This window comes from Hyperolius riggenbachi, chromosome 1 (assembly GCF_040937935.1).
Source record: "Hyperolius riggenbachi isolate aHypRig1 chromosome 1, aHypRig1.pri, whole genome shotgun sequence".
Taxonomy (NCBI): domain Eukaryota; kingdom Metazoa; phylum Chordata; class Amphibia; order Anura; family Hyperoliidae; genus Hyperolius; species Hyperolius riggenbachi.
In genome coordinates, this window is record NC_090646.1 from 102703401 (window position 1) to 102775489 (window position 72089).

At 44.6% G+C, this 72089-nt stretch overlaps 1 protein-coding gene across 1 annotated transcript; it reads left to right on the top strand.

The window, feature by feature from the left end:
• Positions 1 to 3693: 3693 nt before the first annotated feature.
• On the top strand, positions 3694 to 53299 carry QDPR (quinoid dihydropteridine reductase). Its single transcript, XM_068267659.1, has 7 exons — positions 3694 to 3896; positions 4564 to 4656; positions 8022 to 8118; positions 11287 to 11427; positions 29887 to 29995; positions 36524 to 36607; positions 53050 to 53299. The coding sequence occupies exons 1-7, from the start codon at positions 3801 to 3803 to the stop codon at positions 53153 to 53155; spliced, it is 726 nt and encodes a 241-aa protein (XP_068123760.1). The 5' UTR covers positions 3694 to 3800; the 3' UTR covers positions 53156 to 53299.
• The last annotated feature ends 18790 nt before the right edge of the window (positions 53300 to 72089 follow it).

A 72089-nucleotide genomic window follows, 5' to 3' on the forward strand; every position in this document is an offset into this window, starting at 1 on the left:
CCTCAGTGAATGTGTGCATTAAAACTGAATGCAGTTCTGTCTGTTTTACTGTAAACTGGCACTTCTCACATAGCAGCATGTATGTCCATCATACAGAGGACAGGATCATCATCAGATGTGCAGGGATTACAGGAACTCTGGAATTTAGACATCCAGAGCAGGGAGCTGCGCTGTAGACCAGAAGAGATGATTTACTTTGACATATGACCTCTTCTCTCTCCAAGTCCTGCCGCCCTTCTTATCTTATCTGATATTATCACCCTAGGCCATGGCCTTTGTGGCCTTTACAGAAAGCCGGCCCTGAATGCATCTGCCTGGGCCACAGCTGGACTATCGGAGAGGACACTACACTGTCCATTCCCACTGGCTGCAAGTGGGAACCAAGCCTTATGCCAGGAATACACGGTACGTTTGTACCGCTCGATTATGCCACCGGATCGATTCCCGCTCATCCCTGCAGGCGATTCTCTTATCTTCTGCTCGTTTTCCTTATCTTTTTCATTTGTCCCGCTCATGGTATCGAGCGCGGAATCGATCCGGCGGGTGATCGGACATGTAGGAAATTATCAATCGAGCCATCTAATGGCTCGATTGAGCGGTACAAACCTACCGTGTATTCCCAGCAATAGTCAGCCTGAAACACTCCCCCACATGGTCACATGGGCATGCACAATGCAGAGCTATTACTGTGTCACCTATTACCATGCCTTTCTGCTGACTGACAGCCTTTCTGTTTTGTTTGTAGCCATTTCATTTTGTAGCTGAGCACTACTTATTAGTTTCGGAACATAAACTGGGCACTACAGACAAGCACCAGTGGCCCAATTACATACCTAATACTAATTAGCAGCATATCATTTTCTGTGGTGGTGGTCACCTATTTCAGAGCCGGCCATTTTTCACTCTATGGGCTTGATTCACTAAGGCAAATACCATGCTTTATCCGATATAACACGCCTTATCAGAGATAACGTGCGTTATCAAAGTTAACACGCCTTATCAGAGTAGCATAACGAGTGCTAAAAACTTATGCATGCTAATTGGCAATGATGAGAGCTCCACTCGCCTGCACTGAGTCCCTGCGGGTTTGTATGCTACTCTGATAAGGCGTGTTAACTTTGATAAGGTGTGTTAACTTGGATAAGGCATGCCATTTGCCTTTGTGAATCAAGCCCTATCTGTGGCGATGCTCTGCCTGTGAGGTGTTGGGCGAGTTCTCTTATCAAATTCTGAATAAAACACAAACTTTCATTTTTAAAATCATGCTATGTTTTCCTGTTATTATCTTTTTTTACTGATAAATACATTTAGTTATACAGATTTGTACATCAAAAGTAACGCTTTGTACCCACTATAGATTTTCATGGCTTGAGGCTAGGTTCACAGTGGGACGTTGCGTGGTGTTCCTGTTTTAACAGGAACGCAATTGAACAAAAAACGTTGTACCACATGTTACAGCCGCATTACGTCGCATATGGTGAGGTTCAGTGAAGCATACAAGCAATGAAAAGTATGCTTCCCTGTACCTTTAATGTGTGCGTTTAGCAGTAACTCACTGCAGCAGTGCTTAACCATAACACAACACCGCAACGCTATTGTCACGCTGTGAACGTCGTATGGACTTATCATTGCAGTGCGTAGTTCCACATTGCAATGCCTCCCTAAAATTGCTCCGTTATGTCCCATTGTGAACGTCACCTGAATAAATGAATCATCTATGGTCATTTTAAGTATAAACCTAGCTTAGCATCCCCCTTCCATGTCAGAAGTCTTACCTTTAGGGTAGGAACACACTAGGCAGAATCACATATGTGTTTTCCATAGCTCATAGTGGAAACCGCCTATGCCATTCTGTCTAGTGTGTTCCTACCCTCAGAGATGGCCTTTCCCACCATAGAAGCGACCAGGCTGCTCAGCAGAAGGTGATTATGGCTGTATACAAATTGTTCCTATAACATCACCTGAAATGATCGGGAACAATTACTTTGAACAAGTTATTATAAGAACTATAATCACATGTTCAAAATGATGGTTCCTGATGATTTTAGGCGATATTTTAAAAACAATTTTTTACAATTTTTATACAGGGATGATCCGCTACCGTTAGATGTAAAGAATGTCAACTAAAGAGGAAGTCAGTCAGAGCGAACTAATTCTAACGCCTGGAATACACATCCAATTTTAATTGGCCAATTTTACCAGTATTAGAGCTTACTGCACGATCTGTTCATAGTACAGTAGAATCACCTTATAGTAAACGCTGATATAGTAGACCTCTGGATACAGTAAACTCAGTGCCCAGGTCCCGAACATGCTCCTGCATAAAAATACAATGTATGACGAGTCCTGATATAGTAAACTTCTAATATTGTAAACTACTTGGTCAGGTCCCTTGGATTCTACTATAAAGGAATTCTACGGTATTCACAATCTGTTGGCCCTTATATTACATGGAGGTGGTAAAATTGGTCAGTGATTGGCCAATTAAAATTGAATGTATGTATGCACCTTTAGGAATGGATTACACTTGTGTCTACAGGAGCTGCAGATGATTCCTTGCAAGCATTTGCCGCACGATATGTGTTTCAACACAGGCGTTTTTTTGTGTGAATCCTGATAAGGAATCGCATGTGTTGTGTGGAAAAGTGGTGTAGGTTGTATCTTTTTTTTAAACGCTATACAGAATCGCAGATTGCTCCTGAAAACATGATGCAATGATATTCCTATGGGGCTAGCACGTTGTTTGAGTTGTGGTTTGATGGGCTGAGATCTATCAGGATACATTGGCAGCGTATTTACAGTGGCAGTAATGGACACTTTCAATGGTATTGTATGCATCATTACATATCGCATATCTACGGTATCCATTAACTGCTTCCTTTAGATTCGATCTTTCAACACGATTTGATCAAAACTAATTGGAAGGTAATAATCGATTGTTTCCATTAATGAAACAATTTAAGAAGGTTTTACATTCCGAGACGATCATAAAATCCAACTTTCGGATTGCTTGTATTTCCAATCAACCTAAGAATCGTTTCACATCAATTTGCACCATACACGGTGCAAAATTCTATGCAATTCGTTCATAAAAATTGCATCTAAAGCTCAAATCTGAAGGAAAAATTGTACCATTAATGGGCACCTACGTGCCATACGACTTTTCTGCATCGTTAAATTGCAATCTTATTGTTGCAATTGCTACCCCTCCAATGCAGAGACAGCTGTGAGCTGTGCTTTCTTGTAAAGCTGGTGTAACTGCACAGTGCTATTTTGGATGGCCACAGTGCACTACACAGCAGATAATATGTTAATTGAAATTTGTATGAAAATGCTGCTTCTCTACAGACAAAACAGCTGTTCATGGAAATTAACATTTAGTTGTTTAGAGACAGCCTAATGAATAAGCACATTGACAGATACAGCACTGCTCTGCCTCCTCCCTGTGTTGTAAAATTCAATAAACATTGAAACACAATCACTTCCCAAAGCACGACATGACATGCCTGCTCGTCTCCCAGCCCAGCACGCTCAATGCACTCACTGCACAGTACGTCACATGGGCACTTTGCAAGGTTCGCAGGGAACAAGCAGGGGCCCAATGGCAGCACGTAACGTCACTCTGATGCAGGGGAGGCTGGTCTGGAGGGGGTTGTTATAGCACAGGCGGTGACGTCAGGAGGAGGAGGGGTCGAGTCTTGTGTTCTTCTTACATGACAGTTCTCAGCCAGAGTTGCTGAGTCTGAGCAGCGAGTGCTGATCAGAGACTGAGCACTTTGACCTATACTACACTGTGCAGAATGGCTGCTGTCACTGAGGCTCACAGAGTGCTGGTCTATGGAGGGAGAGGAGCCCTGGGGTCCAAGTGTGTGGAGTACTTCAAATCCAAAAACTGGGTAACTATTAACTCAACTTAGGATTGGATGAGACTCCAGTCAAACTAGAGCTATAATGAGAAAAGACTGACTCCAGTTGCAGCATAGCTGCATATGCGAGCTTAAAGGGTATGAAATATGGAGGCTGCCATCTTTATGTCCTTTAAACAAAAATTTTTAATTTTCTGGCTTTTGGGTAAATCCTTTTTAGCTTGCTGGAAAATCTTGCACTTGAAGCAAGCATGCAGCCAGCAGAATCACAGTGGAGTCCTTACACCTTATCATCAGATATGCAATAAGCATTTAGAATAGAGCGTCACTAATAGAGGTGTGATGTAACCTTTGATTTGTCAATTTCAGCCCCTCTTGATCCAGAATTAGCAGGGACTGAAACCTCTATTTTCATGTAAGTAATCAGATTCAGAAGGGGAGTGACAGTTTGCTGACTATCAAGGTACTCAGTCATGACCCTTTTAAATTACCCTGGTCCAAAGGGGTTCTAGTTCAATTCCTGCTAATTCTAGTTCTTGTGGAGTAAAACAATTGCCTATACTTAAATGTTATTCTCCCTGTGTGGTCACCATCAGACCCTTTCATGTTCCTCCTTGAAATGTAATTCAGTTGCATGAAAAATGTATTATCCTTTCAATAAACTCATATCAGTCTAATTTTTGTTTTCATTTCTCAGTGGGTGGCATCAATAGATGTGACAGAAAACGCAGCTGCCAATGCTAACGTGGTGGTGAAATTGTCAGATTCGTTCACAGAGCAATCTGAGGAGGTGAGTCATTGGTTTTCTGTGTATTAGAACCTGTGCAGTTTCTGCCCATTTAGCCACTGGACCTCACTCAAGCACCTGTTGTAATGTGAATGTCTGTTTATCTTGCGAGGAAATGCTAAATAGCATGAGGGCTTTTTTTACACTACACTCGATTTTGCAACATTTTCAAATCTCATGCAAAATGCGAGGACACCAGCGAAATAATGAAAATCGCAGGTATACTTATACACCGGTGCGAACCAATAGCGATCTGATTGCTAAAGTCCTGCATGCTGCAATTTTTTCCCCCTGCATTTCTCCTTGCATTCTTAGCATCTAGTAAACATTGTAAATAATTTTCATAAGGACCTGTACACACTGCTGAGTTTTTAGAATCACAAGGTCTTTTGAAAAATCATGAAAGTCGTGATGACCTATACACACTGGTGCAATGTGTTTTTAGAAAAATGCAATCGCTGTGACTGCTGCATTTTTTAAACGATACGCTTGAAAAAAAATGCATGAAAACCGCAATGCATGCAATTTTTTTCCATTGTGTTTTTTTTAGGTAAACAATCAGGAAACCAGGAAAAGATAGCCTCAGCAAAATCGCAAGCGCATCGCAATTGATGAAAATCGCAAGTAGAAATTTGATTAAAAACGCAATTGCACTGCGTTTGCAATTTTCAGTGTGTACAGGCCCTAACAGTCACTAAGAATTTGCGTTGCGATTGCGTTTTGCAATTTGAGATATAAAACAGCTTATTCTGGTGCTATTGATTTAGTTTATTAGACGCTTATTGCTCACTCAGGGCAGTGATTTACTGTAACCTGTAACTACTGATATGAAATCCATATTTAACTGGTTCATCTGCAGTAGAATGAAATCTCAACAGTTGCTGTGTGTGTTCCACATCATGATTGCTCTTTGAACTGCTATTTTCAGTAAGCCAGTGTCTGCCACACACACTGCCAGAAGCACTGTTTCTACTTATTACAGTTGATTAGTGTCATGTAAGACTATTGCAGTTGTTCTGTCCCATATAATATTTATAGACTTTGTGCCATAGCTTTTAGCATGAGACGTTCATGCCAGGTTGGACAGCATCAGTGCTGTGGCTCTGCAGCATTAGTGTCCTGGTCAGGTGTTTTTTGTTTTTTTTTTTTCTTTAGGGCCTCACAGGAGGCAAAATTCACCTGGGGTGAGATGAAACTTTACTTGGGGTTAACCACATTCAATAGGCTGATGATTAATAATTATCAGACCATATCGGTCAATAAGTTTCCAGGTCTGATTACCAATCTACTCATGCAAAGTTCCGGGTTTGCCCAGGGCAATTAAAGTGGGATTAAACTCTGACATAATATTCAATAAAAATGTGTTTTCCCACTTTTTATTACTAATACAGTTATATTTGCTTTTGTGCAAGTATTATCATCCGTTCACAAATTACAAGTTCCCAAAGTGCAGTTTATCTGCTCTGAAAGCTGCCATTGTAATTGATTGCATAGCTGCTGTATTTATATATATTATAATGTATCTACTGAGAAGTTGTCTGCTGTGCACTCTTTCCTGGCAGTGATTCAGTTGAAAAACAAGCAGAATGTTTACAAATAGCGCAAGATATGGAAACATAATCAAGATAATGTAATCGCTTCCTCAACTTTGATTCAGATTTAATGCTAGGTACACACGATGCAATGTCTGATTATTTCTGATCTGATTTCCAACCAGTTTTTTGAACGATTTTTCAGAATTGAATGGAAAATCGATTGAAAAATCGATCGAAGATCAAATAGGACATATAAATAATTGATCAGACAGTAAATCTGCCCCTTGTTTGTTTAGCATTGTCCTATTGACCTGTACTCCATTTTCACTGCAATAACTTACATACCACACTACATGGCATTAGTGATCTGTAGGTTTTCCATTAATGTCATTATCAATTTCGCTCTGCCTGTTCAGTAAGCCTGCACCTATTCAGTAGGAGACCTTAGGCAAGTCTCCCTAACACTGCTACTGCCTATAGAGCGCGTCCTAGTGGCTGCAGCTCTGGCGCTTTGAGTCCGCCAGGAGAAAAGCGCGATATACATGTTATTTGTCTTGTCTTCTCTTGTAGCCAACCAATTCCTTTATTTATGGACAGTAATGAATTATACTGGCCTTGGGGTTAGTTAGGTGCAGCTCAGGCACTGATTATGTGGGAAAAGCCCCAGAACCTGCATAGCTTAGATATTTCAATATTTAAATGCATGACTTGGCAACATTTTTCCCTTTGTCTCCTACAGACACCTTACATAGGCTCCATTAGTCCTGTCTATAATCTAGAACTGATGACAGCTGATTACAGGCCTCCATTTTTTTTTTTTTATTTTTTTTTTTTTTATCATCTCATCATTTACCTCCCTCATCCCTTAATTCTCATACATATGCTCAATGATGTGGACTGAGTGTTAGGGTAACATTTTGGGGAACGAGTGCTGAACAGATATTCTGTGCAGCTATAGCATTGCTCAGTGGAGAAAAGTAATGATTGGCAACACATGAACGAGTTGCTGTCCTCATGAGGTTCAGCACACTTGTCTGTGCAGAAAACCATGAGGTTTTGTGTTTTAATAAATATTTACATTTAGCAAAATGCATGTGATATTCACGTGTGTTTTTTTAATTTCCCATCGGATAGCATTTTAACAAGTGAAAAAGATTATCAGATACTCAACCCCCCCCCACACACACACACACTCCAACGCATGTGATTCATGAATAAATTTCCCATCGGAGAGCATTTTATGCAAATTTATGTGATCTGCATACAGTATGCGGGAAGAGGAAATGCGCTGTACGGTTTGAAAATGCACATAAAATTTCACTGGGAATCTTACACCCATGTGATTTCTGTGCGGCCCATAGACTTGCATTATGTGTGATATATATATATATATATATATATATATATATATATATATATATATATATATATATATATATATATATATATATATATATATATATATATATATATATATATATATATATATATATATATATATATATATATATATATTTTTTTTTTTTCCCCCTTGCATTTGCTACTATGTATAAAACGCATGGTACTTTTATATAAAACTGTATGCAATTCAGCTAAGGGCCGCTTCACATGGGCATTCGGGTATGTTGTGTTTAGCTGATGCTAAACGCTTCTCTGTAAATGAACAAAGAAGCGTTTGGCATCCGTTCCCATCATTTGGTAAGCATGTTGCATGCTGACCCCCGCAGGGAACAAGGAAGCACCGCGCTTAGCCGATCCTGGATGCCCTAAAACAGGTTCTTGTCATTTGACATTAACTACTACTTGAGATGTCATTCCATTTTCACACATCAGGTGACGTCGGCAGTGGACCAGCTTCTGGGTGGAGAGAAGGTGGATGCCATCCTGTGTGTAGCTGGAGGCTGGGCTGGTGGCTCTGCTAAAGCCAAATGTAAGTTCATATCCTTCCTATTAGGGTAAATTTTACATTTGTAAGACCTTTTTATTTATTTTTGCAAAAATAAACTGCTGCACCAGTTCATAGATCCCCGGGGACCTACAACTGCCTTTCTCTCATTCAGTCTGAATTACTCCCCATTTATTCACATAAGCATACATCTGTCTGCTGAAGACATGTTTCCGGGGCCGGGCCGAGGCAGAGGCGAGAGAGGCTTCAGCCTCTGGGCGCAGTGTAGGAGGGGGGCACACAACTCTCTCCGCTATCATTCTCCTATTGTGTATGAAGCAGAAACAAGAAAAATGGATACAGTCATTGCAAGTCAGATGACTAGAGATTAAGGTGTTGGGGGCCCTGAGGCGCCTCTTAGTCTAATAGTATTCAGTGTGTGACGGCTGGGGTGGGAGGGATGGAGGGTCGCACTTTGGTGTCACAGCCTTGGGTGCTGGAGGACCTTGTCCTGGCTCTGCATGTTTCCATGCTTTCAGCCAGGTGTGACTGGGGCTGTTTTTGGCAGGACCAAAGGCGAACAGGCAAGCTGCGTGGTGCTGAGGATCTATGGATTGTTGCAACAGGTTTTTTTTTTGGTTTGTTTTTTTGCAGAAACTGCAACTTTTTGTGTTTCTGTGCCCCTTCCCCACGCTGCTCAGCATTAGGAAAAAAAAAATCCCCAATGACCTCCATTGCAGAGATGACCTAACACAAGTGCCAAAATAAAGGGCTGAGATGACCCATATCGCTGTGTAATTTTGGTGCCTCCTGTTTCAGCGATACTTTGGTATGGTCTGGTACATTGTGGTGTAGCAATAGGGCATGCAGATGGTGAATGTGCCAAGGCTTCTGAATCTAAGTGGCCAACCAGAGACCCTCCCTCAAACATTGTATCAGCCCGTTATTGGTACTATGCTGGTAATGATCACCTCTACATGTGCTTTGAATAGTAGTAACCATTAATGAACTGTTCCCCTCCCCTTCTATTGTTGCATACACACACCTAATTTTGATTGCCCAATTTGACCACCTTCTTGTAACATGAGGGCCAACAGCTTCTGAATACCACAAGCACATTGTGTAGGTAAGCTTTCACACTACTTGAAATCGGTAAAATAGGCCAATCATTGGTCAATCAAAATTGGAGGTGGTTACACACACCTTAAAATTCTGCAAACTGAACAAATCCAATATATCTTACTTCTAATGCTGGGTACACACGATGCGTTTTTTCGGTCGATTTTCCGTCCAATCTATTTCCAATTTGATTTTCCGATCAATATTTGATTCTGTTATCTTTTCATATCTATTTCCATTCTCTTCTATGAGAAATCCTTCAGGAAAAACGATCGTACATGTCGGAAATTATCTATCGAACCATCGATCTAATACAAAATTGTATGGTGTGAACCTAGCATAAAACCCGGTACACACTTTCAATTATGAATGACCATTCACTGACCATTTTTACCACCTCCTTGTAGTATGAGGGTTTATCTACACAATCGGCTCATAGTAATCAATATTTGCTGACCTCGTACTAAATGAAGGTGGTAAATTTGGTCAGTGATTGGCCAATCATAATTGAAAGTGTGTGCCAGGCTTTAAGCCCAGATCCTGGTGCACACGTGTGTATGAGCCTTAACATGCCCCTGGCCTGCTATTGATAAGTACTCTGTAGTTCTGTTCCAGTTATAGCATACTGTACTTCAGATGCTCCTATAGAACGTCTATGAAGTATGTACTTTGTCACTCTGAGTGGTGAAGCCCTCTTTACATATGGATGCAGTGGAAATACAACTTCATAGTGAGTCAGCCGTTTTGCCATCTGTGTGTGTGTGTGTCTGGCAGCAATCAACCGTAATAATTCTGATTTACTCCATATGCAAACTGCTCAAGTTGCTTTTAATTCCTTGTTTTACGTTCCAAAGTTTCCAAAAACGCTCATTTGTTTTGTCATTTTACTGTAAAACGAAACCATATTTAATTTTCATGGTACAGACACAAGACTATACAAACATAAACAGGTTTATTTTGTTAAGCAACAGATAATGCGTTCAGTGCAGTGATTTAAAGCTAACCTGTAGTGAAAAAAAAAAAAAAAAATCTAACCAGTGGTAAGCCTCTGGATGGTCCAGAGGATTCCCTGATCCTCTTCAACCAGAACTATTACTGCCCTTTTTTGACGGTTGCATAGCTGTTGGTGGTTGCGCGCCGCTCCTGTTTGAGTGTAGAAACGCACCCATACTGCACCTAGGCAAGTGCAGTAGAGCAAAGCTGCTTGTGCTTGGAGGAAAAAAGCTGTGCTCGAGTGGCCTTGTTCTGCTGGACATGCGAGGACTGTACTTGAGCATGCGCAGTATGACCTCTCTTTTTTACACAGAGGTAAGTATTTTTTACTCTTTGTTTTTTTACAAATGAGTTCAAGTGTATATACGTACGCACGCACGCGCACACACACACACACGCGTTATGCTCAATATTTTTTTTCACAAGCTTTTAGACCCTAAAAACAAGAAATAAAAAACATACCACAGAGAGGTCTGCAGCAACAGTGATTCCAGGTGATTATTCCTGCTGAGCACTGGAGCTTCCACATCCCCTTGGCCCTTGCTATCATAAGGCTGCAGAGAGGGCACACTGAGGTCACAGGGGGGCAGACATGTGCAACACCCCCAACATATATAGTTATTAGTTCAACCTCTGCTGGACCTTATTGTTATTTTGGAATGACTAGAGGGTGATTTACTGCACTTACTTACTGCCATTTTTGGTTGTGCAGATACCCTCTACTTGTTTCTCTACTGTGTTGTAATCCTGTTTGTTTCTCACTCTGATGTATGGCCGCTATATATAAAAACTGTGACAATGTAAAATAAAGAATATTTAAAATAAAGAGGCTCAATGTGACAGGTGAAACTGCGGCCAAGTGCGCAACCAATCGGCTCGGGACGATGGGAAACTGGTGGCGTAAATTCTATGCCATCATTTTCCATACATGGTCCTGAGCCAGGAGAAACCAGAACACAATCGAGTGACCGTTCCTCAAACACTACTGATGCAATATAAATACAACCATCTTTTGGCATAGATCTGCATTTTTCATTGTCTCTAATTTATTTCTGTATTTTTTGCTTTCTTTTATTTTACATCTGCATTCTTGATCTGTAGCATTCTATAAGAACTGTGACCTTATGTGGAAACAGAGTATTTGGACTTCAACCATTTCAAGTCATCTTGCCACAAAGCACTTGAAGGAAGGAGGACTTCTCACACTCTCCGGCGCAAATGCCGGGCTATCCGCAACACCAGGTATGGATGCATGCTTGTTCTACGTCAGTGGCTCATAAAGCAGAGCATTGGCACAATAACCAGGGAAGCAGAATTGTTAAAGGGAACCTAAACTGAGAGGGATCTGGATGTTTCCTTTTAAACAATACCAGTTGCCTGGCAGTCCGGCTGATCTCTTTAGCAGTAGAGGCTGAATCGCGGGCCTGAAACAAGCATGCAGCTAATCCAGTCTGACTTCAGTCAGAGCACCTGATCTGCATGCTTGTTCAGGGGCTGTGACTGAAAGTATTAAAGACACAGAATCAGCAGGAGAGTCAGGCAACTGGTATTGTTTTAAAAGGAAAAATCCAAATCCTTCTCAGTTTAGGTTCCCTTTAAAGCTTCACCATAGACAAGTGTTGTTGTTTTTTTTTATGAACAAAAAATCAATTAGTGTTGCGCCAACACCACTAAGCTGCTAGTTTGTCAAGGGATCCCTAATTCCTTTATAGTATTGTCCAATTGAATAAGTAAATGACAAACTGCGCTGAGAAAATTGGCTTTAATCGAATAATTAAAAGGTATTAAAGGTAAAATTGATCAGTGATCATAAGTAGATGGCCTCAAAAGTTGTGTATATGCATATACAATATGCTAAAACGTCCATAAAAACAAATAAAAATTAGTTCATAAAGACCCGTTACGGATCTAAGGTGCAAGAGCAGATTGAGTTTTGCTGTGCAATAAAATATTCACAGTGTGCTTCTTGAGTCCAGGATGTGGTTTCGTTGCATATGCTTATAATGGAACTCAATTGAATGTTATTAGTTGGTTCTACAGGTATGACCCCAATTGGGAGTATTGGCTTGCTGGAGGAAACAAATATTGATGCATCCCCATAGGAATCTCTCAAGTGATACAATAACACACAGTGCTTGTAGTTATACGTCTCACCCTTCCGGATCCGTAATGCGTGATGGAGTGCTGTTGCGGGGAGCCGCTCAATCTCACCTGCCCCGGCCGGTGGCTGGGTGAGAGAGTCTAGACGGGTACTGACGTCGGGCTGGGTTAGCCCGGCTCCCTTGCTGGCGAAGGTGGTGCGGGCTGGGACACTTGGCTGGAGATGGAATTTCCGTATAGTCCGGCGGTGCTAGCAGCCGCGTAGCTTGGCCACGCCTCCTTCCCCTCTAGTTTGTGACGTCACACTTGCAGCCACTGCTGACGTTTCGGGAGGAACGCCTCCCTTAAAGCTAGGCTGCAGAGGGTAATCAGAGGCTCTCTTATGTAGCTTTGCCCGCCTCCTCAATTGCTATTCTTAATCAAACGTATATAGGTCCAAATCTTTGTTTAAAGGGAAGGTTCAGGGAGGGGATTAAAAAAATAAAAATAAATTTCCACTTACCTGGGGCTTCCTCCAGCCCGTGGCAGGCAGGAGGTGCCCTCGCCGCCGCTCCGCAGGCTCCCGGTGGTCTCCGGTGCCCGACCCGACCTGGCCAGGCCGGCTGCCAGGTCGGGCTCTTCTGTGCTCCATTTCCTGGGACTTCTGCGTCCCACGCCGGCGCGCTGACGTCATCGGACGTCCGCCGGGCTGTACTGCGCATGCGCACCGGCGTGGGACGCAGAAGTCCCAGGAAATGGAGCGCAGAAGAGCCCGACCTGGCAGCCGGCCTGGTCGGGTCGGGCACCGGAGACCACCGGGAGCCTGCGGAGCGGCGGCGAGGGCACCTCCTGCCTGCCACGGGCTGGAGGAAGCCCCAGGTAAGTGGAAATTTTATTTTTATTTTTTTAATCCCCTCCCTGAACCTTCCCTTTAAGCCATGTGGTATCATGGAATTAAGATTGAATATCCACATAGTCTCTCTCCGGGACATTTCTAATAGGTAGTCCCCACCTCTCCAAGGTCTATTAACTTGCTCTATTGCGCAGTATTTCGTTCCCTTAAAGGAACATCCGTGTGCTAACTTATAGTGTTCTGAAAGAGGATGTTTTCTATTTCCTTTTGTAATATTAGTACAGTGCTCACTAAGTCTTTCCTTTTTAGAGCACGTTTTGTTCTTCCTACATAATGTTTTTGGCAGGGGCAAGTTAGCACATATATGACTCCCTTTGTGTCACAATTAGTGACATCTTTGATCTTGAAAGTTTCTTTGTTTACCATTGCTATGATTTCGTGAACCCTTTCCACAGGTAAACTAAACTCCCGACAGGCCCTGCAGAATCCGCATTTTTTAAAGTAACCATTCTTCTTCTTAATTCTGGTTGATCTTATAGTGGGCGCTAGTATGTTGCCTAAATTTTTAGGAACCCCAGAGAACCCCAGAATGATCTTTAAGAGAACAAAAAATGTAGGCAACATACTAACGCCCACTATAAGATCAACCAGAATTAAGAAGAATGGTTACAAAATGCGGATTCTGCAGGGCCTGTCGGGAGTCTAGTTTACCTGTGGAAAGGGTTCACGAAATCATAGCAATGGTAAACAAAGAAACTTTCAAGATCAAAGATGTCACTAATTGTGACACAAAGGGAGTCATATATGTGCTAACTTGCCCCTGCCAAAAACATTATGTAGGAAGAACAAAACGTGCTCTAAATGAAAGACTTAGTGAGCACTGTACTAATATTACAAAAGGAAATAGAAAACATCCTCTTTCAGAAAACTATAAGTTAGCACACGGATGTTCCTTTAAGGGAACGAAATACTGCGCAATAGAGCAAGTTAATAGACCTTGGAGAGGTGGGGACTACCTATTAGAAATGTCCCGGAGAGAGACTATGTGGATATTCAATCTTAATTCCATGATACCACATGGCTTAAACAAAGATTTGGACCTATATGCGTTTGATTAAGAATAGCAATTGAGGAGGCGGGCAAAGCTACATAAGAGAGCCTAGCTTTGAGAAAGGGAGGCGTTCCTCCCGAAACGTCAGCAGTGGCTGCAAGTGTGACGTCACAAACTAGAGGGGAAAGAGGCGTGGCCAAGCTACGCGGCTGCTAGCACCGCCGGACTATACGGAAATTCCATCTCCAGCCAAGTGTCCCAGCCCGCACCACCTTCGCCAGCAAGGGAGCCGGGCTAACCCAGCCCGACGTCAGTACCCGTCTAGACTCTCTCACCCAGCCACCGGCCGGGGCAGGTGAGATTGAGCGGCTCCCCGCAACAGCACTCCATCACGCATTACGGATCCGGAAGGGTGAGACGTATAACTACAAGCACTGTGTGTTATTGTATCACTTGCGAGATTCCTATGGGGATGCATCAATATTTGTTTCCTCCAGCAAGCCAATACTCCCAATTGGGGTCATACCTGTAGAACCAACTAATAACATTCAATTGAGTTCCATTATAAGCATATGCAACGAAACCACATCCTGGACTCAAGAAGTATACTGTGAATATTTATTGCACAGCAAAACTCAATCTGCTCTTGCACCTTAGATCCGTAACGGGTCTTTATGAACTAATTTTTATTTGTTATTATGGACGTTTTAGCATATTGTATATGCATATACACAACTTTTGAGGCCATCTACTTATGATCACTGATCAATTTTACCTTTAATACCTTTTAATTATTCGATTAAAGCCAATTTTCTCAGCGCAGTTTGTCATTTACTTGTTGTTTTTTTTTAAATTATAATTAACCACTTCCCAACTGAGGGGTTTTACCCCCTGACCACCAGAGCAATTTTCACCTTTCAGCGCTCCTTCCATTCATTCGTCTATAATTTTATTATTACTTATCGCAATGAAATGAACTATATCTTGTTTTTTTCGCCACCAATTAGGCTTTCTTTAGGTGGGACATTATGCCAAGAATAATTTTATTCTAAATGTGTTTTAATAGGAAAATAGGAAAAAATGTGGAAAAAAATTATTATTTTTCAGTTTTCGGCCTTTATAGTTTTTAAATAATGCATGCTACTGTAATTAAAACCCATTAAATGTATATGCCTATTTATCCCGGTTATAAAACCGTTTAAATTATGTCCCTATCACAATGTTTGCCGCCAATATTTTAGTTGGAAATAAAGGTGCATTTTTTTCAGTTTTGCGTCCATCCCTAATTACAAGCCCATAGTTTATAAAGTAACAGTGTTATACCCTCTTGACATAAATATTTAAAAAGTTCAGTCCCTAAGGTAACTATTTATGTATTTTTTTTTAATTGTAAATTTTTTTTTTTTTTTTTAATTACAAAAAAAAAAAAATTGGGGAGTGTGGGAGGTAAGGAGTTAATTTTTTGTGTAAAACAAGTTTATTTGTGTGTAAAAAATGGTTAGGATGTAGTTTTACTATTTGGCCACAAGATGGCACCATTACCAATTTGTTTCATACGACCTGCAAGCGTCCTTCTGGACTCTTGCAGGAAGTAGAAAGAGGCTGGGACTTTGTTATTTTTTCACAATGATCGGGCTGCTCAGCCGAGCGGCAGCAGATTATTGCGGGGCTGAGATCAACGAACGGGAATGGATTTTCCCGTTCATTGATCTCCGGGCGAGCGGGCGGCGGCGTGTTTACTAGCGGCGTGTTTACGAGCGGGAGCGCGGACAGCGGCGGGAGTGCGCAGAGTACGGATTTCTCCGTCCCTGGGGGTGAAAGGATGGAAAAAGGGGCGGAGAAATCCGTACGCGCGGGGGTAAAGTGGTTAATATAATGGATCCACCCACTATCGCTACATTCACAAAATAGGTTAAAACTGGCCAGAAATACCTTTTTTTTTTTTTTTTTTTTTTTTTTTTAAATTTTGGTTTCTATTAGTAGAAATGGAGGGTTTTTGAAGAGCTGGCCCATATGCAGTTCACTTTTTTTTTTTTTTTTTTTTTTTTTCCCGTAGTGTTCTTCTAGGTGATGATTTTTCTTCTGCTCTTCGAAATAACTTTTCAACCCCTCCATTATTTTATGGTGGACTGCAAAAGGCTTAGCAACTCTTCAGGGATTCTTAGTGCAAGGAAGGATACCTGCTTGGGTGCAATTTTTAGAGATAACCCAACCTATGCCTATAGAGTGTCTCAGAGCCAGACCAATACATCACATTATACTCAGCCTGGCAGTACCAGGATGTGCAGTCCAGCCTTCTGACTTTGAAAGTATTTGCTTGCAAGACTCGATGCAAAAAGGTCTACCGTACTTTCCCTTCTCTATTCAGCCATAAATAGTCCACCCAAAGGCTACACCCTCACATACCAACGTACGGAAGAACAAAATCTCAGCGTGTCCCTTGATCCAGAGCAATGGTCCCAGTGCCTGGAAACCCTATCCAAGGGTAGTATGCAGACATCAAACATGGAGGTCTCAATTAGATTGCTACACTTACTACCCTAGAGATCTACTCCCCTACAGATTGAACAAAATTCACCATTGCGGGAACCCTTGTGTTTTAGAAGTTCTCAGGGACCTTGCTACATATTTGGTGCACATGCCCATGGGTCTTGTGCCTCTGAGGGAGGGTGCATGCCATCATTAATAACATCCCTCAGCACCATATCCCTAATAAGCCAAGAAACTAGAACCCATTCCACATGCCCAGCATAAGCTGACTCAGTTTATAGTCACACAGTGGAGTACCCTCAAATGATCGATAAGATACATTTTACTTTGACTTGTAAGCATATTAACGCTATAGTGAGGGATCGAGGCAACCACTTCCAGAAGGTGTGGGACTCGTGGATCACGCACGACCTCTCCAGAAGTTCGCAATCTTAACTAAACTAAACTTTATTGGTCTTAAGACCACCCTAAAAACAATAAGGTCTCCTCACGGGCAAAGCCTTTTATATACTCTCTTATATGAGAATGGTCTCGATACCTAGCTTGCATTGCATATTGATCTATCAAGCTGTATACACTACTGGATATTATGTCCTTTTTCCACTTACCATGTGTTTTCTGCGTATGATAAATAAAACTCATGTTGGGCACCCGGGCTTGTACACTTTACTCTAAAAAAAAAAATTGGTCCTAGGGCCTGATGAGACTTTTTTGAAACTAAAATAACTTTTCGGCACTTATCAAGTGAAGAAGTACCAAAAGTAGAAAAAAAAGTACTATCAAAATCATTTTGTGTACTTTCTTGCTGGGGGTTGAAAAGACATTGTGACAGTGGCCCTTATTCAATTCACTTTTTTTCCCTAAGCGATATTTTCACTCTTTAATAAAATGACTTTTAAATCACAAGGAAGCAAAAAAGAAAAAAAAATTACTCCGAATGAATTTGACAGTACATTTTCACCTACTTTTTGGTACTTTTTCAGTTGTGGAGATATTTTAAACAGAAGATGAAAAAGTATCTCCTAGGAATAGTGAATTGATTTTAGGCCATTATGTCAACTAATTATTCTACACACTGAGCTGAAGGGATGCATTATGTTTTTTGGTTTTACAAGGTAAATTTGAATTTCAGAAGGGGACATAATGATTTTTCTTGGCCCATTAAAAAATAATAAATATATATATATATATATATATATATATATATATATATATATATAATTTTTTTTTTTTTTTTTTTTTTTTTAATAGTGGCACAACCCTGACCATACTTTAGTGTACCGTCACAAAGCGGCTGATTTACAGAGGGGCTGAGGAATCAGTTCTATAGGCAGAGAGAGAAAACTTTGATGTACTCTCTGCCGGCTTTGGAAAGACTAGATAACACAGAAGACCTCTTGCCTCCTTTTTGCATTGGTCACTTTTGCAGTTTCGAAATGAGAATGTTTGCTCTTTGACCTTTAGACTTTGTCATCTGGAAAGAATTACTGATAGACCCATTCAAAAGGGTTTTTTTTTTTTTTTTTTTTTACAATTGTTTCATTGAAAAACACACACTGGAAATGCATAATTACTGTTATGTGGTTATAAATTATATATTCTATATCCTCTCTGTACTGACATCTAGTGTTACAAAGGAACAGAGTCTGCGTAACAAATGGTTGCCCTATAACTGCACGCAAACACAGCTTTGTAAGAATGTCTGTGTTCACTATGAATGTGCTTTTCATTACATAAAGCAGGCAAATATTACAAAACCTGGGTTGGGTAACATTGTGGCCTAGAAGAGCTGGTCTAATGAAAACAGCCTGCAGGACAGGAGACAGACAAGCACACAGCCCTCTATACAAGTGTGTGGTTCTATTTAAAGCAGTAATTCCAGTCTTCCAATTTAAATTGGGCTATACACAGGGCCGCTTTAAAGGGAACCTAAACTGAGAAGGATATGGATTTTTCCTTTTAAAATACCAGTTCCCTGATTCTCCTGCTGATCCTGTGTCTCTAATACTTTTTAGCCACAGCCCCTGAACAAGCATGCAGATCAGGTGCTCTGACTGAAGTCAGACTGGATTAGCTGCATGCTTGTTTCGGGTGTGTAACTCAGCCACTACTGCAGCCAGAGATCAGCAGGACTGCCAGGCAACTGGTATTGTTTAGAAGGAAACATCCATATCCCTCTCAGTTTAGGTTCCCTTTAAGCCACATTGGGGCCTCGGGCCAAAAGTAACTCTGGGGCCCACTACCCACGTACGTATGCTTCACCAGCAGAGCCGAATGATGGCTCTTCCTGCTGCTGCAAAACTCCCCGGAGGCGTTAAATACAATTCCCCATCCAAGTTGTCGCAACTCGGAGGGTGATGTAATTTGGTGTCCGGCAACCGCTAGAGCATTACATTGCTGCTATGGGGCACCTGGTTTCGTGCACCAAAACCACCTGCTTCATCCTACCCTGCCTTCCCATCAAAGTAAACTCCCGGGCCCTGGCACCGTCAGACTGTGCCTGGTTCACAACTACAGAGTTCCACATACAGCAAGTTGCAATGCACTAAGGCCCCTTCCCCACTTGTGCATTGCTGATCGCATTTTCAGCAATGCATAGTATGTGCAATACTTTATGCAGTGTATTGACTTCTGATGTCTTATGTTCCAGCCTTGCATTATGCTTCAGCATGGTAATGCAATCCATGGTTGCATACAATTTTGTGAAAACGCAGTGCGATCCTATTCATTATAAATTGAGGGTTACACAGTATAGGGCAGAATTGAAGGCTTTGCTACAGCGTGCAAGTGGGGAAGGGACTTAAAACTACTCCCCCCCCCCCCCCCCCCTCATGCACACAATACAAAAAAGGGCACCACACTCAGTGTATGCAGCAATTGGAGCTCAGTGGAAAGACATGTTTCTGGCAGAGCCCTTGCTCAGGTACACCATCTACAGTGCAAACAGGTATTAAAGAGAAACCGTACCAAGAATTGAATTTCATCTCAATCAGTAGCTGATACCCTTTCCCCTTTTCACAAACGGATCATCAAGGGGCTCTGCATGGCTGATATTGGGGTGAAACCCCTCCCACAGTTTAATGTCAGGACCATGGTTCTGACATCACACTGTAGGAGCCTTGTTTCATTGTGGAAAATAACAACTGTTTCCAGCTGCTAAAAAAAAAAAAGCAGCACCTCCTTCTACTGACATCACCTGGCAGCAGTAAAAATGTCACCATGTGATAAATGTCAGAATGTAAATCAGGGAGAGGAAATATTTTACAATAGGCAAACACTGACTAAATCATTTATACATCATTATTGAAAAAAATGAAGCACTTTTTTAGTACATTATTTTCACTGGAGTTCCTCTTTACATTACCCACCCCAAGAGAGTGACCTCAGTCATGCATGTACAAATCGGGGAACTTCAGTGTTGTCTACCCTGAAAATAAAAAACAGAGGAAACACTTGTGTGTAACGGTAATGAAAAAAATCTTAAACAGCAAATCCTACAGAATGATCGATAAACGTACAAGCACGTAATTCATAGTCAGTACACTTATTATTAGAAGAAGTGTTATTCATCAGTAGAGTTCCTCTAAAGGAAAAGATTAGAGGAAACAAAATGAGTATTTTAATTAGACCTTTGGTGCAATACAATCAAAACTCCGTATCTATTTTGTTTCACACTGAAGAAGCAATCTCTATCTCTGTCCCTGGCTTTTTGTACTGAGCATGTGCACAGCCAGGGCAGTTAGGACACAGGGCCGGACCTGACAATTTGCTGTGTGAGGTTCACAGAGGTTCTCATTGCATTGTGGGAAATAACAGCTTTTTACAACTGCTAAGCAAGCAGCTCCCTGTGTGCATATACTTCAGACAGTGGTGGGGAACGAGCAAGCGGGACGCGTATGTGCGCGAATTGCGGGTAGCAGCTGTGACCTAGCGCCCGTTTAACGGGCAGCCCTTTTTACAAGTTGGGTATAATTTGTTGTTTAAGATTTTAACACAAGTGTTTCCTGTGTTTTATCAGGGTAGACACTGTCACAGACCGCAAGGCCGGTCTGCGGATGGGGTAAATTGATCAGCGTCAGAAATCCTCTCACACGGTCATTTGTTCATCACGAAGGGTAACCCGCGTTCGCAATTTGATGAATTGACTCGCGAAGGGAGCGTTCTGCTACCAACCGATTCACCACACACATATACAATTCAAAGATCTGCCACCAAGCGAGTTACACAGCCTGCTACTGTAGTTTTACTAGGACTTTGAGAACGCTCTATTAACCCTTTGCGGTATACAGGAATCTGGGTCAGATCTGACTATCTGAGCCGGATTCGTGCATACGGGTTATAAGTGTACACTTCTATTAAACACAGGGTAGCGATTTCAGGAGAATGGGTACGATTGAGTATGTTCAGCAACAGGTCATAACTGCTAAACGATTTTTAAAACGTTTAATAACAAAAATGCATTACATACAGTAATATACACCTATTAACATATAAACACAGAGCTTAAAAATAAAAGGGAATAAAATAAGAAAGTTCTTACTTAGCTGAGCAGTCCATTTGAAGAATGAAGAAAAATAGTCCAGTTTAAAAGTAGGCATTCAGGTTAAAAGTCCTTTGTACACAACATGCGCCCGGTTCTCCTTGAGCACATGTCTGGACTTCCCTGGTCGATGGAAATTGAAGAACTGAGGAGGAGTTCCTCGCAAACACTTTTTACTGACCTGAGTTTTGGGGCGGTCACTACCTGGAAAGTAGGTGTGTTTAAGGCAGGGTTACCTCCTGGCAGTCAGGTTGCCACCCACAGACTCAGAGCAAGGAATGTACCAATTATTAATCATTTGTGTGACTCGGCCCAAGATTGGTGCATCGCAAATCCGAAACCATATTCATAAGCAGCATGCGACTCTGTATTAAACGAGGCTATACATGCCTAGTCTAACGAATTCGCTCTATGCATGCCGGATAAAGTGGTTTCTCTGCAGATTCCTGATAGCTAGAAAATTGTAATTTAGGTGACTGATAGAACTGATTTCTAGATATCAGGAAATGTAATTTTTGTCTTGCTGTGCCAAACCTATTTTGAATTATTAATAAAGTAAATGTTCCCTTTGTTTGAAGCTATGAACTTGGAGGGAAATTTGAATCTCAACCAGTTTGAGCTGGTTTGGTGGAGATGAGCTGAGTGACCAAATGGCCTCTGCCCAGGGAAGCGAGCCACTTGTGAAATTCTTTCCTGACACAGGATGTGGGGAGGGCTGCTGCTCTCAGTAAGAGAGAGGGAAATTGACATCTATTGTGCATTTACCCAGGACTGACAGGAACTGTGCACGACCATGCGAAAATCGATGGCGATTTTGCGCACGACTTTCCGTAATATTCGTCACAGACACCAATGTGTGGGTTATTTAATACCTGTTTGGACTGTGGGTGCTACATTTTAGGAATGTTGTGTGCACAGCTACTGTAGCTCCACAGCTTGTTGCTGCATACATACAGCTTACTGAGTGCCATGTGCTGTTTTTCGTATTGTTTTCATGGAACGCAGGTGTGGCGTTCCTGCCACTGGCTGGCCGGATTTGACCAGTTATCATCTGAGGTGTTGGTGTCCCTACTTCCTCCTTCTTTTTTTTTTTTTTTTTTTTTTTTTTTCACTTTTTTTCTTTCCTTGGCAAGCATTAGGTTTATCAACCATTTCTCTACCACACACTTTGATGAACCTCGGGCATACCAGTTCACCAGTTGTCTTTCTTGGACCACCTTTGGTAGGTACTGAGCACTGCACACTGGGAACACTTGACTAGACCTACCACTTTGGATGTGTTTTGAGCCAGTCTACCCATCAGTTTTTCACTGTGTGTTGCTTTTAGTATTGGTTGAGTTGCTTTACCCATTATTGTCAGTATGCCCTTTTCAGTTCAGGGGTTTGTATGCTTCTTTAATTGTGTGTTTTTGTTTTGTTTATTCTTAAGACTTCCCATCTAGAACTTTACTACTGTGAGGTCTACCAAAAAGACTAGCACCTCTCCAGTCCCTCCTGAACTCTGCTGCCTGTCTCATCCACCTCTCTTCCCACTCCCTGAGGCAGCCTCTCTCTTCTAGTTCTTCCATTGGCTGTCAGTCACCTAAAGGATCTGGTTTAAACGCCTCACTCTATCATACAAAACTTTACAGAAGTTGTCCCTACCATACGTTTCCTCATTAATCTCCAGATACCATCCCATCCAGAGCCTTCGCTCCTCCCATGACACCCTATTATCCTCTAGCTTGGTTAACTCATCCAGGACTTCTCACGATCATCACCTGTCCTTTGGGACTTTCTGTCCTTTGAGCCTGGAAGGTTTCATACTCTTAAAACGCCTCTTTTTAAGGCAAGCCTATAATTTGCAGTCTCGCTGTTTCATCCCATGTGTCTCCTCCCCTAGTGTCTCCACTCCACTACCCTCTAGATCAGGGGTGTCAAACTCAATCATGTAAGGGCCAGGTTCTAAAACGTAGTCTAAAGGTGGCCACACACGATACAATAAAATGATCAGATTATAATTCGATTAAATATGATCGGATCTCCAGAAAAAAATCGGAAGGGTTGTGTTTTTTTTTTTTGTTTTTTGTTTTTTTTGTTTGGAATGCTGGAAATTTTTCTTCAATTTTTGTAAAGATTGTATGGTGTGTGTGTTAGATTGTCAGTTTATTAATATACACACCCTAGAAATTTTCCCAGCGTTTCCAACCATTTTTATCATACTTGGGTAAAAATTGAACATAGGTATGTGGTGCATTGGTCATATTTTTGAATTGTTACAATCAGTCAGAAAAATTTATTGCAATTCTTGAATTGAACAAATATTTTAAAAATTGTATGGTGTGTGGCCGCCTTAAGTCATGGGCCAAATTGGTTATTAAGGTTTAACATTTATTGAATAACCTCTAAGTGGCGCAACTATAGGGTACTTTGGGGGCCAGCTCCTCCTCTTCTGCAGACTTGCAGTTTAATATTTACCTGCGAGATCTCGCACAGATAATTGGACAGATCACAGAGATCGCTCCTGCAATATTCCTGTAGATAGAGCCTCCTTCTAGCTCCTAAATCAAGATAAAATGTATACTTTTTATCTTGATTTAGGAGCCAAAAGGAGGTTCTATCTACAGGAACATTGCAGGAGCGATCTCTGTGATCTGTCCAATTATCTGTGCGAGATCTCGTGGTGTGGATGAGGTGTTAGATTGCTTGCAGGATATTTTGCTAGACAGCTAAGGGTGTGTTTTCTAATGCTTGCTAAAGACATCTTTGACCATTTTTTTTACTGTGAATTTTATTCTTTTAACTGATTTTATTCTAATATAGCGAAGAATTTCTCTTTGCATAGTGTGCAGGGTCCATGTATTTATATATTTTTCCTATTTTAGCAAGACTGTGGGTGTTTTACTATCTCTCTCCTAGCAGCCTAATCACATTATTTGTACTACAGAGGAGCGCTGCAATTGTCTGATGCTACGAATATTTACCTGCCCCAGTGCTGCTTTGGCAGGAAGGGATCAAGATGAAATGTGGCCCAAGGCAAGATGCCAGCCTTCGCTTTCCAATAGTCTTTTTGGTAAGCTGAGGTGGTGGGCAGGAGAGAAGGGGGTGTTTTTACTAGCCACATGAAGGGGTTTGAATCCCAAGAGGGGGCACCATGGTAATTTTGCTGTGGGTCCCCATGGATTGTTCCTGCAACATACCTCAAACTGACAATGTTTCAACCAGTAACACTGTCACTGTTGTGCTCCTCTGGATGGGGAAGGAGTGTACTGTGGTTCTTTTACTGCTTACAATGATGCACATTTGACGCTCTGGAGGGCCACATAAAATGGCAAGGAGGGCCGCATTTGGCCCGCAGGCCTTGTGTTTGACACCTAGGCTTGTAAGTTAGCAAGGGCAGGGACCTCCTCCTAGTGTTTTTCATTCTGCTGAAATTTATCATATGTAAATGTACCAGTATTGGTGATGTCTCAAAACACACATATCAATTACTTTATATATTTGTATTGTTGGATGTTCTTACCGGTCAAAGTTCTGAACTTCTCATGTATATAAGCTGCCCACAATTTATTTTGTACTATGTACAGCGCTATGGAATATGTTGGCGCTATATAAGTAAAAATCCCCTTTCTGTGTTGGTCCAGCAAGTGCTCTGTACTTGGCACTCATTTCAGCACTATGGACAGTAGTAATCATTGTCACTTTAGGTTGAGGACACTTTAACATCCAGACCCTCATTCAATTTACGTTTTTCTCCTGAGTTTTCTCACACGTGTTTTGTTTTTTGTTTTTTCCCTCCTCTATAAAATACCTATCTCAAACTTAAGAAAAGGGCATGTATTAAAAATCAGGTAAGAAAAAGGAATTATGAGTTTAAAAAGGCCACTATTGCAAAAAAAATAAAATAAAAATAAAATGTAAAAAACATGCACACATACATGTAAGATGTACGTTGTCCCTGAGTAAATGCACAATAAATTACTTTTTCCCAATGTGGCTGTCTTTTACAATAGGCAGTAAAAATCGGACATGTACTAGTCCATCTTCTCATAGGGGATTCTCTGTATTTCCTGAATGCTTTACAAAAGCACTACTGGACAGGAGCTAAACCAAGATGTTGACTGTATTCCCTACCATTTGAACTTTATTTTTGACAGCTGGAGTGAGAAACTGGCATTTAAAAACTCTGAGAAGTGACATAGGAGAAATGCATTTACAGTGCGTATTCATTTTTTTTTTTCCTGGAATAAATGTACATTTTATACATATGGCTTTTATTTTTTATTTTTGTGATGGTGGCCCTCTGTTCAGCAAAGCATAAAACCTCTGCAGATTATTCAGCAGAAAAATTTGAATCTTAGACAAGACAAATAAAATTTATATCAGGCATTTCTCCTCGCGGACTCAAAGCACCAGAGCTTCAGCCAATATAGGCAATAGCAGTGATAGGGAGTCTTGCCCAAGGTCTCCTACTAAATAGGTGCTGCTTACTGAATGGGCAGAGCCAAGATTCGAACTCAGGTCTCCTGTGTCAGAGGCAAAGCCTTTAACCATTACACTATTCAGCCACCTTGAGAGGGTCTTAAGATGTCATTTACACAAGCCTCCTTTAGTTTAAAGGCTCTTCTTTATAATGCCTTGTTGCATGCCTGATAATATTTCTACCTCACTGCTTTATGCAATCCATGGCTGATGAGACCACTTTTCTGCTTGCATCCTTACTAAATCCAGCTCCATGTATTGCTACTCTATTTAGATACCGAATAGGAAAGCAAAGTGACCCAGCTCCAGTTAGCATGGACACGTCAGCATCCTCTGACAGCAGCAACTGAGAGTCTCAGGACATGGCATGCTACTGGCACTTGTTTCAGTTTCAAGGGGTCACAAAAAAACAATATGCATCAGTCTTTTTACATGGAGTGAACAGTGTCAACTACACACTATTAAGATCTGAACTTTTTTTTATTCTCTGGGAATTAAAAATTAGGGTTGCCAGGTGTCCGGTTTTACACCGGACAGTCCGGTTTTTGTGCGCTGTGTCCGGTGCAAAAAGGCATGCTAAACCGGACAATTAAGTTGTCCGGTTTAGAGCCCCCCCCCCCGCAGCGCAGGAGGAGAACAGTGCAGCAGAGAGAGAGCTGGGAGCAGCGGTGGAGAAGGGGGGCAATCTCCCCCCCCCTTCCCTCACCTTAGGGTGCTCTCTCTCCCCCGCTGTCTCCTCCAGGATGATGTGCAGGCTGGCGAGTGGCTGCAGGCGGAACTTACCTCTGTGTCGCTCCAGCGCCGGAAGTTCGGGTCCCGCAGCCGCTGAGATTCGACTCAAAAAAGATCCGGATCAAAGATCCGAATCATTCATGAGCCGGACAACACTAATCAGTCTGAATAGTGTTGTCCGGCTCATGAATGATTCGAATCTTTGATCCGGATCTTTTTTGAGTCGAATCTCAGCGGCTGCGGGACCCGAACTTCCGGCGCCTGCGACACAGAGGTAAGTTCCGCCCGCAGCCACCCGCCAGCCTGCACATCATATTGGAGGAGACAGCGGGGGGGAGAGAGCACCCTAAGGTGAGGGAAGGGGGGGGATTGCCCCCCTTCTCCACCGCTGCTCCCAGCTCTCTCTCTGCTGCACTGTTCTCCTCCTGCGGGGATGGGGGGGTGGGGGGCACCTGGCTACCTAACCTATTCTGGGCACATATAGCCCCTGGCTACCTATTCCGGGCACATATACCCCCTGGCTACCTATTCTGGGCACATATAGCCCCTGGCTACCTATTCCGGGCACATATAGCCCCTGGCTACCTATTCCGGGCACATCTAGCCCCTGGCTACCTATTCCGGGCACATCTAGCCCCTGGCTACCTATTCCGGGCACATATAGCCCCTGGCTACCTATTCTGGGCACATATAGCCCCTGGCTACCTATTCTGGGCACATATAGCTCCTGGCTACCTATTCTGGGCACATATACCCCCTGGCTACCTATTCTGGGCACATATACCCCCTGGCTACATATACTGGGACATATATACCTCTGCCTACGTATACTGGGACATTTACACCCCTGCCTACGTATACTGGGACATATATACCCCCTGGCTACATATACTGGGCGCATATATCCCTGGCTACATATACTGGGAACACTGGCTGTTTGTCATTATGTGCATTTAGTGGTGAAAAGCTGTCTCTTTTGTGCATTTACTGGTAAAAAGCTGTCTCTTATTATGTGCATTTACTGGTGAAAAGCTGTCTCTTGTGCATTTACTGGGGAAAAGCTGTCTCTTGTGCATTTACTGGGGAAAAGCTGTCTCTTATTATGTGCATTTACTGGGGAAAAGGTGTCTCTTATAATGTGCATTTACTGGTGAAAAGCTGTCTCTTATGTGCACTGGACCAGTACTACTGGTGAGGACAGTTAGTGACATGGCTATGTACTCTGTAATGTGCTGCAGAAGATGTCAGTGCGATATAAATACTATACATTTTTTTTAAAAAAAGCCCATTGCTTAGCCCCACTCTACATAAAAGTGCGCTTCTGACTCCGCCCCTAACTCCACCCCTAACTCCACCCCCTGTCCGGTTTTCTCCATCAGCCAACCTGGCAACCCTATCTGGGATGGGTTGAACTGCAGTCCTCAAGGGCCGAGGTGCTCACATATTTTTGGCACAACTCAAATGAATTGATGGGACTGAATCAGAGGTGTGGTTCATCAAGTAGAACACATTTCTCAGTCTATCCTAAACACTGGCATGGATATGGCCCTCAAGGACTGGAGTTCGACAGTTGTGCGAGTCTGGCACAGAGAGAAAATGGTTTAGCTGTCTCCTCAGTACATTAATGTTTTGCTGTCTAATGCACTATGCAGTTACATTTTCCAAGAGCTCAGCTCCTTCAGGGGACTTGCCTAAGTAAAGTGAATGTGGATTCCTTAGGAAAAAAAGGTCGCTCTGTGATTTGTAAAAGCTTTATACGGTACCGCATTTTTTTCACAACCCCCCTAAAACCAACGCACAGGTACTGTATATCAATGTGTTTACAGTTAACTCTTTCTTTGACACCCAGTGCTAGTAAGCATGGTCTCTTCATTCAGATCTAGCATTTATTTTTATTTAGTGAGTTCCTGTATCATTTTTGTTTTTATTTTTGTTTTATTAACTTGGTTCCAAATGAAGGCTCATTTCCCTTGATGCCGGTGTGCGTCTCAGAGATGCTCGTCAGCACCATGTCTGATGGGAGTATGCATCCAAATACCTCTAGCAGTGCAGGGGGATTTGCATGTGTCATGTGAAAAGCTGCTACTGATTGTGCATATGTCCATTCCCCCCCCCCCACGCACACAGATTTGAAAGCAGCCTATCGACTTCAATAGGCTGCCATTCCCTGTCCAAATTTGTGTGCTATAAATCGGTCCACACCGCATCTAGTGGAAATGAGCCTTTACGCCGGTTGTATCTTTTGTATCTTCTTTCAGGACTTTTGGTTGTTCTTCTGTGAGGCCTGGTTTGGAACTTGCGGTATATGTTCATATTCGGTTCTGTCAACAGCCAGCATGTTTGCTTTTTGTGCAATATTATTATTTTTTTTTTTTACTTCTTAGGCATTTGCGCTGAGCCACATTTTAAATCATTTCTGATGTATTTTTTTTAAACTATAATGTTCAATAAAAATTTGAAGTTTAAAAATTCATCCTTCTTAAGTATTCCAGAATGGAACTTCTTACAAATTATGACGATTCAATCACTTAACTGGAACGTTTAAATGCCTTGTCCTTGAATCAGAAATGAGACTTGAGTAGATTCCTATGATATTGTCGTTGTTGTTGGTTACTGGTATTTTATTTATAATATTATACAATATGAGTGAAGTTAAGAGTAACTTAAAGGACAACTGAAGGGAGAGTTATATGGAGGCCGCCATATTTATTTCCTGTTAAGCAATACCAGTGGGGGAATGGGAATGGGAGGATGATAGGAGAGAACACCACAGCAAGTCTTTCTCTTCCTGTCTGAAAATTCAACTTAAAGCAGATCTGAACTCTGAACTTCCTTTCTGCTCTAAAAGAGAAGCAACAGCATAATAACCTTTAAAGAAAAACATTTCTTTGTTACAGCTGATAGATCTGCAGTGTCTACTTCCTGCTTTTCATGGAAGCAGACATAGGGATAATATCCTGTGTTTACGAATTGGCTTTTCTGCGGTGGCAGCTGAGATTCCTGAGCTGACAGCTGAGAGATCAAATTGCCCTTGATTAGTCACAGGTGAGTGGGAATGAGACAGGCCGAATCTCTAAATACATACAAGGTGCATTTCTCTGTTTTCCATCTGTCCTGTGCAAGTGTTCAGGTCCACTTTAAAGGACATCAGAGTTGAACATTTTGGCCAAAAGACTATTTACATCGTTTAAGTAGGCTATCCACACCAGTATCATTGTTTGTTTCCCCCTGCCAGTCTCTGGTTTACTGTAACCGGTCCCGGGTTAGGCCCCAACCACAAGTAGTCCGCTTGAACTGCATATTCACGGCATGCACAGGCCAATTTCCGAGAGATTTTATGCTGAAATTGATCGGGAATGGGCCTGCAGTGTATAGGCAGCCAACAGATTTCTCTGTCCCTGATCGGATTCGATCGGAGAGAGATCTGTCTCTTGGTCAAATCTAGCAATGTTTGGGCACCTTTAAACTTGCTTTTTACATTTTTTTTTTTCTTAGGAATGATTGGTTATGGCATGGCCAAGGCTGCCGTGCATCATCTGTGCCAGAGCCTTGGAGGTGAGAAGGGTGGATTGCCGGTGAATTCTGCTGCTGTGGCTATCCTCCCGTAAGTCCTTTTTTCCCTGATATGAATGTAATCTGGTCTGCCAATGTAAATGTGGCCCTGAAAATAAGTCAGAGCGAGGCAGCTAGTTGTGCGCAGAGTACACTGTTTCCTGTTTGACAATTTTTTTTCTTTATCGATCATGTGACAGTAGAACAGTTATGGTTGTTTATGAAGATGAGAAACATGACTGTACATTGAAACCAGCAATTACAAGCCTGCCTGTGTTGCAGCTTAATAATAAAAGCAATAAACCAAGACCTGCATGCTACCAATGTTTTTACAAGTCTTTTTATTTGTAGGTTAAATTCATTTTAGACTTGTTTTCTATCAGAGAATGCAGTTATGACCATAGTCATTATTATCTGACTATGGTCTGATGCGCAGGCATGATTGTTATCTCGGAACAGTTCTGTCAAACAAGCTGCTACAGGTGCAAACATGAACTGTTCAGTTGTCTCGATTCAATGTTTGTCACAGAAGGTGGGAGAGTGTTGGGGAACACACTGATACTTCCACCACTTTAGTTTGGAGGCAAACAGCAACTGGCTAAGGTTTTTTTTCTATAACTGCAAAGGGGAAAAAGAGACGCCCAGGGTATGATAAAACTATGTTAAAAGCTGCGCAAGAGGCGCATCAAACGCTGGCTTGAATTTCTTCTGGCACTGTATTCGGCCTGAGGAAGTGGGCTGGGACCCACGAAACGCGTTGCCAAGTGCAGATTGAAAGTACTGTACATTACAAATTATTTGAATGTGTCATCATTGAGGTAAGCCACCTCAAACTCTTCATTTTAGTTGCTTTTTCCATAGTTTTATCATACCCTGGACGCCTCTTTCTCCCCCTTTGTGTTACCAACTCTCCTTCGGGAGGGGTATTCTATTTGGCCAGGTGGTCTAACACCACCTTTGCAATGTTCAAAGGATTGTCAGCACACCGTTCTCAATACCACACACTTTATTGTGCCAGTCTCCACAAGGTAGTCCAACAATTGTTTCGGGGACCACGCATGGTTACCACATGCCTTGATAAAGGGGGACCCTGCGTGGCCCCCCGAAACAATTGTTGGACTACCTTGTGGAGACTGGCACAATAAAGTGTGTGCTATTGAGAACGGTGTGCTGACAATCCTTTGAACATTGTATCGATGTGGCATGGCCTGTGCCACTTTGTCAGGCACCCGGGAATATTTAGATTGTGTGCCGACCTCTATCTGGAACTTTCCACTTTTGCAATGATCTAGAGCTTTTTGTACAAGAGAGCGACTGCATCCAGCCTGGCTGGTCATCCCAGTGGAGTTGGGTTTATGTATCTCCACCTGCCTACAGTGGATGATTGCCCGTCTGCAACATTCATTTGTGAGTACATTTAATTGACTCTACAACACTTATTGTCGTGACTTGCTGCACAATCGGGGCTCCCGGTGTTTCTGTGCGGTTTTCTGTTTTTATCCAGGGTGTCCCAAACCCCCCCCCCCCCCCCCTTTTTTCTTCATCCTACCCACGCATTTTCAATAAGTGAGCTTGTTTTCGTTGACAAATTTTTGAGGTGGTCATTGACTGTATGAGCAAAATTTACAGGGACCTTGGCTCAAACTCACAAATGTCCAGCAGATACACACAATGCGTGTATCAAAAAAGGGCACCTGGAAAAAAGGGCGCGGGGTATAGCCGAAATTTTAAGTTTTAATGCAAAACCATATTTTTCTTTTAAGGGGTTGTAAACGAAAATTTAGTGCTAAATAGGTTAACCACTTCCACACCATGAAATTTTATGCTGATCTGTGCAGCGTGGGCTCTCCAGCCCACAGCACAGATCAGCTAGCAGCCAGGGCGATCAGACTTCCCCCCCCCCCCTTTTTTCCCCACTAGGGGGATGTCCTGCTGGGGGGGTCTGATCGCCGCCGGCTGCTTGCGCTTGCGGGGGGGGGCTCTTCAAAGCCCCCCTCCGCAGCGCTTCCTGGCCTCCTTCCCCTTCCCTCCCTCTCCCTCCCCCTGTGAGCGGCGCAGGACGGAAATCCGTCCTGCGCCTGATGGGATAGGCTTTAGCCTATCAGATGCCGGTGATCCCCGGCCAATCAGAGGCCGGGGATCGCCGATCTTCTCTACGGCGCTGCTGCGCAGCAGCGCCGTATACATGTAAACATCTTCCCCGTGTGTTTACATTTACCCTGCGAGCCGCCGATCGGCTCGCAGGGTGTTCACGGAGACACCCTCCGGGAACTGACATGGAACGTTTCCATGGTATACACTTCTGGATTCAGGGGCGTGTATATACGCTCCGAGAATCCGGAAGTGGTTAAATAAACGGAAATGAAATGGCAAAATACCGTCTATAACAACAAACGAATTCTGAAAAGAAACGTCAAATATCGTCTATAAGAAAAACGATATTTACACTTGTATTAAGCATAGCAATGCAGATATTTTACTGTAATTATACCAAACTGTAGGCTCACACAGATCTCTCCCTATCCATATCCCTAAACCTAGACTCCTCTTTGTTTAAATATATATAATTTAATAAATTGTATATATTACATATATTGTGCTGTAACTATACCTAAACTTACTCTCACACAGAGCCCTTCCTGTACCTATCCCTAACCCCTAGACCCCCCTGGTGGTGCCTAACCCTAAGACCCCCCTGGTGGTGCCTAACCCTAAGACCCCCCTGGTGGTGCCTAACCCTAAGACCCCACTGGTGGTGCCTAACCCCCCCCGGTTGGTGCCTAACCCTAAGACCCCCCCCCCCCCCCCCCGGTTGGTGCCTAACCCTAAGACCCCCCTGGTGGTGCCTAACCCTAAGACCCCCCGATTGCGTATATTATACTGTAACTATACCTAACCCTACCTGTACCTATCCCTAACCCCTAGACCCCCCCCCCCCCCCCCCGGTAATGCCTAAACCTAACCATCCCCACCGCACAAACACCCTAAACACATATAAACAATAATATAGTTAATCCTTAAAATACTTCTCTACAAATAACATGAATAAAATAATTTATATATTTGTAATAGAATAAATTGCTTTAAAATGGCCTTAAAATCACTTATACATTTAATATTATAAATAGAGAAAAGTATATATAAATATATACAATACAATAGATAGCCTTACAAGCTTTAGAAATCTTAAAATAACAGTAATATTAAAAGCGATATTTTAGTAACTATAATCAACGCATTATAAGTGTAAAAACAAAGTTAATACCAAAAGCGATGTATTTCTAATACAATAAGGTTGAAAACGGTATTTACGCATTATACATATGAAAACAAATTTTTAAATGATCAAAGAAGTGTAAACGAAATATTAGTTGTTATACTTTTGTAAGCGAAATTTAAAAACGAAAAAATAAGTATAACACAAACTCAAAACGAACTTGTAAACGATATTTGTTATAAACCTTATTCTGTAAACAAAAACTTTTGTTAACACGATCCCTGTAACCGCTATTTCTCGGGCGCCCTTTTTTCCTGTCGGGCGCCGAATAGCCGATATTTTGCATTGCAGTCTATGGCGGCGCCCTTTTTGTCCACTATCCCTGTGCGCCCTTTTTTACTAGCACCGCACACAATACCTCCAAATTAGATTGTTGGTTTGACATGTCCACAGGCATATGGGTAAACAACTTGGCAAGGCCACTCTCATTGAGGGCAGCAAGGTGGCGTAGTGGTTACCATGCTAGCCTTGCAGCGCTGGGCCCTCGATTCGAATCACAGACAGGGCACTATCTGCATGGTGTTTGTATATCCTCCCATGTCTGTGTGGGTTTCCTCCAGGCACTCTAGTTTCCTCCCAAATCCCAAAAACATACAGCTAATTGGCTTCCCACAAAACTGGCACTAGACTATGATACATACACTTCATGAAAAATACATAGACCTACACTGTAACTATGGTAGGGATTAGATTGTGAGCCCCTCTAAGGGACCGTTTACAGACAAGACAATATACTCTGTACAGTGGTGTGGAAGATGTCTGCACTTTATAAATAATAATAATAGTAATTGAGGGGTCCCTTGTGGGTAAGGATAGACCTCTGGGGTAGTCCTCTTGATAAAGCTGATGACTAAGATAAGAGGATCTTTAGAGGCTGGGCAGGGCCACACTTGACAATCATGCCTGCACGTCAGACCATAGTCATACATCAGGCGACTTGTGCATGCCCGATTGACAATGCGAACAATTTCGGGATGAAATTGGTCACATTAATTGGTCAAACATGGTGTAGGATTACTGGCCATTGGGGTCGGTCAGGTACGTGGCAGGAACGGTGAGCGATATCGGCGCTGTTATCCTAATGTATAAATGTTTATGTAAATGTATGTGCAATTATACATTACCTGTCCTGTGTTGCTGTTCCTGTCCTCTTCCGAATTCGCCTCTGTCCATTACACTTCCCATACATGCTGCCGGTCTCACATGTGCGCACGTCAGCTGGCGTGTATAGGGAAGAGTGATGGATTTGGAAGAGGACGGACACCGAGACACAGGACAGGTAATGTATAACTGCACATACATATACACATTTATACATTAGAGCTCGGCTGATTTCCGAGAGATTTCATGCTGAAATTGGCCTGCAGTGTATGGGCAGATGACAAATCTTTCTCTAATCCGATTCGATCAGAGAGAGTTTTCTCTTGGTCAAATCTTCCAATCATCATCGCTAGGTGTCTGGCTTCCTTTACAACTCAAGGTAGGCATAGGCGTTCTTTACACCCTAAATTCCGAACCTCAACACAGACCGCACCTCTAAATAAAAATATTCGAAACCATGTGTCATGTCCTCTAATCACTGTCCCATGTTGCTAAGGATGACATGAGATGGTAATTGGCGTGTAAGATCCTAAGGAATGTTAGTGACATGATGCAGGGATTAGAGTTCAGAATTTTTTTATTTTTTTTTTAAGAATTAGCGTGTAAACTCCTGAGGCGAGTGATATGAGGCAGGGATTAGACTAAGATCATGAGGACAGAGCAGTGAAGGCTGAGGGGGATAGAGCAATGAAGCTGGGGGATGAGGGGGATAGAGCAATAAAGCTGGGGGATGAGGGGGATAGAGCAATGAAGCTGGGGGATGAGGGGATAGAGCAGTGAAGTCGTAGGGATGAGGGAAACGGAGCAGTGACGTTGTGGGAATGAGGAGGACACTCGGACAGAGCAGTGTAGTAGAGGAGAAGTAAAGCAGGGGGAGAAACTCACTTCAGTTTACTTCATACACTGTACTATTGGTTGACTTTTTTTAGTTTAGTCACTGACGCAGTGTTGTCATTAGATTGGGACTCTTTTAAATTCCTGGCAACAAAATTGCAGCTAAGCTCTATAATAGCACTGAAGTGCAGCGCTGGATCATGGAAACTGCTTGTAGCCAGGTCTTCAGCCACTCCGGAACTCCAGAGAGAGCACATTTTTGGAGTCCACATGTCAGATGGTGTTTCCAAAAGTAAAAATCCATCTGTCACTCCACCATACTTGTCCATTAAATAACATCAGTTTATACCTTGTAATGAGTGCAGCATACCGGATGGCCACTTAACAAAATAAAACATAAAATGATAAAAGCAAACCCTAGTACGCAGGTACGAGCTCACACAGTTTCTAAATGTATTTAAAGCAGCAGGGACAGCAATACTATCCCAGGAAAAAAAAAACCACATAAGTAGATAAATACTTGTTCTACTTGCATAACATATGTATTGTACTGTCCATGTTTGATTTCAGTGAATTTTATACAGTAAATAAAGAGAAAATGAATTCAGGCATTTTACATCTTTACTGCCTCTGGCTGAAGCCAATCCTAGTGTAATTTCATCCCTTACACTTTTTTTTTTTTTTGTTCTAGAATTTGCACGGTCATATCTAGCTTACTTTGTAAACACATGTGAGTACAGCATAGATAGTTTTCAGCGGCTTCTGCAGAAGGGTGAGGTGTGTTTTCCCTTCTCAGCCCTCAGCCAATCAGCGAGGAGCAGGAATGTGGGAGGGAAAATGGCAAGCTTCCCTCTCAGCAATGTACCAAGCAGAGCCACGCAGACTGAGATTAGATTTAATACAGCAGCAACCTTTCTGATTATATTGGAATACTTGCAATGCAGGGTTGGGTTGTGGACTGCATAATAAACACAAAGCAGTGGGTAAATGGAATTTGATTTTATGGCTCGCAATTATGCTTTAAAAACAGATCTGTGGATAAATAGGATTAGATTAAGACACAGATCCCCTTTTCCAGCACAATAAGGGGGGACCTGGAAGATTTTAGCAGTCTTGCTCCTGCAGTTTCATAGTTAAGGAATGATGAGTAGTTTTAATCAATTTATCTTTTACTAGCCGTTCATACTTCTAGAAAGCAGTGCCATCTGTAAATGTATGGCATATTAGAAATGTTTCTCTTTGCTAAACAAAGTGAAAACTGACCATGATTTTGACCACTATGTTGTTGGTTCCCAGAAGGGTTAATGCTGCAAGCTGCTCTTCGGTGTACTGTGTGTTTTAATAAGCGTTATCTTCTTCCATTGCCAGCGTTACCTTGGATACGCCAGCCAACAGAGCCTCAATGCCTGATGCAGACTTTAGTTCCTGGACACCGCTAGACTTTATCGCCGAGTGAGTACACAGTATCTGCTTATCAGCCGCCAGCCTTATGCCCCAGACTATGTTCTTCTCATTATATTGTTTACCCTGCATTGCACTGAATAGCACAGTTACTGCCTGATGCTGTATGCACTGACAGCTCCAACTGTGCAGTGACAGTTTAGTGTTTGCTGATGATGTGCACATAGTACACTGCCTATCACAGATTAATAGCACTTGTACTTACATGCGTTGCTATACAAGATTCATCTTTACCATATTACTCAAATTACTCTTTCACACTTATGATCTGTGTTTTTCTCTAAATGTACTGAGCTTTTCAACACTGCATGAAAAACACAAATGTGAAAGCAATAATCCTATTTTAATGAAAACCACATTTGAAGCATTAAAAAAAAGTATACAAATACAGTTGGTGTCAAATGGTCCTTTTTGGTAAAATAACCTTATTTGTTTAGCATTCCTAGCATTCCTTAACCCTATAGCAGCCAATTTATTTAGATGCTTGCAATTTTTTATTTCTTATTTGTTATATTTCCCTGCTTCTAATTAGCACTGCTCTAATGTGTATTTGTGGCCATTTGTCACTTGGGGGTAGTGTGATACAATAACCGAGGACTTCTGCTTTCAGTTTCTATATTTTCTGCTAGTAGAGAGACCTCAAAGCATTCCAAGAATTTTACAGCACTACGAGTTCTGCCGACTGTGGTCAAAAGCAGTGCACTGATTTCAAATGAGATAACACTATTGAGGTTGCTAATGGGTTAAAGAGGAACATCATTGTATATAATTGCTTATTTTTACATTCTTCATTCATAAATTTATTTGGTCAATGTTTGCCCATTGTAAAATCCTACTTTGATAAATTTAACCAATGTAAATTAGAGGCAGAGATGTCTGCATCGGTATTGCTGGCAATGTGAATTACTACAGAATGTTTTCTTTTTATCTTCTGTGATGTCAGCAGGAATATCACATGATCTCCCAGAGTGCGCTGGGGGAGGAGGCTGCATGACATCATAGCCTAGGCCAAACATCACTGGGAGGGGAGGGTTTCATACCAGTCTTAATAAATGTGTAGAAGAAGCATTTTTGATGTTGAAACCAGGATACTTAAAGCAAACCTGAAATAAGGAAATTTGCATCAGACTAGATACATGACTATAAAGAGGGAAGGCTCTGGATACCATAGTCTGTCCAGTCCTTGGCCTGTCCCCGTTGTTCCAGGGCCACCTCCTGTTAAAGTTTTGCGACTGGCCGTGTCTACGATACTTCTCGGACAGCTTCTGGAAGTACCCATGTCCCCGAGTGCTTCTGAAGACTGGTGCATCCTTACTGCGCATGCTACTGTATTCACACCTGCTCAGTATGGATGTGCTCATCTTTGGAACTACTCAGAGACCCGAATACTGCCAAAGGCTGCCCAAGAAGTGACAGAGGAATGCAACCTATCAGGCCAAATAACTTCAACGAAGGATGGCGCTGGAACTAAAGAACAGACTGAGGACCGGGAAGGCTCTATGGTATTCAGAGCCTCCCCTCTACATAAATATGTATCTAACCTGAACTGAGTTTACTCACTTTATGTTCACTTTAAGGTAAAAATGAGTATCCTAAATAATTTATTATATTTTACTGTGTCATTACAGTTACACTTAAAATTACTACTGTAGTAGAGGAGGATGACACCTATGTGTCTATTAAATATCTAATTGCATGAAAATGCAGATTGATAATGAATTTTTTTCATAAGCGCTGTTTATCCTTTTTTCCATTGTCAACTTTTTACCTTGGCAATGCCTCACAGCCCTCTGGGAGCAGCCAGTCACCTCCCCTCCCATTCAGGACAGTGGAGGAGGCCTGTCCAGTCTATAACTGATTATCTCAATCCCACAAGGGCCAAGGAAGGGAGGTAGGTTGCTGAGTTGCCAATGGAGGGAGGTAGGTTGCTGAGTTGCCAATGGAGGGAGGTAGGTTGCTGAGTTGCCAATGGAGGGAGGTAGGTTGCTGAGTTGCCAATGGAGGGAGGTAGGTTGCTGAGTTGCCAATGGAGGGAGGTAGGTTGCTGAGTTGCTAATGACGGGAGGTAGGTTGCTGAGTTGCCAATGGCGGGAGGTAGGTTGCTGGGTTTCCAATGGAGGGAGGGAAGTTGCTGGGTTGCCAATGGAGGGAGGGAAGTTGCTGGGTTTCCAATGGAGGGAGGGAGGTGGCTGAGTTTCACAGCTGCACTGCTACCCATCATTGGGATTTACTAGGAGTGGCATTTGGGACCTAGTTAGTTCAATAAAAGTTTTTCATAAACCTGGTGTGCTCAGACTCAACCTAATGCATTTTTTGCCACAAGAAACCCCTTCATGGCCCCTATTCAATTCACTATTTCTCCTAATTTTCTCATAGAGGATATTTTCATACCTTATCAATAAAAAGCCTTTTAAGCCATCAGAAAGAAAAAGAAAATAATTTTAACTACTTTTTCACCAACTTTTTGGTACTTTTTCACCTGCAGAGGGCAAAAACAACAATTTTAAACAGAAAATGGAAAATTTATCTCCCAAGAGAAAACTTTGGAGAAAAAGTGAATTAAATAAGGGACACGTGAGGTTACAAAAGCCACTATTTGGCTGCATTACATTGCTACTTTCACTATGCTATTAGAATTCCATTATGATTTCAAGATCACAAATGGGGTTCATCAAGGGTTCCCTTTGCTGCCCATTCTATTTAACTTCGCAATGGAAACTCTGATTGAGACTATACAGGCCAATACATTGACAGACCCAGTCACCTTGATTAAAGAGGCTATGTCATCCTTCTCCAACATCTTTGTGCTCTAATTATAAATGCGATTGAAAAGAAAATGCAAGTTCTTAATAAAGTATTGGATGTAGTAAAGAGGAAGTGAACCAGATTAATACATTTATAGAACTTAGTTGGCAACCCAACGAGATCAACTATTTAGGAACGGAGGTCTGTGACAGCCCTCAAAGGCTTTTCTCTGCCAACTTGAAAGGCATATTAGAGCAATGTACCAGAGTATTGGATGGGCGGGGCAAACCAATATTTAACATTATTGGCAGAGAGGCCATTATCAAGATTCTTTGTTCAAAATATCCCAGTTTACATCTCTCACTCAGTTTACATCATTATACAGATTTATTTAAAAATGTATATGGCATAACAAAGTGCCCAGATTTGCTTATTACTTCACTAGGAAAAGGGAGGATAGATGTCTTACTGCTCTAGACCTTGCCTGATATTACCAAGCAAACCTTCTAAGGAGAGAGTCCTGGATTGGGGTGATTTGTTAGGAGGGAAGACCTGGCCGGAGGATGGAGGCTTTGTATGTAGTGCTCAATAAAGTGTCCTCGTGGATTCCCAGTGTTTATTCATAAGCTGATAGCCAGCATAACTCATCCCTTTGTCAAGCCGAGACTACAGGCCTTACTAGGCTTAAAGGACTTACGAGGTGAAAATAAACTTCTGAGAAAAACAATTATATCTATCCTACTTCTCCTAAAAATGACTTTTTTTAGATATCCCACAGTTTTATTTTATATTTAAATCTAGTATTTAAGTTTTTACTGTTTCATTGTCTCTGCTCAATGACACATTCATTGCAGTATGCCAGAGCTCAAATCTATGAATTATTGACCCTTTTTTATCTCTTTTATGCTCTTAAAAGCCATTTACTGACAGAAAAATGTTTTATGGCTGTAATTACTAATCAGTGAGGGTTATGCTATAGTCTGACCCAGTCCGACCCGGTCCCGACCCGGACAGAAATTGTCACTTGCATACCTGATGTTTAACTTTTTCAGGCAGAGAAAGAAGAAAAGGAACCCAGCCTAGTTATTTGTGTGCTGGGCACTGTACATACACATGTCTATCTCATGTCACATGTCACCTCGTAAGTCCTTTAAAGCAGAAAAGAAAAAGAGCAAAACACCACTACAGACACTGCGACAACTAGGAATTCATACCGTGTCAGTCTCGTAGCTGGTTTGTAACCAACAACATGGATAAAGACACCAGAATTACCACATCTTCTGAATTGCTCAGTCTCACCAGCTACCCTGTTGGGCAATCTTCAGATAAGTAATTTCCTTAAAGGGGTTCTTTCGCGAAAAAAGTAGGCAGTTAAAAAATGTGACAGATGACAGGTTTTGGGCCAGTCCATCTTTTTAAGGGGGATTCTCAGGGCTTTCTTTGTTTACAACAGCATTTCCCGAACAACAGTTGCAAAATCTAACTGACATAATAGTGTGCAAGTGATTAGGGAGGCCGGCTGGTATCTTGCTATTTTGGCAGTTAAACTGTTGTTCAGGAAATGCTGTTGAAAACAAAGAAAGCCCTGAGAATCCCCCTTAAAAAGATGGACTGGCCCAAAACCTGTCATCTGTCACATTTTTTAACTGCCTACTTTTTTCGCGAAAGAACCCCTTTAAAACAGATGAAAAGAAAGCCCGAATGAGTGTGAAACCTGCTATTTCCTGGGCTTAGTGCCAAATAAAGCACTGGGTGTAATGTACAGTTTTACTGGGTTATAACAATGAGGGGAGATTAAATAGAGGTCCGGAAAAGTGGGAAAAAAGATCTTGGCATTAAGGTGGGGGAAGTAGACTAGTAGTGTGTCTAAAGAGACTTATAATCACAATATGTCCAGGAAAATTGGGAATGTGGTCAAATAAGACCAAAAACTAAATCACAACTGTAATGACCTCAACAATATTAATTTTCTTATGCATCATGCCAACATCTAATATATCAAAAAGCAAAAAAAGAAGAATTGGCTCTTGGGTGCATAAGAAACTACAAAAAAATCTTTATTATTATACAAATCTCATCATACAAACAAATACATAAATATTAACTAGCTAGAGTTCCCCTTAAAATCAATAGGTTAATCTCCCCAGGCAAAAAATGTGTGTTCAGGGTAATGAGGCTGCAGTCCTCACAAAAAACCTGATAAAATAGAGAGAGTCCCACTCCAGTGACTAGATCACTAATTGACAATTAATAAAAAAATAGGTTTGAAATTTCATATCCGGACAAGGAATGATAGATGAAGATTCACTCTTAAGAGTGGAAATCGGTCTAGATGGATCGAATTATGTAGTAATGAAGCTTGTTATTGGATATACATCACACACCCACATCATAAAGGGGTGTACTACAGGTAATGTGCCTTGTCATGACAAGGCATGTCATAACAAGGCACATGAACTGTAGCACACCCCTTTATGATGTGGGTGTGTGATGTCTATCCAATAACAAGCTTCATTACTACATAATTCGATCCATCTAGACCGATTTCCACTCTTAAGAGTGAATCTTCATCTATCATTCCTTGTCCGGATATGAAATTTCAAACCTATTTTTTATTAATTGTCAATTAGTGATCTAGTCACTGGAGTGGGACTCTCTCTATTTTATCAGGTTTTTTGTGAGGACTGCAGCCTCATTACCCTGAACACACATTTTTTTGCCTGGGGAGATTAACCTATTGATTTTAAGGGGAACTCTAGTTAGTTAATATTTATGTATTTGTTTGTATGATGAGATTTGTATAATAATAAAGATTTTTTTTGTAGTTTCTTATGCACCCAAGAGCCAATTCTTCTTCTTTTTTTTGCTTTTTGGTCTAAAGAGACATCTGGTTACCTGGCAGTACCAATGCCCAACTAGTCCAACTTGTCCAAAGACCAAGGGGAGCGGACAAATAGAGAGATGCTGAGCACTATGCCCTTCATACACTCACTGGTTTTTGGGCTTTAAAAAAATCTCGCCCTTTTGATCAGAAATCGAAACCTTTATTAGGTGCACTTTTGACCCTCAATTTATACTCTGAGGTAATGGCCCCAGTGGGTTAGCACTCTACTAAACACGTCCATCTCTGATTAGCAAAGAAGATAATTGTGGACAGGTGGAAGGATGTCCCACCGCCTTGCCTCTTTTAGAATGGAGATCTAGGATCTCGTCTTAATACAGAAACTAGTGTTGAATTAGGCTAAAAAAGACAAGATCAGGGAGCAGGTAAAGTAACTATAGGATGGCCTACAGGAAGTAGCTTCCAGCTGAAGTTACACGAGTGACCGTGTCACTTCTTGCAGTGATTAAAACAACAAATAAAAGTTGCCAAAATGTACATAAATAAGCACAAAACTCCTCTGAGATGAAATTCAAAATACAAATTTATTGAATAAGCTACTGATAAAAAAATCAAAAAACGCATAAAATAAAACTGCTCCCAGGGCTGATTGTAATCAAACACACTGCTGCTGATGCATTTAGTCACAAGAATAATAATAGTACTACCAAAGGTGAGCTTTGAACTGTAATATAAAAAAACTGCAGATAGTGGCTGCATAGGTGTAAAGGATAGCGGAGAGGCCGCCGCATGGGCAAGCGGCAGGGCGGCCATCTCCGCATTCCAGCCGACGGCTTCTGCCGCGCAGCTACATGCTGCTGGTTCGCCTGGTCCTTCTAGTGCACACAGATTAAGAGCTACTAGGCGACAGGACCTTTCTGCAAGTAGAAGGGGAGTCAGCTGATCAGGCCGATCAGCTGACTCCAGCTATGCTCCGGATTGGCTGAGTGACTGGAGTGGCGCTGTGGAGCGCTCTGGGTATATATAGGGCTTGCCTGTCAGTTGCAAGTTGTCTGCTGTTGCGAATGCTAACGTGTGAGCGCTCAGACCCTAGTCAGATCTTACAGTGTGTTAGAACCAGCCGGAGCTGGGAATTCACACTTAGTCAGATTCTGTTGATAGCTTTAAGTACTATTATATTGATAGACTTGTGTACCGTTCTTTAGTCTAGTCCCCAAGTGTTGAAACCAAGGACTTCACACCTAGACTAGGTTATTGCTATATCGCTATTGTACATCTGTTAGTCTAGTTCCCAGGTGTTGAAACCAAGGACTTCACACCTAGACTAGGATTGCTATATTACTACTGTATTATCTGTTATGATCTCTCGCTCTCCTGACTACTCTCTTGGTTGCTGATTCGGTACTTCTGCCTATCTGTCTACTGTTGCCGACTATGCCTGTACCTGGTTACCGAATCAGTCTTCCGCCTCTGTACTGTATCTGTGCGTTCGTTGCTGACCTTGCTTGTATGACCTTTCTATCCCCACTAGTAGGTCTACCACTAGTAAGGGAAATCTTAAGGGCTGTCACCTAACCCTTAGGTGATCAGTCTAACTGTACTATCTGTGACACTTGTTCCTCAGGTGTCTGTTAGCTGCAAATAGTGTATGTTGATCACCTGCCCCTCAGGAGATCATCTTGCAGCACAGTCAGGGGTCCCTGCTCCTCAGGGGTCCACTGGCTGCAGTACAGTCTGGTTCCCTGCTCCTCAGGGAATCCTTGGCTGTAGTACAGTCTTAATCACTCATTCCACCTGTGACCTCACTTGCAGCACAGCTAGTGGTCCCTGCTCCTCAGGTGTCCATTGGCTGCAGTACTATCTGAATTCCCTGCACCTCAGGGAATTATTGGCTGCAGTATAATCTGTATTCCCTGCTCCTCAGGGAATCCTAGGCTATTGTTTTTAGCCTGGGTCACCTGCCCTTCAGGTGATCAGTCTCTTTATCACCGCCAGTGGTCCCTGCTGCTCAGGCGTCCACTGGCTGCAGTACAGTCTGAATCCCCTGCCCCTCAGGGGATCCTTGGCTGCAATATTGTCTGTGTCTCCGGCTCCTCGGGAGATAACTTTTCTTATTACTGTTGCACCAAACACAATACCACTTTAGGTGTCCTGTGTCTAGCTATACTTGTATTATTGGTGATTCTGCAGATCACCACATAATCAGGTATAGCATCTGTATTATTGGTGATACTGCACATCACCAATAATCAGAAAAATCTGTGTTGCTGACACCAATCGTTACAATAGGGATACGCATCATATAAATTGTAGTGCTAATCAATAGTTGTGCAAAAAAATCCTTAAAGATATAAAAATATACAAAATCCACAGTGAAAAAAGTTTTTGGCCAAACACTCACAAAAAATGTACATAGATTATGAAAAATATGACCAATAGAGGTAGGCAGAGACCCAGAGTAGTCCAAATTGCTAGTGCAGTAAATACCTAAGAGAAAAAAGGGGAAATGGTAAGTAATAAGGCCTCACCTAGATAGGATCAGTTACAGGGGAGCAGAGAGACTGATTAAGCGCTCGCAGCATGACTGCTTCAATTGACACACTTCTTGCAGTGAGGTAGTTGGTTAGGACCAGTGGTGCTCAGCAGAGCTCGAATATTCGAGTAGCTCGAATATTCGAGCTCTTTTTCAGCTATTCGAGCTCGGTATTCGAGCTCCGAATAGCTGGAGCTATTCGAATGGGCTATCCGAGTACACTCGAATAGCCCATTCACTATTCGAGCTATTCGAGCAACCCGGCGCTATTCGAGCTCGGTACCGAGCTCGAATAGCGTCATAGCCCAGATTGATGTCCTTAGAGCCAATCAGAGGGCTCCCAGGCCCTCTGACGGCAGCCAATCACAGAGGGGGACCCTGGCCAGCCCCTACCCTATAAATAGCGGCCGCCATGTTCCGTTTCTCCATGCTTGCCTGAGACTTGTACAGAGAGAGAGTTGCTCCTTTGTGCTTTGGCTTAGCAAGTGCTCTATTGTGATCATTTACCTAGCGTTTTTGCTCACCTACACCTGCCATATACACCTATATTGTTGTTAGTTAGATAGACATTGTATTTTAGTTAGTAGCTTGTGTGTTACATTAGAGACAGGCAGCTGCTGCAAGCTTACAGGTTTAGGCCTCAGGGGGGCCTTGCCTCTGTGGGCAGCTGTCCTCTGTTTATTTCTCTCATCTATACCAGTATTTCTGCTGTCCTTTACTAATAGTATTGTAGTTATACTGTACTAGGAGTAGGACACTCACTGACTGTCACTGTTTATAGGCTACTAGCTAGCTCCTGCGTGTGTGCACTCACTCACTGTCTGTGTGTACACACACTCTATTTCCTTCTGATTACTGATAGATTATTGTTAGTTAGTTGTACTTACTTACTACTTACTCTTACTGTACCCGTAGGGACACTCACTGTCACTGTTCATATAGGCTACTAGCTCCTGCGTGTGTGCACTGCACTCACTGTCTGAGTGTACACACACAACACACACTCTATTTCCTTCTGATCGCTGATTGATTATCGTAATTAGTTAGTTGTACTTACTGTTACTACTTACTCTTACTGTACTAGGAGTCTAGGACACTTAGTCACTGTCCATAGGCTACTAGCTCCTGCGTGCGGTCACTCACTGTCTGAGTGTACACACACCACCCACACTCTATTTCCTTCTGATCGCTGATTGATTATTGTAATTAGTTAGTTCTACTTACTGTTACTACTTACTCTTACTGTACTAGGAGTCTAAGACACTCAGTCACTGTGTTCATAGGCTTCTAGCTCCTGCGTGCGTGCACTCACTGTCTGAGTGTACACACACCCACACTCCATTTCCTTCTGATCGCTGATTGATTATTGTAATTAGTTAGTTCTACTTACTGTTACTACTTACTCTTACTGTACTAGGAGTCTAGGACACTTAGTCACTGTGTTCATAGGCTACTAGCTCCTGCGTGCGTGCACTCACTGTCTGAGTGTACACACACCCACACTCCATTTCCTTCTGATCGCTGATTGATTATCGTAATTAGTTAGTTGTACTTACTGTTACTACTTACTCTTACTGTACTAGGAGTCTAGGACACTCAGTTACTGTCCATAGGCTACTAGCTCCTGCGTGCGGTCACTCACTGTCTGAGTGTACACACACCACCCACACTCTATTTCCTTCTGATCGCTGATTGATTATTGTAATTAGTTAGTTCTACTTACTGTTACTACTTACTCTTACTGTACTAGGAGTCTAGGACACTCAGTCACTGTCCATAGGCTACTAGCTCCTGCGTGCGGTCACTCACTGTCTGAGTGTACACACACCCACACTCCATTTCCTTCTGATCGCTGATTGATTATTGTAATTAGTTAGTTCTACTTACTGTTACTACTTACTCTTACTGTACTAGGAGTCTAGGACACTCAGTCACTGTGTTCATAGGCTTCTAGCTCCTGCGTGCGTGCACTCACTGTCTGAGTGTACACACACCCACACTCCATTTCCTTCTGATCGCTGATTGATTATTGTAATTAGTTAGTTCTACTTACTGTTACTACTTACTCTTACTGTACTAGGAGTCTAGGACACTCAGTCACTGTGTTCATAGGCTACTAGCTCCTGCGTGCGTGCACTCACTGTCTGAGTGTACACACACCCACACTCCATTTCCTTCTGATCGCTGATTGATTATTGTAATTAGTTAGTTCTACTTACTGTTACTACTTTTACTGTACTAGGAGTCTAGGACACTCAGTCACTGTGTTCATAGGCTACTAGCTCCTGCGTGCGTGCACTCACTGTCTGAGTGTACACACACTAAATTTACTTGTGATTACTACTGATTATTGTAACTGCTAGTTGTACTTCCTGACTGTTACTACTTACTTACTGTACTAGGGGACACTCACTCAGTCACCTCACCAACCAACCCACTCCATTAAAGTACCCCACTTTTCACCCGCCCTTTTAAAAAACTTTTGTCTATACGCCCAAAACATTGAAGATGTCTGGAAGTGGCAGCCAGCGCGGTTTGGGCAAGGGGAAGGGCAGCAAGGGAATCAGGAGGAGAGGGAGCAGCATTGTGGCAAGCCGCGGCCGCGGGCGCGCCACCATGCACAGTTCCGCAGCAGCAGCAGCAGCAGCGTCAGTGGCTAACATTCCTCCCATAGCCACTGGCCGTGGACGCCTTGGGCGCCGCCCAGCAGGAGCATCTGCAACTCACGCTGCAGAGACACAGCAGCAGCAGCGTGTAGCACCTGCTCCCATTTTCCTCCAGCCGGGTCGGAAACGTCCCATTGAGGAAAAGCATGCAGACACTGTGGTGCAACTCATGACGGAGGATGAGCAGCCTGCCATCAGCTCTGCATCTGAGGCCTCCACCCTCACCACCACCACCACCACCACCCCTGTTCGCAGCAGCCGCCCAGCAGGGTCTGGGGAGGAGGCCAGTTCACCGTCACTCGCCGACCTGTCATTCAGCAGTCTTTTGACCCCAGGCATCATGAGTAAATTGTCTGCTGTTGTTGGCGATCTTGAGGAGGAGATGCTGATGGGCACTTTGGGGGATGAGGGATTGGACAGCAAGACTGTGGCGACAGTCAAGCAGCCCATCCATGCATCAGGAGAGGAGTTTGGGGGGTCCTCATCCCAGCAGGACATGTTTCAGGAGGGGGAGGATGTTGATGACCCGGTGACAGACAGAGACTGGGTGCCACCACCTCCAGGGGATGTCGTCCTCAGCAGCTCTGAGGAGGAGGATGCTCTTGTGGGCCTTGCAAGGAGGCGCATCATTGCAAGCATTGGCAGCAGCAGTAGGCAGGTCCCACAGCCTGCTGGTGTCTCAGGCTCAGCAGCAGCAGCAGCAGCAGCATCTGCCAGTACCACCACCAGCCGCACCCAAGCCCCCCAAGCCCCACCCCCAACCACCACAGGGAGACAGGCAGCAGCGCTTCCATGCCGTAGGGGGATGTTTCTGTCTCCAATCTGGCGCTTTTTCACCATGCCCACAGTGTACAGCAAGTACGCCACTTGCAACCACTGTCAGCGGAAGTTGAGCAGAGGTGCAGACCCCTTAAAGTTCTGCACCAGCTCGCTCATCAACCACCTTGCTGCGAAACATTTCCACCAGCATCAGGAGTTCCAGAGGCTGAAGGCATCTGGTGCTGGCAGTGGCACCACACCCATCACTGCACAGCCTTCAGCAGCAGCAGCAACAGCAGCCACCCGCCCTCCTGCTCCTCCAGCAGCACCAGCAGGAGTGCGGAAACGCACTGCTCCTCCCCCCTCTGCAACTCCTGCCGCCGACACTGAGGCCTGTTCTGGCAGCCAGTCCTCAGTGGCCTCCTCCGCTGTGTCTGCTGATTCCCGTGCCAGCAAAAGGCCACGCCAGAGCCTTTTGAGCGAGTCCTTCCAGGGGGTGGTTAGGGCTCTGCCTCCCAGCAGCCGTCGCGTGCGGCAGCTGAACGGCTTGCTGGCACGGGCCATGTGCTCCCAACTCCTGCCGTACACGCTCGTGCAGGAGGGGAGCGACATTCGTGCGCTGCTTGCTTGCGCAGCCCCAGACTGGCAGCTCCCCAGCAGACACTTTTTCTCCCGCAAGGCCATTCCTGCACTGCACCGCTTTGTGATGGCCAATGTGGAGCGAGGGCTGGAGCACGCGGTTGGTGAAAGGGTCCACGTCACCATGGACTCCTGGAGCAGCCGCTTCGGGACAGGCCGCTACCTGTCCTTCACTGTCCACTGGGTCAGCTTGGTGGAAGGGGGTGAGGATGGGAGAGCAGCAGCGGGCACAGCAGCAGCAGCAACACAGTGGGTGGTGCCACCCCGCAGGGTCAGGGGAACTGCAGCAGGTTCCTCCGATCCTCTGCCATCCTCCGGCACACCTGGCCAAACCCCCCGCCTCAGCAGCAGCGTGAAGGCCCGCCACTGCCAAGCGCTGCTGCACTTGGTCAGCCTTGGGAAGACCAAGCTGACGGCAACCCATGTGTTGGCCAAACTCCAGGAGCAGGAGAGGATTTGGCTGACCCCCAGAGGCCTCAGAGTCGGAGAGGTGGTGGCCGACAATGGGGCCAATCTGGTTGCCGCAATAGACAGGGGAAACCTGACCCACATCCCCTGTCTTGCCCACGTGCTGAACCTGGTGGTGCAGAAGTTCCTGCGCACCTACCAGGGGATGGGCGAACTGCTGGAAACGGCAAGGAATGTTGTGCGTCACTTCCGGCGCTCGGCTGCAGCCTGTGCGAGCCTGGAAGACGTGCAAAAGGAGCTGGATCTGCCACGCCATCGGCTGATCCTTGACGTTCCGACTCGCTGGAACTCCACCCTGGCGATGTTGGAGCGTCTGGTTGAACAGAGGCACGCTGTCAAACAGTACCTTGCCCTGGCCACTGTTTCCGCAGCTCAGAGAAGGGACAAGACCAGCAACATCCCGTCCATCGTCCCCGATGATGACTGGAGGCACATGCAGCAGGTGTGCTTTGTGCTGGCTCCCTTCCTGCAGGCCACAAACATGGTGAGCAGGGACCATGCTATGGTCTGCGAGTGGGTGCCCCTGGTTTCTCTGCTGAACAGGGCCCTCGATGCTTTGCTGGAACAGGGAGCGGCAGCCTTGGACCAGCAGGAGCGGCAACCAGCTGCGCAGTCCACCTCTGAGGAGGAGGAGGACTTGGTGGAGGTCCCTGACCTGGCTGCTGATGAGGGGGATCAGCACAGCGCAGCTGAGTTGGTGCGGGGGTGGAGAGAGGATGAGGCGGCAGAGGAGGAGGATGAGGACAGCACTGACGTCGATGTGCCAGCAGACGTGGCCCGCCTCTTCCCAATGGCAGCGCACATGCTGACGTGCCTGCGCAGGGACCCCAGGGTGATCCAGATGAAGCAGAGGGAGGACATCTGGATCAGCATGATGTTGGACCCATGCCTCAAGGGGAAGTTGAGCCAGTTCCTGCCGCCTGCAGGAGGAGACCCAGCGCAACAAATAAGGAGCTTGCAGCAGGCCCTTGTTGAGCGCTTGGAGGAAGCCTTCCCCCAGCCTTCCACCCCCACTGTCCAGCAGCCAGCACAGAGGCAGCAGCAGGTGCCTGCATCCAGCAGCAGCAAGCGCCCCACAGACCTGCTGTCTCTCAGCCACGAGCTCTACAGGACTGTAGAGGCTCCGGCAGCAGTGACTAGAGAGGAGATGCATGCAGCAGCATCCTCCTCCGGTCACAGCCAGCGCCTGACCCGCATGGTGGCTGACTACATGGGGTCGTACAGCGGGCTTGACAGCGATGCCCCTGTTGATCCCATGGAGTATTGGGTCAAGCGCATGGAGATCTGGAGCGAGCTGGCGCAGTACGCCCTGGAAGTGCTGTCCTGCCCCCCTTCCAGCGTGCTGTCCGAGCGCTGCTTCAGTGCAGCTGGTGGCGTGGTCACCGAGAAACGCTCACGTCTGTCTCACAAGTCTGTGGACAGACTGACGTTTCTCAAGATGAACCAGGCGTGGGTGGAAGGCGAGTTCCTGGCCCCTGTTGTCGGCGAGAGGGGGACATGAACTGGCTGCCGGAACCATCGTTAATGTGCCTTACCACCCTTTACCACCTCCTGGCTCCTGCTCACTAAGCCAGCCTGGTTCACTTTGACTATTACGTCGCCTGCAGCCACACATTTTACACCTACAGTGGGCTGCTGTGTACTGCCCTTCTGCTGTCTGTCTGTGTTTCCCACTGCCAGGGTACACAGAATTACCTTCTTCTGCTGCCACTCTGCCACCAGCTATTACGTCAAACAATAGCTATATTGGTTGTAAAACCAAAAACCAAAAAACCATTAAAAAAAAAAAAAAGGTTTAATTTTTCTGAGGTGCCCGGGTTGAAAACTGTGTTGTCCCAGTTGTGTATTGGACACAATGTGGGCTGCACGACCGCTGTCTGGGACCTCCTGTTGTGTTTATTTACAGCCCTGGTATCACCGCTAGGTACCAGGGCTATTATGTCACGCTGCCTACCTGCTGCCACACTCACACTGCTCCTCCACACCTCCTCCTGCTGCTGCTGCTGCTGTCTGTCTGTGTTTCCCACTGCCAGGGTACACTACACAGATGATTTACCTTCTGCTGCCACTCTGCCACCAGCTATTACGTCAAACAATAGCTGCTCACATTACTCCTCCATTCCTCCTGCTGCTGTTGCTGTCTGTCTGTGTTTCCCACTGCCAGGGTACACAGAATTACCTTCTGCTGCCACTCTGCCACCAGCTATTACGTCAAACAATAGCTATATTGGTTGCAAAACCAAAACCAAACAAACCATTAAAAAAAAAAAAAAAAAAAGGTTTAATTTTTCTGAGGTGCCCGGGTTGAAAACTGTGTTGTCCCAGTTGTGTATTGGACACAATGTGGGCTGCACGACCGCTGTCTGGGACCTCCTGTTGTGTTTATTTACAGCCCTGGTATCACCGCTAGGTACCAGGGCTATTATGTCACGGCGAGCTGCCTGCCTCATTGACTGCCTGCTGCCACACACTCATTCTCCTCCTGCTGCTGAATTTACCTCCTGCTGTCTTTGTGTTTCCACTGCCAGGGAGCACATACAATGGCGCTTCCAACATGCGTGCGCCCACCAGCTATTTGTTACGCTCAAAAATAGCTGCATTTCTTTAAAAAAAAAAAATGGAGGAGGAGGAGGAGGAGGAGGAGGAGGAGGAGGAGGAGGAGGAGGAGGAGGAGGAGGAGGAGGAGGAGGAGGAGGAGGAGGCTCTTTCCACTTTTTTTTTTTTTTTTAAAGGAACATCCCCACATAATCACTTGCTGTTTTTACTTGGAAAAAAAGATGTTTCTTGCATCATTCACCCTCAAAACAAGTGTTGGAAGCTATTTAAGGCCAATTCGAATAGTGAGCTCGAATACCGACTCGAATAGTGAGCTCGAAGTCCGAGGTCGAATCGAATAGTAAAAATTATTCGACTCGAATATTCGACTGACCTCGAATAATTTACTATTCGAATTCGACCAAACTCGAATTTTAAAAAGGGGTATTTGAGCATCACTAGTTAGGACTGATTATTTAAGGAGTGGAAAGATCCCTAGGAGGATTAGATACTTTTTTGTTTAGGTAAACCACACTCCAGCACACTGGACCATTTTGTGCTCTTCTTTTTTCCATTTTTTTATTTCTCTGCCTCTGCCTGTTATCTTTCTAACTCATTCTAATGTGTTTCGGTTTTTGTTTCTTCTTTTTTCTAATCACTAGTTTTTCTTTGCTTGCTTTACTATATGCATTAAAGTGGACCTGAGACAGATCAAGTCTCAGGATTTATACTTACCTGGAGTTTCCTCCAGCCACCTTTAGGTTGTTTGGTGGTCCCTTGCCATCTCCCTGGGCTGCTCCGGTCCCCTGCTGGACGGCCCGGCACACTAGCAAAGTCCTGCTTCATTGCATGCCCATGTCGCGCTCCCGTGGCCTGGAACATTCTGCACAGTACTACGCCATCTAGCTATGGGACCGGAGTGGCCCGGGAAGATTGTAAGGGACTGCCGCCTCAAAGGGGCTGGAGGAAGCCCCAGGTAAGTATAAGTCCTGAAATTTAATTTGTCTCATGTTTCCTTTAAACACATGGGACAATGATGCAAACATTTGGCCAGGGACACAGGAGCATGGCGCTGAAGTCAGGTTTTTCAAGTCTGGGCTAACATAACGCTGACATCCCCAAAAAATAAAAAAGAATTCCATTATGATGAATATTAATGAATAAATAAATATAAAAAAAATATTGCTGCTTATAGTAATCTTCTATCAGAAACTTATTATTGCTGTTTATATTTTGTTCCATGCAGAACGTTCTACACCTGGACCTCTGATAGTAACAGACCAAAGTCTGGTAGCCTTATACAAGTGGTCACACAGAAGGGAAAAACAGAACTGGTTCCTGCTCACCTGTAAGATGGGGACAGACCCACAACCACAAGGGTAGACCTCCCACTTCTATCCCACAGCAGTGTTCAGCTTTTTTTACAAGTCTATATAATTATAGTTTACGGTCTGTTCATGTATTCTGTGCATTAATAAAAAAATAGATAAATAAAAGCTTGCCTCTTCTATTGTTGTCTCAAAATGTGTTCTACCATATACCAGGCAGCGCAGTGGCATAGTGGCTAGCGCTCTCACCTTGCGGCGCTGGATACCCAGTTTGAATCCCAGCCAGGTCAACATCTGCAAGGAGTTTGTATGTTCTCCCCGTGTCTTCATGGGTTTTCTCCAGGCACTCCGGGTCCCTCCCATATCCCAAAAACCTACAGATAAGTTGATTGGCTTTCCCTAAAAATTGGCCCTAGACTATAATACTTACACTACACAACACATACATAGACATGGCAAGGAAATGAGCAGCGCTACTTAAAGAGAACCCGAGGTGTGTTTAAAGATTGTTCTCTGCTTACAGAGGCTGGATCTGCCTATACAGCCCAGCCTCTGTTGCTATCCCAAACCCCCCTAAGGTCCCCCTGCACTCTGCAATCCCCCATTAATCACAGCCGTGCTGTGAGACTGTGTTTACATCTGTAGTGTCAGTCTCGGCTGCTCCCCCACCTCCTGCATAGCTCCGGTCCCTGCCCCATCCCTTCCCTCCAATCAGCAGGGAGGAAAGGGATGCAGGCGGGGACCGGAGTTCTGCAGGAGGCGGGGAGAGCAGCAGACTGACACTATAGAGATAAACACAGCCAGCTCTGACAAGCTGTTTGTCAGCAGCGTGGCTGTGATTTCGGCATGACTCAAGAAATTTTAACCAGCTTTTACTCCGCCACCATTGAGTCGATCCTCTGCTCCTCCATCTTGGTGTGGTATACTGGCGCCACCATCCATGATAGAGACAAACTACAGAGGGTCATCAGGTCAGCAGAGAGGATCATTGGGTGCCCCCTCCCCTCACTTGCCGTACTGCACAACAAAAGACTAAAAACCAGGGCACTGAGGATTGCGAACGACCCCTCACACCCAGGCCACCGCTATTTCAACATTCTGCCCTTGGGACGGAGGCTACGAGCCATCCCCACAAAAACCATGAGACACAGGAACTCGTTTTTCCCCTCGGCAGTCAGCCTCCTAAACTCCCTCCACATTCTACCACCAAAGCAAGCCCCAACGAGCGGCGAGGCCGGCGGTGCTATGGCTGACCAGCACACAAGACTAACTATTAGACATCCCAGTGACTCACTGGGACTGTAATGTGTTCCACAATGTATTATTAACTGACACCTGCTGTGTATTCTGTCTCTTTCTATGTACTCTTCCTGAGCTTTTGTACTGTGCCAAAAACAATTCCGGGCATGACCCCTCATGCTTGGCGAAATAAAACTGATTCTGATTCTGATTTATGAGGGATTGCAGAGTGCAGGGGGACCTTAGGGGGGTTTGGGATAGCAACAGAGGCTGGGCTGTATAGGCAGATAACATTCTTCAAACCCACCTTGGGTTCTCTTTAAAAACAGATAAGTGCCTACCTGCAAGAGAGTGCATGCCCCACTTGTGGGGTAAAATACACACCTAGCATACACATGACCTGTCTACCCCTGGAGGATGTTGGTTTCAGCTTGCATGCAACTTGTTAAGTACTCATCCCTCCCACTGCGGAGAAGTCATCCTCGATGGGAGGGGACCTAACACTAACTAAATCCTAACCTATGCATATGCATAGCCTGGGTGCGCCACCACTAAAATTTAAAATTGCGCAAAAGGTGCATCAGCGCATCACCAAGCCGGAGGCGGCTTGGTGATGCGCTGATCCACCTTTTGCGCACATACATAGACATATAACTGTGGTAGGGACTAGATTGTGAGCTCCTCTGAGGGACAGTTAACAGTGACAAGACAATATACTCTGTACAGCGCTGCGGAATAGGTTTGCGCTATATAAATAATAAAAATAAAAAATATATGTTGGTATATTGTGAAATTATAAAAACAAAACATAGAATTCCAGTGCCCAGGTCTGATGGTGAGCAGGAGGAGGCCTGGAGACATGTAAATACCCTGCTTGATACTTCGGGTCAGGGTGGCAAGTCCTGAAGCAGGGAAACAAAGGGTACAGGAGCCTTTACGGAAAAAACGGCTCCGCCATAGGCACCTATGATGAAAAACCTCCTTTTGCGGCATGATAGGGAAATTTGGGCACACGGCGGTACCTGCTATGCAATGCTGCAATGTACTTACCTGCAAGCCATTTCTCATTCCGCAAGCCTGTCTGCAGAAAATGGCCCCTCTTGCTGCTAAGCCTCCGGGCGCCAAAATTTACCTTCATGGCTGCATATCGCGGCTTTACAGGAGATTGAGGGTTAGCTTTAGGAGGGGGATTTAGGGTTAGGTGCCACCGGAAGGGGGGGTGGTTAGGGTAAGCATTACTGCAGGTGTTAGTGAATCAAGCCATTTCTAAGACAAATAGCATGCCTTATCAGTCAGCATGCCTTATCAGAGTAGAATAGCAAGTGCTACAAACTTATGCCTGCTAATTGGCAATGGCGAAAGCTCCACTCGTCCTGCCCTGAGCCCCTGCGGGTCCAATCACTTTAAAGGACAATATCCCCGCACTTTGATTGGCTCAATAGGCTGCCTGTCACTTGACAGGAAACTTGACAGGCAGACTATTGGGCCAATCAAAGTGTGGGGATATTGTCCTTTAAAGTGATTGGACCCGCAGGGGCTCAGGGCAGGACGAGTGTAGCTCTCGCCATTGCCAATTAGCAGGCATAAGTTGGTAGAGCTTGCTATGCTACTCTGATAAGACGTGTTAACTCTGGTAAGGCATGTTATATGTCCCCACATCTCTTGACTAACGATGGTCAATAACATGCAAATCATTCTGTTCATGCAAATTTTTATGCAAGGGTACGGAGCTTGAAAACCGACCAATAAAATCTTGCAGCTGCAGTATTTACAGGGCTAGCGAAGTGAGAAGAATATTGAGGTTGCCATATTTTCCTTTTAAACAATACCGGTTGCCTGGCAGCCCTGCTGATCTATTTGACTGCCGTCTGAATAACACCAGAAACAAGCATGCAGCTGATCTTGTCAGATCTTACAATAATGTCACAAATTCCTGATCTGCTGCATGCTTGTTCAGGGTTTGTGGTTAAAAGTATTAGGAGGCAGAGGAACAGCAGGACAGCTAGGCAACTGGTATTACTTAAAAGGAAATACATATGGTAGCCTCCATGTCTCTCTCTCTTAAGTTATCTTTTAATCTGTCTTTTTTTTTTTTTTTTTTTAAATGTGTTCTCATAAAGGGTACCGGTCATGAGTTAAATACGTAGACTGCCATTGCTGGCCTTCTCTTGCAAATGTTGTTTGCAGGTTGCACTGACATGTTACCATATCCTGTTACCATTTCTCTTGACTTTTCTCCAAGTAGATACCGTATTTTTCGGCATATAAGACGCTCCGGCATACAAGACGCACCTTGGTTTAGAGGGCAAAAATAAGGGAAAAAATAAACTAAACCTAGGTGCGTCTACACTGCCGGGGCGTCTTATGGACCTTTTACCCCCTAAAACTGCCTCTAAGCTACTCTATCTACACTACACTAATCCATGCTGCCCTAACAACTAAACTACACAGCAATACAATACACTACCACAACACATTAATACACTTCACTACACTATGCTACACTACCACAACACTAACACAACACACCACTGCAATACCCTTCACTACACTATACTACACTACAATGCACTGACACAACACACAGCTTCACTACACTACACTATACAAACACTAAGCTGCACTACAATGACATGAATACTACACCTGTTCCTGCCGCCATGCTCCTCTTCCCCTCGCTTCAGCCGCGATCCTCTTCACCTCCTCAGGCGCAGTTCTCGGATGCCACCTCCGCCGCCAGGTCCTCCGGTCCTGTGAATGGGAAAAGAAAACATTAGTGGCATTGTCCCCCTCTCCTGCCGCGATCCGCTCGGCGCTGCCACTCACGGAAAGCCGCCGCCGCCCCCTCCACCGCTACACGCCGAGCGTCCATCCTCTTGCCCTCCTACTTCCTGTTTACATCACGTGCAGCCGCGTCATGCGTAGCCCCAGCCGCGTTGCGCTCGGACTACGCATGACGCGGCTGCACGTGATATAAACAGGAAGTAGGAGGGCAAGAGGATGGACGCTCGGCGTGTAGCGGCGGAGGGGGTGGCGGCGGCTTTCCGTGAGTGGCAGCGCCGAGCGGATCGCGGCAGGAGAGGGGGACAATGCCACTAATGTTTTCTTTTCCCATTCACAGGACCGGAGGACCTGGCGGCGGAGGTGGCATCCGAGAACTGCGCCTGAGGAGGTGAAGAGGATCGCGGCTGAAGCGAGGGGAAGAGGAGCATGGCGGCAAGATGGGTAAGCGCTTCCCTGCGCACTCTGCAACATTTTTTTGGGTGCATTTGGCATATAAGACGCACCCAATTTTTCCCCCCTGTTTTGGGGAAGAGAAAGTGCGTCTTATATGCCGAAAAATACGGTACATTCAAACCTTATCAATAAAATACCCATTAACTACTTTCACCTTTTGGACGTTGCTATTACGTCCAAAAGACTACATCTGCACTGCTGCGCGCTCCCGTGCCAACACCCGTTAGCCCGGTGATCAATGAATGGGAACACAGTTCCCATTCATTGATCAAAGTCCCTGTTAGACGGATGGGCTTTTTAGTAGCCCCGATCTTTGTAAAAAAAAAAAAGTTTCCCGTCACCTCCTGTAAGCGAGAGAGCTCGCTTACAGGACTAAAAAATTTTTTCTTTTTTGACTGTGGCCAAATAGTAAAACTACATCTACATTTGCAATGATCTGCTCATTGCAAGAGACAAGGGTCAATGTTCCATCCTGATTTTGCTCGACCTCTCAGCGGCTTTTGACACAGTCGATCATGAAATCTTACTCAACAGGCTACAAGAGTACTGTGGCATAGATGGCATTGTTCTCCGGTGGTTCAACTCCTTCCTGGCTGGCAGAACACAAAGGGTAGCCTTAGGGCCCTTCCTCTCCAACCCTGTACCACTAAAATACGGTGTACCTCAGGGCGCAATATTATCCCCTTTACTGTTCACCATATACATGCTGCCACTTGGAGAAATCATACAAAAACATGGCCTGACATATCATTGCTATGCTGATGACACCCAGCTATATTTGTCATTCAAACCTGACGTCACAGACCCTACTCCACAAATAAACGCATGCTTAGCTGAGCTTCAGGAGTGGATGAATAATAATTGGCTAAAACTTAATGCTGACAAAACTGAGGTTCTTGTTATCGAGGGCCAGGGCTCAACAGCAAAGCAGCTCCAGTCTCAACCAACACCGCTAAGGATAGGGAGCTCAGACCTGAACAACTCAGACTGTGTGCGCAGCCTGGGAGTACTGATTGATGGGAAATTAAGCTTCAGGAATCAAATCTCAGCTGTTGTGAAACATTCCTTCTTTCACCTAAGGAATATTGCAAGGATTAAACACCTAATTCCTTCAGAGGATCTTCCAACCCTAGTTCATGCCTTCGTCACATCAAGGTTAGACTACTGCAACGTCCTCTACACAGGCCTGCATAAGAAAGACTTACGCCGCCTGCAATTAGTACAGAATGCCGCCGCAAGGCTGTTAACGAGCCAACCCCGCCATTGCCACATAACACCAACCCTGAGCTCACTCCACTGGCTACCGATAAAATGGAGAATTCTGTTTAAGATTGGCTTACTGACATTCAAATCCTTGCACAATCTGGGCCCTGGATACCTGAAGGACTTGTTGCAACTACATCACACCCCCCACAATCTTAGATCAAAAGGACGTAACACCTTGGTCACCCCCAGAGTCCACCTCAAAACCTTTGGAGACAGAGCCTTTTGTCATGCTGCCCCTACACTTTGGAACTCCCTGCCACACCTAATCAGGACAGCCCCATCCCTGGAAACATTTCAGTCTAAACTGAAAACCTACCTTTTCAGTCTGGCATTCATGAACATCTGACTATCTCCTCTGTAACACAACCCAGCCTGAAACCCTGTATTAATCTGAGACACAGCTATGCGCTTTGAGTCCTATGGGAGAAAAGCGCTTTACAAATGTTATTGTATTATTGTATTGTATTATACACTTTTTTTTTTTTTAATAAATACAATTTATTAAATTTAAAATTAACTGGTTACCCCCCCACACTGCAAAAAATACCCAAATACATTTTTTGATAAAAAAGAAAAAAAATTACAATAAAAAAACAAAACATAGTTACCTAAGGGTCTGAACTTTTTAAATATGCATGTGAAGAGGGAATATTACTATTCTTTCTTTCAATTATAAGCTTGTAAATAGTAATGAATGCAAAACTGTAAAAATTCACCTTTATTTCCAAATAAAATATTGTCACCATACATTGTGATCGGGGCATAATTTAAATTGTGTAATAACCGGGACAAATGGGCAAATACAATACGTGGGTTTTAATAATGGTAGCATGTATTATTTTAAAGCTAGAATGGCTGAAAACTGAGAAATGATTTTTTTTTTCTTTCTTTATTTTTTTTTAATATTCCCGTTAAAATGCATTTAGAAAAAAAAATAATTCTTAGCAAAATGTACCACCTAAAGAAATCCTAATTGATGGCGGAAAAAACAAGATATAGATCAATTTATTGTGATAAGTAGTGATAAAGTAATTGGCGAATGAATGGGAGGTGAAAATTGCTCAGATGCATAAGGTGAAAAACGACTGAAAGCTGAAGTGGTTAAAGAACACCTTCACTGAGAGGGATATAGAGTTCTTTTTAAACAATGCACATTGCCTGGCTGTCCTGCTGATTCTCAACCTCTAATACTTTTAGCCATAGACCCTGAACAAACATGCAGATCAGATGTTTCTGACTGAAGTCTTTACTGGTTTATCACCATGCTTTTTTCAGGTATTGATCCAAAAACTACTGCAGCCGAAGAGATTCACAGGATAGCCAGGCAACTGGTATTGCTTAAAGGACACCCAAGGTGAAAATAAACTAATGAAATAAACAATTGTATCTATCTTCCTTCTCCTAAAAATGGCTTTTTAAGATATTCCAAAGTTTCATTTTATGTTTAAATCTACTTTTTAAGTTTTTTGACTGTTTTATTGGTTTTGCTCAATGACCCCTTCATTGAGTTATGCCAGGACTAAAATCTATGAATTATTGACCCTTTTTATCTCTTTCCTGCTCTCAGAAGCCATTTTCTGCTAAGAAAGTACTTTATCGTTGGAATTTCTTATCAGTGAGGGTCACACTGTAGTCCCTTCCTGTCTGAGTCAGGACAGATTCAGCCACTTACATACCTGATATTTAACTCCTTTCAGGCAGAGAAAGAAAAAAAGGAACACAGCCTAGTTATAAGTGTGCTAGGAACTGTACATACACATGTCTATCTCATCATGTCACATGTCACCTTGGGTATCCTTTAATAGGAAATAAATATGACAGCCTCCATATTCCTCTCAGTTCAGGTGTGCTTTAGGGCTGGTTCACACTTGCATAAAAAAAGTACTTTCGGAATGTTTTTTTAAGCTCCGCTTAAACACAGGAAGCGGATCCTATGTGAAAAATAGCATCCGCTTCCATAGTTACATAGTTATTTTGGTTGAAAAAAGACATACGTCCATCGAGTTCAACCAGTACAAAGTACAACTCCAGCCCGTCCCCCACATACCCCTGTTGATCCAGAGGAAGGCGAAAAACCCCCCACAAGGCATGGTCCAATTAGCCCCAAAAGGGAAAAATTCCTTCCTGACTCCAGATGGCAATCAGATAAAATCCCTGGATCAACATCATTAGGCATAACCTAGTAATTGTAGCCATGGATGTCTTTCAACGCAAGGAAAGCATCTAAGCCCCCTTTAAATGCAGGTATAGAGTTTGCCATAACGACTTCCTGTGGCAATGCATTCCATATCTTAATCACTCTTACTGTAAAGAACCCTTTCCTAAATAAATGGCTAAAACGTTTTTCCTCCATGCGCAGCTCATGTCCTCTAGTCCTTTGAGAAGGCCTAGGGACAAAAAGCTCATCCGCCAAGCTATTATATTGCCCTCTGATGTATTTATACATGTTAATTAGATCTCCTCTAAGGCGTCTTTTCTCTAGACTAAATAAACCCAGTTTATCTAACCTTTCTTGGTAAGCGAGACCTTCCATCCCACGTATCAATTTTGTAGCTCGTCTCTGCACCTGCTCTAAAACTGCAATATCTTTTTTGTAATGTGGCGCCCAGAACTGAATTCCATATTCCAGATGTGGCCTTACTAGAGAGTTAAACAGGGGCAATATTATGCTAGCATCTCGAGATTTTTTTTATTTCCCTTTTAATGCATCCCAAAATTTTGTTCGCTTTAGCTGCAGCGGCTTGGCATTGAGTACGATTATTTAACTTGTTGTCGATGAGTACTCCTAAGTCCTTCTCCAGGTTTGATGTTCCCAACTGTATCCCATTTATTTTGTATGGTGCTAGACCATTGGTACGACCAAAATGCATGACTTTACATTTGTCAACATTGAATTTCATCTGCCATGTATGTGCCCATATAGCCATCCTATCCAGATCCTGTTGCAATATGACACTATCTTCCTGAGAGTTGATGATTCTGCACAATTTTGTATCATCTGCAAAAATAGCAACATTGCTCACTACTGCATCTACTAGGTCATTAATAAATAAATTGAAGAGCACTGGACCCAGTACAGACCCCTGTGGGACCCCACTGCTAACAGTCTCCCATTTTGAGTACGATCCATTGACCACAACTCTTTGTTTTCTGTCCATTAGCCAGTTCCCTATCCATGCACACAAACTCTTCCCCAGTCCTTGCATCCTCAACTTTTGCACCAGACTTCTGTGGGGAACAGTGTCGAAGGCCTTTGCAAAGTCCAAGTATATCACATCTACAGCATTCCCAATATCCATATTAGCATTCACTACCTCATAAAAGCTGAGCATGTTAGTCAAACAGGACCTGTCTTTAGTAAACCCATGTTGATGCTGAGAAATAAGATTATTTTCTACTATGAAGTCATGTATAGTATCTCTTAGTAACCCCTCAAATAGTTTGCATACAACTAATGTTAAGCTTACAGGTCTATAATTTCCTGAATCAGATTTTTTGCCCTTCTTAAATAATGGGAAAACGTAGGCTGTACGCCAATCCACTGGGACTCTGCCAGTTGCAAGAGAGTCACAAAAGATAAGATAAAGGGGCTTAGCTATAACTGAACTTAATTCTCTTAGGATCCGAGGATGCATGCCATCCGGGCCAGGTGCCTTGTCTATTTTTAATTTATTTAGTCTTGCCTTTACTTCTTCCTGCGTTAAGTATTTAATATTACAGTTAGAAGATTGAGACTCTTCTGCCTCTGTAATTTGCAACAGTGCTGTTTCCTTTGTGAAGACAGAAGCAAAGAAAGCATTTAATAACTCTGCCTTACCTTGGTCATCCACCATTGAGTTCCCACCCTCATCCTTTAGGATTCCTATACAGTCAACCTTTCTTTTTTTAGCGTTGATGTACTTGTAAAACTTTTTTGGGTTAGATTTGATATCCCTAGCGATTTGATTTTCAGCTTCGATCTTTGCCATCCTAATTTTTTTTTTACAATTTTTTTGCACTCCTTATAATTGCATAGTGCAGCCTCAGTCCCCTCCTGTTTTAGGACCTAAATATATATTTTCCTCTTCATTTTATCCCTAACCTTTCTATTCATCCATAGAGGCCTTTTTTTATTCCTAGACATTTTGTTTCCACTTCTTAACTTGGCACATTTGATTGGACGGGAACATTTGTCCATTGAAAGCCTATGAGAACGGACACTATCAGTTCTCACTAGGCTTGTCGCCGCATCCATGTCGCTCTTTTTGCCAGCATTCATGTCGCTGCCGTGATGTCATATTCATGTGTCCATCGCTGCCGTTCATTTCCTTAACAGCCCATTGGCTGGGGCAGGGTCAGACTGGGCCACAGTAGTACAGTTTTTTCCCTCGGTGGGCCCCCTCCCCCCCTCCAGGTCTCTGGTGGGTCCCCCCCTCCTTGTCTGACAAGCTGCAATTGCTGCCTGCAGCTAGTGTTGGGCGAACAGTGTTCGCCACTGTTCGGGTTCTGCAGAACATCACCCTGTTCGGGTGATGTTCGAGTTCGGCCGAACACCTAATGGAATTCGGCCAAACCGTTCGGCCACATGGCCGAACTAAGAGCGCATGGCCGAACATTCCCCGAACGTTCGGCTAGCGATGTGATTGGCCGAACGGGTCACGTGGTTCGGACCCGAACGCGCTCTGATTGGCCGAACTGTCACGTGGTTCGGGTAAATAAATACCCGAACCACGTCATATCTCCGCCATTTGTCTGTGGGTTTAGCTTTGGGTAGGCAGGCAGGGTAGTTCGCGCTCCAGCCACGCTAGCCAGGGTCCCCCCAGTCATTGTGTCGCTGCTGGGAATAGTAGTACACCGCTCGCTCAGCCACACTATATAGCATTCTGTTTACTGCCACTCTGTGTCTGCTGGGAATAGTAGTACACCGCTCGCTCAGCCACACTATATAGCATTCTGTTTACTGCCACTCTGTGTACCTCGCTCAGCCACACTATATAGCATTCTGTTTACTGCCACTCTGTGTCTGCTGGGAATAGTAGTATACCGCTCACCCGCCACTGTATAGCATTGTACTCTGTGTCGCTGCTGCGAATAGTGGTACACCGCTCACCCGCCACTGTATAGCATTGTGCTCTGTGTCGCTGCTGGGAATAGTGGTACACCGCTCAGCCACACTATATAGCATTCTGTTCACTGTTCTGTGTCTGCTGGGAATAGTAGTACACCGCTCGCTCAGCCACACTATATAGCATTCTGTTTACTGCCACTCTGTGTCTGCTGGGAATAGTAGTACACCGCTCACCCGCCACTGTATAGCATTGTGCTCTGTGTCGCTGCTGGGAATAGTGGTACACCGCTCACCCGCCACTGTATAGCATTGTGCTCTGTGTCGCTGCTGGGAATAGTGGTACACCGCTCACCCGCCACTGTATAGCATTGTGCTCTGTGTCGCTGCTGGGAATAGTGGTACACCGCTCAGCCACACTATATAGCATTCTGTTTACTGTTCTGTGTCTGCTGGGAATAGTAGTACACCGCTCGCTCAGCCACACTATATAGCATTCTGTTTACTGCCACTCTGTGTACCTCGCTCAGCCACACTATATAGCATTCTGTTTACTGCCACTCTGTGTCTGCTGGGAATAGTAGTACACCGCTCACCCGCCACTGTATAGCATTGTGCTCTGTGTCGCTGCTGGGAATAGTGGTACACCGCTCACCCGCCACTGTATAGCATTGTGCTCTGTGTCGCTGCTGGGAATAGTGGTACACCGCTCAGCCACACTATATAGCATTCTGTTTACTGTTCTGTGTCTGCTGGGAATAGTAGTACACCGCTCGCTCAGCCACACTATATAGCATTCTGTTTACTCCCCACTCTGTGTACCTCGCTCAGCCACACTATATAGCATTCTGTTTACTGCCACTCTGTGTCTGCTGGGAATAGTAGTACACCGCTCACCCGCCACTGTATAGCATTGTGCTCTGTGTCGCTGCTGGGAATAGTGGTACACCACTCACCTGCCACTGTATAGCATTGTGCTCTGTGTCGCTGCTGGGAATAGTGGTACACCGCTCAGCCACACTATATAGCATTCTGTTTACTGTTCTGTGTCTGCAGGGAATAGTAGTACACCGCTCGCTCAGCCACACTATATAGCATTCTGTTTACTGCCACTCTGTGTACCTCGCTCAGCCACACTATATAGCATTCTGTTTACTGCCACTCTGTGTCTGCTGGGAATAGTAGTACACTGCTCGCTCAGCCACACTATATAGCATTCTGTTTACTGCCACTCTGTGTACCTCGCTCAGCCACACTATATAGCATTCTGTTTACTGCCACTCTGTGTCTGCTGGGAATAGTAGTACACCGCTCGCTCAGCCACACTATATAGCATTCTGTTTACTGCCACTCTGTGTCTGCTGGGAACAGTAGTACACCGCTCGCTCAGCCACACTATATAGCATTCTGTTTACTGCCACTCTGTGTACCTCGCTCAGCCACAGTATATAGCATTGTGTTTACTGTGTCTGCTGGGAATAGTAGTACACCGCTCGCTCAGCCACACTATATAGCATTGTGTTTACTGCCACTCTGTGTCTGCTGGGAACAGTAGTACACCGCTCACCCGCCACTGTATAGCATTGTGCTCTTTGTCGCTGCTGGGAATAGTGGTACACCGCTCACCCGCCACTGTATAGCATTGTGCTCTGTGTCGCTGCTGGGAATAGTGGTACACCGCTCACCCACCACTGTATAGCATTTCTGTACTGCCACTGTACTGCTGCCAGTCAGCGTGTACTTTAAGGATAAGTGAAATGAGGAAGAAATCCGGTGAAAGAGGGAGGGGCAAGGGAAGAGGTGTTTCCCCTGACGGTTCACGTACAGGCCACAGGGGAGCACCCAAGAAAACCCACTCAATACCGCCCATGTTGTCCAGGACAACAACCCTCACAAATCCAAAAGAACAGGACCAGATAATTACTTGGATGACCTCTCAAGGGTCCAGCAGTGGGTTAAGCAGCACCAGCACATCACGCACGAGGTCCGAGTCCTCAGCCAGTTACAAGGAGCCAGTGGGCACAAAGCTGACACAACCGGCAGCGACACCACGCACACAACTGCCAGATAACCAGTCCGATGAATTACCTCAGGACACAATGGGGTATTCGCAGGAGCTATTCCCAGCCCAACAAACTTCCACCTTTCAAAGGTCAATGGAGGAACAGCCAGAAATGTTGTGCCCGGATTCACAACCATTAACTGTGGGAAATGCACCGCGCACTGAAGTACAAGGCAAGTCCGAGGAGGACTCGGAAACCCAAATCCCAGAGCAAGTTGGGCAGGAGGGGTTGCAATTGCAGGAGGTCGGCCGACAAGATCTGGAAGACGACGTTGGAGTGAGCTGCGCAGAGGTTGTTCTGGGGAGCTCTACTCCACGGCGGCGGCCCCCCACAATGACATATGACGAGTTTCAGGAGATGGAAGAGGAGGGTATGGACAATGTGGACAGAGACCCAGATTTTGTTTGTGAACGAGAACATCGCCGTCGTAGCAGCAGCACAGATGAGTCTGTTGAAGAACCCACTGCTGCACGAGTTCACCTTGTGCCACAAGGTAGGCGGCGCGCAATTTCAGGCACCACAAGCGTGGAAGTTCAAGTGAGAGGCAAAAGAGGCGCAAACAGAAATCGCCAGCAAGGCAGGGGCTCCAAAGTCTGGGCTTTCTTTGAAGACTGCACTGAGGATGGTACTATGGCGATTTGCAAGGTGTGCAAGACCCGCCTGAGCAGGGGGAAAAGTATTAACAACCTCTCCACCACCAGCATGAGCCGCCACATGCTATCCAAACATCCCACTCTGTGGGCAAACGCGGCAGGACAGGGTACCAGCAACACTGCCTCCCTTGGGGTCACCAGACTCACCACCAGACCCGCCGCAGCAGCAGCAGTAGCCCAGCCATTGCGTGGTTCACAACATTCACAAACATCAGACGCTGACACTGTCACTTTCCGGAGTAGTGCTCTTGAGGTCTCCCAGTGTTCATCAAACACAACAACCAACAGCCCTTCAGTGTGCAGCCCTACGATTCAGTTGTCTGTCTCGGAGATGTTTGATCGCAAGAGGAAATTGCCAGCAAATGACCCCCGGGCCGTGGCAGTAACAGCCAGCATAGCCAAGCTTCTGGCCTGCGAAATGCTGCCATATCGAGTGGTGGAGACAAACAGCTTCAAGGGCATGATGTCAGTGGCCATCCCACGTTACGTGGTTCCCAGCCGCTACCACTTTGCGCGCTCTGCAGTGCCTGAGTTGCATGAGCACGTGGTCAGCAAAATAACCCGAAGCTTGAAGAATGCCGTTGCCTGCAAGGTTCACCTCACCACTGACACCTGGACGAGTGCGTTCGGCCAGGGTCGATACATCTCCCTTACCGCGCACTGGGTGAACCTTGTGGAGCCTGGCAGCGATTCCTCACCTGCTACGGCGTGGGTGTTGCCCACGCCGCAAACAGCTGCACCGCCGTCCCTCCCACTGGATAACAACAGCAGCACCTACCTCTCTGACTCCTTCTCCTCCAACGCATCTCAAAGCTGTACCTCATCCGGAAACGCTAACCCAGCAGCAGTAGGATCGTGGAAGCAGTGCAGCACAGCTGTTGGCATGCGTCAGCAAGCGTTGCTGAAGCTGATCTGCCTTGGGGATAAGCAGCACACAGGGGAGGAACTTTGGAGGGGAATAAAGGAACAGACGGAATTGTGGCTGGCACCGCTGGACCTGAAACCGGGCATGGTTGTGTGTGATAATGGGAGTAATCTCATTCGCGCTTTAAGGTTGGCTAAGCTGACACACATCCCTTGCCTGGCGCACGTGATGAACCTAGTAGTTCAGCGGTTCCTGAGGACATACCCAGGCGTGGCCGATCTTCTGTTGAAGGTGCGACGAGTGGCCAAACATTGCAGAAATTCCAGTACTGCTTCGGGGGCACTCGCCAAGATGCAGGAGCGCTTCAATCTCCCCCACCATTGCTTGCTGTGTGATGTCCTTACGCGCTGGAATTCTACGCTGCACATGCTAGCCCGCTTTTGCGAGCAGAAGAGTGCAGTGGTCCAGTACATGGCGGCGCAGTACCGAGGCGCATCCGGACAGCTGCCAAGCTTCTGTGGATCCGATTGGGCCAACATGTTGGACCTCTGCCAAGTCCTCCAAAATTTTGAGCAATCCACGTTGCTTGTGAGCAGTGACAACTCTTCAGTCAGCATTACCATACCACTGCTGTGTTTACTGAAGAGGTCAATGTTGAAAATCAATGAAACAGCTGTCATGATGCAACTGGGGGAATCTGAAGGAGAAAACGATCAGCGTGATGGTACCAACATCAGGCCATCCGCATCAGGAAACGCTGGCCCCAGCAGCTATGACGAAGAAGAGGAGGAGGAACAGCTGGAGTTGGAGCAGGAATTTCCTGCCACCACTGACGAGGGCCAGAGCGGTGCACGTTGGACTTCCACAATTCAGCGCGAATGGTCAGCAGAAGCAGACCAGGAAGAAGGTGACGACTATGATGCATCACAACAACTATCACAACGCTCACAGGCTGATGAGGATTCTGGCAGGACTCTGGCACACATGGCTCAATTCATGCTAGACTGCATTGAACGCGACCCACGCATTGTGCGCATTCTGGACAACACCAATTACTGGGTTTATACCCTTCTGGATCCACGGTACAAACACAATGTTCCAAAACTGCTTGAAGAAAGAGTCAGACAGGTCAAAATGGAAGAATACCAGCAGGCCCTTGTGGAGACTTTAGAGAGGAGATTAACATCCTCCCCCTCCTCTAGCCAGTTGTACGCCGACAGACTGACTTCCGCAAACCCAGGACGACCAGGAGGGCAGCAAACAACACAAGCCGCAGCTAGTGCCCAAAAGGGAATGGTATCGGCAGTGTCCTTGGAGTGGGAAAATTTTATGACACCCATGCAGCAGCAGCCCACAGAACAGCAAGCGTGCAGATCCACCTCCAACACCGATCGCCTGGAGAAGATGGTCAAGGACTACATGTCAGATGGCGTAGCTGTGTTGAACAATCCATCTGCACCCTTCAACTATTGGGTATCGAAGCTAGACACCTGGCACGAACTGGCAATGTACGCAATAGAGGTGCTGGCTTGCCCGGCAGCCAGCGTTATGTCGGAACGCTGTTTCAGTGCTGCCGGAGGCATCGTCACAGATCGGCGTATCCGCCTCTCCACAGAAAATGCAGACCGTCTGACTCAAATTAAAATGAATCAATCCTGGATTGGAAACGACTACGCAACACTCCTGGACCCCAACCAAGTAACATGAACAATGACCATCTGTGATGGGTTAGCGTTTCCGGTCCCTGTTTATTGAACCTCTCATCTTTATTACATTTATGACTGCATGGCGGCAAAAAGCATTGCTATATCCGCACGCTATTTGTCCTCATGCAAGGCCTGGGATGCTGTGTCTCAAAAAGCGTGGCCTTCTCCTCCTGCGGCTCCTCCTGTTTCCTCATGTGTGCTGCTGCTGCTGCTGCTGGGTTAGCGTTTCCAGTCCCTGTTTATTGAACCTCTCATCTTTATTACATTTATGACTGCATGGCGGCAAAAAGCATTGCTATCCGCACGCTATTTGTCCTCATGCAAGGCCTGGGATGCTGTGTCTCAAAAAGCGTGGCATTCTCCTCCTGCGCCTCCTCCTGTTCCATCACGTGTGCTGCTGCTGCTGCTGCTGGGTTAGCGTTTCCGGTCCCTGTTTATTAAACCTCTCATCTTTATTACATTTATGACTGCATGGCGGCAAAAAGCATTGCTATATCCGCACGCTATTTGTCCTCATGCAAGGCCTGGGATGCTGTGTCTCAAAAAGCGTGGCCTTCTCCTCCTGCGCCTCCTCCTGTTCCATCACGTGTGCTGCTGCTGCTGCTGGGTTAGCGTTTCCGGTCCCTGTTTATTGAACCTCTCATCTTTATTACATTTATGACTGCATGGCGGCAAAAAGCATTGCTATTTCCGCACGCTATTTGTCCTCATGCAAGGCCTGGGATGCTGTGTCTCAAAAAGCGTGGCCTTCTCCTCCTGCGGCTCCTCCTGTTCCCTCACGTGTGCTGCTGCTGCTGCTGGGTTAGCGTTTCCGGTCCCTGTTTATTGAACCTCTCATCTTTATTACATTTATGACTGCATGGCGGCAAAAAGCATTGCTATATCCGCACGCTATTTGTCCTCATGCAAGGCCTGGGATGCTGTGTCTCAAAAAGCGTGGCCTTCTCCTCCTGCACCTCCTCCTGTTCCATCACGTGTGCTGCTGCTGCTGCTGGGTTAGCGTTTCCGGTCCCTGTTTATTGAACCTCTCATCTTTATTACATTTATGACTGCATGGCGGCAAAAAGCATTGCTATCCGCACGCTTCTTGTCCTCATGCAAGGCCTGGGTTGTGTCTCAAAGCGTGGCCTTCTCCTCCTGCGCCGCCCTCCTCCTGTTCCATCACGTGTGCTGCTGCTGGGTTAGCGTTACGGTTACCGGTCCCTTTTCCTGGAACCTCTTCTCTGTATTACATTTATGACTGCATGGCGACAAAAAGCATGTTACCTGTGCAAAGAAACATGACATTTTCCGCATTTAAAAGACAGTTTTTCCTTTGAAACTTTACAATCAATTTTCTCAAAAACTATAAGCTCTTTTTCAAATATTTTTTTTCCTCTTGTACCCACTCCCAAGGTGCACATACCCTGCAAATTTGGGGTATGTAGCATGTAAGGAAGCTTTACAAAGCACGAAAGTTCGGGTCCCCATTGACTTCCATTATGTTCGGAGTTCGGCGCGAACACCCGAACATCGCGGCGATGTTCGGCGAACGTTCGCGAACCCGAACATCTAGGTGTTCGCCCAACACTACCTGCAGCACAAAAATTCCCTTCTCAGTGCTGTAATCACTCATGCTGAGAGCAGTGGCATAGCTAAGGAGCTGTAGGCCTCGATGCAAATTTTACAAGGGGGTCCCCCAAGCACTCTATACATAACAATTGATACGACGCACCAAAACCTGCCAATGGCAACTATAGTGTCAGAGGTGCAAGAAGGGGGTGGGGAACAGCTTGTTAATGATTGCCACTATTCAAAGCATCTATAGAAGTGATTATTATGAGCAAAGGACCAATAGAGAGGTAATACTGTAGTTGAGGGAGGGCCCTTCGGGGCCCCTTTGGCCCAAGGGCCCCGATGCGGTCGCAACCTCTGCAAAGTAGGACATTACTTTATATTGAAGGAGGGGACTCTATGCAGAGTTTTGCTGGGCAGCAGTGTTTCTGAATTACAATGGCCCTGTCCATAATACATCATGACCACGCCCACTTTCCGGTGCATGGTCATGCCCTTTTTTAACCGCAATCATGGGATGTGTGGGCCCCAGGTTGCAATTTCTTTGGTGGGCCCCCAGTGTCCCAGTCTGACCCTGGGCTGGGGGATCTCCATTGGGCTGCAAAAGACCAATGGGAATCCTCAGCAATAGGGAGAATTCTCATTGGTTCATGTTGGACCAATGAAAAATCTCCCTGTTGCTAGGAAGAATTGGCCTGCTGCAGCCTATGGAGAGCTCCATGCTCCTGCTGGCCTGCGGGCTGTTGAAGGGACCGAGCTGCGGGACAGGTAAGCAGCAATGCGGATGTGATCGATGCAGAAGTGGACATGCAGGTGTGGAATGGACGGGGTGCAGACGTGGAATGGTCAGGTATTTTTGTTGCATAAGGATGCAGGATGGACAGTACGCATCCGCATCAGGGATGTGCTTAGCGTTTCCATTCTGCATCCACTCAAGTGTGAACCGGCCCTGAAGCTACCACCATGCCAGAAAATACTCAAAATAAGCCTGGCTGTGGAGTCGGTATAAAAATCATCCAACTCCCTCTAATTTGACATATCTTGCTGAGTGAAAGTATGTAACATAAAAGCACTTCATCACTGCCGAAGCTTACTGATTTTAAAGCTATATTAAGATGGCATCTGCTTTTGGGAACAGGAAGCTCCTACCCTGTCAGCCATTCCGGCCTGTCACTGCCAACGTGAATGTGCCGGTCTATCATCTGTATATTGATTCACTGGAGCCCCATATCTGCCAGTTTATAGCATGTAGCCCCACCCCCTTGCAGAAAAAGGCCAGTGCCTTATCTATAGCTGACACAGAAAAGGCCAGGGCCATTTTCTGCAAGGAT

Coding starts and splice junctions, on each gene's coding strand:
- QDPR (XM_068267659.1), top strand. CDS start 3,801: ATGGCTGCTGTCACTGAGGCTCACAGAGTGCTGGTCTATGGAGGGAGA. Junction 8,119..11,286: donor TGGCTCTGCTAAAGCCAAAT/GTAAGTTCATAT, acceptor CTTGATCTGTAG/CATTCTATAAGAACTGTGAC. Junction 11,428..29,886: donor CGGGCTATCCGCAACACCAG/GTATGGATGCAT, acceptor TTTTTTTCTTAG/GAATGATTGGTTATGGCATG.